The sequence below is a fragment of the Myzus persicae genome, unplaced genomic scaffold (assembly GCF_001856785.1).
Source record: "Myzus persicae strain clone G006 unplaced genomic scaffold, MPER_G0061.0, whole genome shotgun sequence".
Lineage (NCBI taxonomy): Eukaryota > Metazoa > Arthropoda > Insecta > Hemiptera > Aphididae > Myzus > Myzus persicae.
Genome location: NW_019103222.1, coordinates 861,151 through 933,239, shown reverse-complemented (window position 1 = coordinate 933,239; position 72,089 = coordinate 861,151). Strand labels below are relative to the sequence as shown.

Genomic DNA, 72,089 nt, shown 5'->3' with positions numbered 1-72,089 from the left:
TTTCCACGATTTCACATTCTTAATTATAAGTCTTATATTGTCCCTTCAGATCACCTCGATTTCTACCGCTTGAGTTCCTATAATGATATATCGAGAATCTTAAGCCCCAAAATCCATCAACTCTGAGGCCGGAGAATCTCTATTTTTCTTTTCAGTTGGGTTTTTGAGCCATCGATTCATTCGTTTGTTTTGTTTTTTCCTTCTTTGTCTTTGTGGCTTTACCCAATGACCGAACACAAAAGCTTAAAAAATAATTATGGCGTTTGGTGGCCTGGGGTATACGCACCTACCCACACGGAGGAAAATATATTTTTCAACTAATTACTGTATAGTTTCAGCGAGAAAACAACGTTTTAATTAAAAAGGTCTTTTTGTTTTTAACAAAAATTAATATTCAAGAGAGAAATACAAAAAATATACAAAAATCTACTTTGTATAATCTAAAACCTTCTTATAGTAGCTAATTCTTGTTGATTTTTTTCTTAGCATATCATAACGTTTATTTTTTTATATTTCATTGCAAAATTGTAATTTAAGTCATATAACATTAATATATTATGCCTACCTACATTGCAATGATCAATTATATTTTTCTTTTGCAATGAATTATACTGGCTGGACTATGTTAGGTACACAAAGAACCTTGGCATTTTAAAGCAATCGTAAATTATTGCATTAGTTTAATGATATATATATAATAATATGATTAAACATTGATGAAATAAAATAAATAATATATTTAAGGTTTTAGATATTTCAGGTATAAATATTTATCTATAAGTTCCGTTATTCAATAATATTGTATTGGAAAAAAACTTAAAATATGATTTTTAGTTAATATTGTATTAAAATGCTAAAAATAATATAGATATATCTAATAAATAGTAATAGAGATAAAAAATATAGACAATAATAACTTTTGATTCATAAAATTAAAAACTTCAAGTAGATATTTGAAAATAAAAACATTTATAGGTATTATGTTCAGGCCAGAGTGAGACTAATTGTGTGGTTAAAAATATAGTTTCAAAATTATAAAACCTTAAAAATATTTTAACATATTATTATTACGCCTAGAAAAAAATCAATATTATTAAGTTCTATATTCATTATTAAATTTGACTTAAATATTATGGCCTAAATTGTATTGTGTGCTAGTATTTGTCCATATCTCTGGAAAACTAATTGAAAATTCCAGATACAACTTTTTTGAAGTAGGTGCATCTTTGACAAAATTCCAATATAAAATATAGAAGCTACATAAAAACTTGAGAGTAGAACCCCAAATAGTATTAACTTTTAATAAAAATAAAACCTTACAATAAATGATCATAATATCGTGATTGTATTTCTATGTAATACATTTTAAAATACCGTTTATAAATATAGGAAACATTTTATTTCATCAATATACTAATAATATTTATTGCATTAAATTTTTGAACAGTTCATTACAAATGTGTGTATGTTTTAAAATGGATTTTTCTTTTTTTTTTTTTTTTAATGTACCATGATTAACGTAAATGGTACCTATTCCACAAAGACGTGTTTTGTACAGCGTTTTCGTGTAAACCTTCATACAATGTTTGCATGTTGAATAATACTTAAAAAAAACTACAATGTTAACCGACCCATATTAAAATGTTTAAAACTAGGTGAGGAATGAATGATGTATTTTATCTAGGATATCATAAATTTGCATTGAGCTCGTTCGATTACTACATTTTAACTTGCAGCAGTATGATGGATTGAAAGAAATAGTTGATATAATATATTTAATGTATGCAATGCACATACCCAATGGTATTTTATGTTAGTATAATAAGTTAATCTAAAATGCATCTTAGATAACTAAGACTAGAACTAGTTCAGTTGGGGCTCAGCGTCTTCTCGGAGAAAGAATAAATATCTTACATGTATATTGTATATTATATTATACATGTAATATGTGTAGGCGTATGTGTATTTAACCAAAGTACATACATTAAAATTTTGCTATACTGAATAGTAAGGATTACCGTCGCACTTCGTATAATCCACAATATCCTTAAGGCGTATAATATGGTACCTATGTTGCGAACTTTTAGTAAATGCATACAATAACACTGTATATAATGTGTATAAATTTGTATGTTTAAAAATGACTAATACAAATTTCAATTTTCAAAAACCATAAGCACCTGGGTATTAGATTAAGTTGAAACTACATAAATAGGTAGTTAGTAGCCAACAATTCTGCTAATCTATAAATAGCAATTATAATTATTGATTATTTTAACAGACATCATTAAAATACAATTAAACTCGACTTAATTTATTTTTAATATTAAGATTTATGAAAGAAAAAAACTATACTTATTTAATACAATTTTCTACATTGTGGTTTTTTTTTCACCAAATATTTAACAAAAATAATTTAGCCATGCAGTGTACTTTTTAAATACAATATAGTAAATTCGTATCGCGTGTTATATATTAAATAATTCTATGGACATTAAAAAAGTATATTTTTCTTAGGACTGTCTAACTTTAAAATTAAATACCATAATTAATTAAGCGTTGTATGTAAGTCATTTTAATAAATTTCAATAATTAATTTGATAAAAATTAAAAATCCATATTTTCGTAAGTTATTATTCCCATTAATAATAATTAATAATATTTTCTTTATTCTAAAGAATAATAATTGTTTACCACAATGAAGTTATCTTAACAATAGCTTAATGATGGGCTAATGGAAATATTAAGGCCTTGTACAAAATATATAATATTATTTACTATTGTTATATTATTCAGGAGCACTTTGCTTTGGATATTTTTTCATTACATACAAAATACAGTTAGAGTATATATCTTTTACATTTTAAAAATGATAATGCTGTTTAATAACAGCTTTATGTTTTATGTAGCATAATATTTGTATGTATAAAAAGATTTCCAAAATGCCTCGTTCAGAAAATTGAGGTTATATAAAATTATTTTTAAGTCATTGACTTATTTCTTTAAAAAAAAATAAAAATAAACACTTGTCATGGCAGTTACCCAGCTCTTCATTTCTTCATTCTTATTTACTTTAATATCAATTCTTTCGTTTTTGTGACATAAAGATCATATTTTATAAGACACAAAAACAGATTGGGGAAGACAGCACACAAAGCTGTGAAACGACAATTACTACTATCCTAACAGTACATTATTTTATATCTGACGATTAAATGTCGCCTGGAATCATTTGAACATAACAGTCATTAATTGTATTGTATTGGACATACACATATGTTATTTAATTACTTAACACATCCAGTACAAAAATAAAGTTCGATGTTTAATTTTGTTTTTGTTAATGCCAATATTATTGTTTTCATTTCCTGTACCATAATTTTTTAATTTAATTTTATTGTTTTCAAACACATTTGTTTTTAGTATACAGTGACTATTCTTTTCAAATTTTATTCCCTTGAATTGGTTAAAATGAATGATTTTATTTCATCGATCATTTACAAATCAATCATTATTTTTGTTATCCTCTCAAATGTACTGTTTAAATTATTGATAATCCCCTCCAAAATTATTATACTACTATCCTACTTAAACCTTATTTTAATTGCGCATGTTAAAATACTCATGTTTCATAGTAAAATGTCATGCCTTATTTGTTTTATCTCTCAGATCCGTGCATAACATAATTAGCAAATTTACGTTCAGCCGATCAAATTCTGCGTTGTTTGCTTTTATATTAGAGTTAATATTACAATTATGAGATTCACATCACTCGCTTTAAAATTAAAATACCAATAAAAGCCTTTGATGTACTCTAGATAATAGTACATTGCTTTGAACTTTGATAATAGGTCAATAAATCTATTCTAATACATTAAAACTAAAAATACAATACATTTGATCTGAGGACAGTAAATTTATTATGTTTTGATGGGAAACAAAATTAGTTCACTAATATCATCTTAAACGAATATATTCATATATAAATATTGTATTATATTATTATACAATACATTCATTGACATCACAATTTAGCAATCTCACTTAAAATTTAAAAATATAATTACCATAGTAAATATTCCCTATACGCATTTTTGAATTTACTATTTAAATTATTTGTGCACGTATTAGAATTGTTTAACCTACTACATTTTTTCTTTATTATCCATTTTTTGACAATTCCCAACTTGAAACTGATCATGTGGAAAATTCTAGTGAGCATTGAATAAAAACATTTTGTAACACCTACAACTGTAGAATTTGATCGTCTGAACTTTCATATTAGGTTTTAGTAATATTATTTTTAAGATGCATAGGTAGTCAAAACATTCGTCTTGTAGAGAAATCGAACAATATTTTCGTTGTCAAACTTATGCGTGACGAGTATGTGGTCTTTTCCACTCACACTCTGGTTTTTGAAAACGATATCGATATCGTTAGGCTTCTAATATGACCCCGAGAAGAATTTTAATTCATCAATGTATAATTTAATTCAAGATATTATTATCACACGTGGTATTTGTATATATTACAAAATATATCACTCAATATTCAAATTAGGACTGTAGTTAATCTGGTCTCTCCCGAATTACCATAGCAAATAAGAAACTTAACCCGAAATGACGACGACCCTTTAAATCCGGATTAAAAACGTCCGGATAACACCCAAATACAAACCCGAACCATGAAATAGGTATCCTATAATCTATAATGTGTAATAATAATTATATGTACACATTATTATACATTTTAATACACACAATACCCAATACTGTCGTGTTATAACCAAAAACGCAACGCACGGGCCCCTTAATACTGTTTATATGATATTATAATACCTACGTAATAATATGATAATATATTTTATCGTAATATCAATCGGTGTCATTGCTAGTCATACAATAACACGCCTGCCCAAATAGTACCCATATATTATAACAACACCAATACAATATATCGTTACGATAATATTATGACAAAATGTGAAGTACACTGTATAGTAATACAGGTGTACCTATATTGTTTTACTCTGGAATTAAATTTTCCTTTTGTGCTCGTTAATCGTTTCAGCCCACCCAGGCAGCCTGGAGAGTGGTGTTCATAACGTCGGCGGTTGTGTACATGGTGTGCTGTACGATTTACCTGGTGTTCGGCAACGGCACTCGTCAGCCGTGGGACAATCCGTCCAACGACCAAATGAACTTGGAGCACAAGAAAAACAAGAAGAAGAACAAGATGGCCATGGACATCGAGGACACCGTTCAGTGAACGGCGACTCTTCAACGTCGTCCCTTCACCGGTCAGCCCATATAACCAACAACCCTTGCCTCCCACCCCCTACCCAACTAACCATCCTACCATCCCCGCCCAGCCAAATCTTCAACCACCCCCATAACCTAACCGCGCGAATATCACCCCTATCGCATGTATGCATAATGTAATATTACCTACATAATATGAGCTGGCGCGTTTTTGTGCAAAAGTTTACAAGGAAAGCACACCGACCACGACGATACAATGTGCGTATAACGCGTGCGTAAAAGTATATGTGAGTGTGTGTATGTGTCTGTGTAAAAGTAAATATTGTGTAGGTTAATAAAAGAAAAAGTAAAGCACGTCTGTGAAAAGGTTTGAAATATACAAAAAAAAAAAGGATAATTCTTCGTAACGGTATATTATAATATAATATTGTTGATAAATGTATACACACTTTATTTATTATTTTGTTTTAAAAAAACTTAATTTTTTTTAGATTTACAATAAACTTACTCGGGTGTCGAATCTTGACACCATAGAAAGCACATTCTATTAATTATATTTATAATTATATTTTTTTATAATAATTATTAATGAATAATAAAAAAGTCGATGTTAGATCATTATTGTCTATTTTTAAAAATATAACTTATTTAATTGATAAATTATGAAAATAAGTTAAATTTTTCGTTCTATATATGACTATTTAGCTTTTTAATAAAAAAATTAAAATATATATGAAAAATTGTGATATTGTTAGAAGTATATTGTTGCTCCGGAAAAGTACATAGCCTGATGTGTTCTTGATTTTCTCAAAATTTATGTCTTCCCCATTTAAAAACATTAATATTATTCCCTCTCAATTTTCCGTTTATAATATTTCGATAGATTGTAAGTAAAAACGAGTAAACGCAATAAGATTGAAATATATATGATTTATTATGTAAATTAAAAAAGTGAAAAACTAAAAAAACATAATTTGATTATTATTATATGATCTTGTGTTCCTTCGACTAGCTCAATATATTCGTTGTTTTAGACATGCATGTTTTGAAAAAAGATGTGCAAAATGTAACTAAAAATTAAAATAATCTTAAGCAATAAATAAAATAGGTCATAATATTTGTTTCTCTGTAGGTGACATTTTTTGAGAGCGTGTACGGTGAACTGGGCATTTCACGAAAGGGGAAATTATGCAAAAATTTCTCATTAATTTCTTTCACATTTTGTCAGTATTTTTTTTTCACATATATATTATAAAATTATTAATTATATTATTATCACTGCATAATTTTTTTCCAATGTGATAGTTATTATATTTATTAAATTATTCGTTAAAAGATTTATTATTATAGTAATAAAGTTAAATTTTATGTTTAAGCGTCTGTTTCTGGATTATATATATTGTTGTATTCAAGTTTAGGATTTGTCGTTTAGTGAGAATGATAATATTACTGTTACAAATAAAAATAATTATAATACAATTTTTTAATTAAAAAAATATGTTATAATAGTTATTTATTAGAAATCCATTAAAAACGACTCTATGTACCATAAATGTTATAGAATAATATATATATATATAAATATATATATAAAGAGAATATTTAAAAAAAATGTATCAATTTTTTTTCCAAATTACTACTATAGCTGAGCCAATATAAGTTACCAAAAAAAAAAAAACAAAAAACAAAAAAAAACAAACAAAACTCAATAAACAGTATATGACGAGAAATTTATCTTAAATCACTGCTCTATCGAAATAAAAAAAACTATCAAATATAATATATATATTTATTTATAATATATATGGCTCATTATTTAGTATATAGTTTATTATTATCTTAACGTTACATGTTAATTTGTTTTTACCTTATCCTTCTATTTAACAGGGTAATAGTATTATTTAAATTTAGACCTAAATATTATATAGTACCTAATTCTTAAGTTCATACCATTGTCTGATGATAATGATGATAATATTATTATTATTATTATTACGTAGGATATTTATTTATTTTATTTAATTAATTTATTATTATTTTTTTTTTTTTTACCTTTAATTTGTATTTTTTCGCACGTTACTTAAGCACAGTTAATTTTTATCACTGACTTTCAAATTTTACTTATTACTAGCAAGTATATGATTATTTTTTTAACCCTTGTATATTGGAAATGTTCAACGATGACCAAAACAATTTTGTCTCCCGACCATGTCTGTCCATGTTGTACCAATATTATGTTAAGGTTCGCGCACGTACCGGTTACTAATTAATATCATTCATACAATTCGGACACGATCTATTTGGGGAGGAGGCATTATTTCGGAAAGAGAAACCTAGTCGTTAATTCAAATAATAACATGTATAAACAAACGATATACAAGGGTTAAAAGAATTACCTAATTATCTATTCAATTAATGTATTTTAAAAAGAAGCGCGACCCGATTTTAATGAACCATTTATTAATCCGAGACCACTCGCGTGCGATGCTGTATCGTACGTTTTACTGTACTTATACTGATATAAAATAAAACAAAATTAAATGACTGTTCATTAGTTGAAATTATGTGTTTATTATTGTTTAGGTTGTCAATTATTATTCTAGAAATAAATACATGAGTTGTCAATAACTGTTATTATTGTTGTTTTTTTGCATCCTAAAAAGAACCACCTCATTCGACGACGCAGTTGGTGACATTGTAATTGTATTGATAAAAAAAAAAACAATAGAGTGAATGCAACCTTACAAAAATATTGATAATATTTAAATCACAATATTGATCAATGAGTTTTATTTGCAGATACGTATCGCGATCCACTCACTGCGACTGAACATTTTTGAAATAAATTGCAAGACGGCAGTCGATACATGCGTGTGTTTGTCATCTTGGACATATTATATATACCTGCATCACATAGTGAGGTTAATACGATTGGAGGCCAGAAGTAGAAATACGTGCACCGCCTCCTCTCTCCATCCTATACGATGCCGAACAAATTAAACGAAGAATGACCGCAGTAGATGAGCTCTCAATCTACGTCCATATTCAGATAATAATATCATATCATTTTCGATTTATATAAAAAAAAAAATAAATTAATTAATTAGAACTGTAGGTGGGAACTCGAGGTCCCGTAGAGTTCGTCCGACTCGAGTTTTTAACTCGGAAACTTCCGAAATTCTAACACGCGCGAACCGATGGACGTTTTCAGCGAGGCTTGTTCATGAACATATTATACTATAATGGACTATGAGCAGACTTGGTCCGATGCCTGTAAGCTATAATGCGGCATGATTCTTGTATTAGATTATGCGCACGTGGCGCGATCGGAGTCGTCCTCACGTGGTACCGTTTGAATTCGACTGGGAGCGATAGAGGTCGTCACTCGTCGAGAATGATAGATACTGCGGCTATAAGTCGCAAAAGCGTAGGTTTAAAAAAAAAAAAAATATGCATCATCTGAAACGGAATCAACGCATGTAGGCATGTGCGATGTGAGACGGTGTTGGAGAATAATATTATACTATAGTCGTACATAATATCACGTGCACGCCGTGCACTTGCTTAGCACGCAACGTGAATTTCACATGCGTAAAATCAATACGTGTAATATTATTATTGTTTTTTATTACCTATTATAATAATTATAATACTTATATAATAAAATATAATAATGTGTATTCATGATACTATTATAATAGGTAGGTGCCTATATTATGTTTGTGTTTTTGACTATGCGTATAATGATACGGTACCCTGGATGCGTGTTGGTAGATTCCCTCCTCCCCCGTTTCCCGTGTGCAGCATTCTTGAAGCAGTGCCATATTATTAAGATTATGATATTGTGTACGACTACCGTGATACAATGTACGAAAAACTAATCGCTTTCCACATTTTGCAGTTAGGTTGGGTTACAAAAAATAAGGTCTTGACAAGAAACCCTGCAGCGAGTTCAATAATTTAGTGTTTTCCAAAATTACTTTTACCAAAATTCCTGACTTCTTTCGATCTTTATTTTTATAAGAGAAATTTAAAACGCATTCGATTCCATCATTCTCCATATTGTTGACCAAACTCCTAATGATTTTCGCCCTTAAGTGTTCGAGTTATTGCAGTTATTGTATACAAACAATGACAATCCGTGAAAATTTTAATGCGTATTAGCTTTCCCTACGCGATGTGCATAATAAGTTCCGTACCTAAAACAACCGCATAACATTGTTATGATTCCACTAAAGCACATAATATTTCGTCATCGAAAGTCAATTAATATTAACTGTTAACCACCTGCAACCGAATAATATTATGGTAATTTTTAAGCCACTCAAATGTTTTGTCCTTATGCCTATATATACGTGTATTATTGGCCTTCCAACGTTTATCCGCGACAATTTGCCGGACTAAAACTTTTTGAAATATTCAAATGGTCGCTTTTAATGACCATCGTGATTGATGATATTTTATCATTATATATTGTAATTATTGCAAGACATAATGATTGTGAGGAAACCGTGGGAAGTGGGTTATGCAGTGTGCACTAATAATCGTCGGCCATTGGTATAACTAGGTAGGTACTAATAACCACTATAACCATTATAATAATATTGTGATGTCGGTAGTGCGCCTACCTTTGACGGTATATCTATAACGCGTCGTCGGCGGCGGTGGTCAAATATATCTTTGTATACGTGTATGTTTCCGTGTGTGTGTGCGAGACGCGTTAATTTATCAACTGAAACGATTCGATTTTCTTTTCTGGCTATTTTTACTCGGGGCCGAGGAGTTCGATCAATATCCTAAAACAAGGACGGGTGCGCGCACCTGAAACCTTTTTGAGTATTTCTTTCGGGGCCTTATATTTGTACTGCCGGACAACGTGCCGTTTTCCTTAGGATGAAATAATGTTATCCGTTTTGATTAAGGACGACAGGAGAACAGTTCGGGTTTTTTTTTTTAAATCGATCGCCCTGTGCAGACGACTATATAATAATACGATTCTCTCGGAGGTATCGGAACGTAATTGAAATTAAAGACTAGTGCGCGTAGAGTTAAAATGCGAAGAAGAAAAAAGGTTTATAATATAATACACATCGAACCGTCGCCGGTGGCTACAAAACCCAGAATAATATAATATACTCGTCGAAGGAAATGGTAAATAAATAATATTGTGACCAAAACGTTATTAAACTTACCGATTTTTCTCGTTTCTTCCGTTATTTTTATTATTAATACACGTCGCTCTTGTCCGTTCAAATCACGTTTTATAATTACTATTATTATTTTCCAATCGATATTGTGCTTATTAAGTAATAAACGAGCTTTCGAGAGTTTTGATCAGGTATGTGAATGACATGCATAAAAGTTGATGTATTACTATTTATTTCTATAGTTATAATTATTTATAATTGTTTATTAACGTAATAAAATAGTATTTGGTAGGTAGTATTATTTTTATGAACAAAGTTTTTCTTTTCAAAAGTTTTCTTTTTTTTAACGATGTTTGATTTTTAATATAATACTTGATTGGCTTGAAAGCAACCAATCAATTCTAAAAAACTTATTTTGTAAAGTGCTCTTTGCATCAAATTTCCATCATATATAGAGGTGAGTTTTTACAACCACAAAAAGTGTTTTAACTAAAAATCACTTTAATATCAAATCACACAAATTAATGTAAAATCAATACGTTCATAACTCCACTCATAATTAAATAAACAAAGGTATTATACTAATAATAATTGTTTACTTAAATTCCTAAGGGTTTAAAATATGAGAAGAAATGGCTAGATACTCGTACATATGAGGATTCTTCTCCAAGAGTAATGTGTAATCAGCTTAAATTGATGCATTCTTAAAGAAACCGTTTTGAGAATAGGTATTTGAGCTCTTGTACTTTTTCAAATACCTCATAGAGCTACAAATATATCTCCTTCCTACATAAACATTTAACTGCTCTTAATTGGGTCCTTAATAATTTCAACACAGGTTCTATTCTCGTTTTACTTATCGAAACCCATTTGTTGTTTAGCAAGTGTTTTTTTTTTTTATATAATAAAACGAAATACCTACCCACGTAGTTTGGAAATAGAATGAGCAAGTACAATTTATATAAATATAATACGCAAGTCATGCTACATAAATATTAAAGTAAAATAATACAACGTCCCCAAATCGAATTTCACTCGAAATTTAAAAACACTAAGCTTTTAATCAATTGCGCGTATGGTATCAAATGTATAGTCACGAACACTCGTTCGCGTGTGTTATTTGTATCGCTTATCTTTTGTCAATAATATATATATTATATTGTATAGGTAACCTTCGTCGGAGCCGTCACATTATTGTTTTCCATTTCGGTTGATAACGTCTGGTCGGGTAAGTATATTATAATGCTAAACTTTTTATTATGATACCAGGAACAACTCGAATCACTTCCACAATATTACGTTTGTAATCGTAAAAAATAATAGCGAATGGAAACCTTCCAATCTCACCAAATGCCTAAATCACAACCGAACTTTTTTTATCATATTGAGCTTTTTTTCTATACGTATACATGCCAAAAATCCGAACATTAATACACCAACTGTGTTTTGATCCAATGGCGCCAACGAGTTGATATGTATTTTTTTTTTTTTTTGCTTATCTTGTTGTATTATTCTCGTCGTTATTATCAGACATTTTCATATCGATTCGCTAGGTCAACTCAATGTATACTGTTTTCGTTTAATCTATAGAAGCAACTGCATTTTTATTAGTTCATTATTGTTCTTTGGAAACCAGCTTGTTGAGAAAACATTTACGAATTTATAATATGCAGTAGAAACTTTTTATAAACACATATATATTTATAAATGTATATTGTATATATTGTGAATGTATATAGATAAAATTATACACTACTGAACGAGTGGTTTGATATCCTCAATTAATTATGCACCCATCATATTTATTTATTGAACTTTTACTAGGAGAATTCATAATTGTATAAAGCTATTGTTAATTAATAACCTAATTTAATACAACGAAGACAGAATACTTAATTACAAAAAATAAATAATTCTACAGCATCAATCGCATAATCACAACTAAATACAATTATATTTCTTAACAATAATGCCATGTCATCTCTTATATTTAGAAAAAAATAATGTTTGTTCGACACAATTGTTAACTTCAGTTAACTGAATAGTTGTATATTACAAGTTGTGAGTTTCGTATAAAATGTATAAAATGTCGTCGACTAGTCAATACGCTAAGCGGCTTTTCGGTAGACTCCATTATCTACAAATCAATGATATGTTTTAGTTAAATATTCCGATAATAGTGTTTAAAAGTAAATATATAAAAAATATGTGACAAAACTGTTTTTCTTTGCAGAATTGACATAATAATTAATAATAATACATTTATAATAAATGGTTTTCATTATTTGTTTTATTTTTTCAAATATTTTGATTTCAATAAAAGTTATTATATTTTGTTCACCCTTATCCCTGGTTAACGTAAAATTGTATACAGCCACTATCGATTATAAATATCAATATATTTGATACGAACATCATTATTAGGTGGTATTAATAATATTCGAGTTTCTATACGCATTTCATTTAAACTCGGTGTATTTGCCTATAATTTTGAAGCGTATTATAGCTTCGACTAATTTATTTTACAACAATAATATGAAATACTCATCTTAGATTGCGCTTAATTTACAACTTTTGCGCGTCAGAATAAAAATGATTGTATTATAGGTACCTAGAAGTCAACAAATCAAACGGTTTATGGTAATGTAAGTTGTACAGCTTGAATCTCAAGCGGTGGTGGTTTGTCTTTACGTAATACTGTTAACATTATATACCAAGGTACTGTGGTCGACGTGGTAAGTAGGTAGGTAGGTGTCATTTCGGCAAACTCGTCTGGTCCAGTCGTGGTATTATCGTCGTTATATACGTCTTATCGCGGACGTCGTTTATCCTTTCCGAAAAGTGTATACCAGCAGCAACGAAAGTATAAACCGAAAACGACTGGAAATCCGATTTTCCGCCACTGACCCTTGCACACACTTGTGTGTGTATGTGTGTGTGTGCGAGTGATATATGAATGAAACGTAATTTCCGCTCAATCCGTTTATCCCGCCACTGACGGTGCAGTCGTCCCGCGGGAATCATTTCGGGATTCGCATTAAAAATCTTGCGGCCCGCCCTATAACTGTACGTTTTAAGCGTTTGTTGGCCACGCTGCCGTGTGTGTGAGACGTAAGGTTTTCCACTCTCGATAATTTTGTTCACCTTTAGTGCGGGTCACGCCATGTTTACGAGTGTGTCATTTCTTCTCATGGTGTGCACCGCACTCTCGTTGCCGCGCAATAATATCATTTTCATTCGACAGATTGTTTCTCATCGAGTGCTAGCTGCCAATAATAACCGCGGTCTGTTTCCAAAACGTTTGTCGTGTTTTAAGCATAATAATATTTCTATTCGTCGAATTTCCATTACGTCTACGTCTCCACCGCGCGTGTGCAATATTATCGTAGTATTATATTATTATGTTTTTTATTAATTAACCAGCGCCAACATAGGCCATCGGATGATTATTTTTAATAGGTTTTTAATTTTGGGGTAGAGTAAGGATGGTTAAAATACGTGTGTATATGTTGCGAAGCATTGACACTAGAACACGGGTGGTCACCCATCCTGGAACTATGCTCAATGTGTTTAATACAACATGCTTGACTTCAGTACACGTTTTTGTGACTGAAACCAACCACCGGTCCATACCGTTCCACATTTATTGTTTTTATTATTATTTACATTATTAATATAAAAATATTAAATCTAATGTGATAAACGACGGTGACGAATCGGTGCAGGCATATGAAAACGTAACACAGCACATAATTTATAAGTGCATCAGCAGAAAAACACGCCATGCAGCTTTAGATAGGTACCTTAATATTTTTATATAAAAACGATTGGTACATAGCTATTATTTTATATGGATATTAAATGGTAAATTCTGAAAACCGTACTTACTTGTGATGTGTGAAAGCTTGGTAGACTTTTGCCAAATTTGACTATTCGAACTATACAATACATGCCCTCTATTATTATTATTGTTATTACTTATAATATTTTGTTCTGTACTTCGTCTTATACACGCTGTTGTTTGAACTATTTTATAAAGTGGTACATAATCATATCTCCCCTGACCACCCCCTCGCCACCGTTGAATCGGTTCACAGAAGTGAATATTTCCGACACGACGTCAAAACAATAGGTATCGGTGAATATTCTGCGCTATGTGGCCAAAAATGAAATGGAAAAAGTTTAACATCGCTGCAAAAACTACACGAAACCCGGTATGACCAAATGTGTTATTATATACCTACTAATCAAAGTTATAATTGGTTTGAAAAACTAATCGCTAAAATAAATTATTACACTCCTCAAGAGGGTGAAAAAATAAATAAAAACTTTGCAGTTAGATTGTATTTCCTTGTGTAATTTTCGCATATTTTTTTTTCGCGTGCCTCAGAAACATGGAATATTTGCAATCAGATTTAGCAAATTTCCCTGCTCGTGACTGCTTGTAATAAATCAAAACATTTGCGGTAAAATAAAAATCGGCAGTATTAAAAACACTCCGTCGCCGTCGTGTTCTCGGCCCATATTATGACCTCACGTTTTATTCATTTTTTTCTTTTTACTCGCAAAACGCAATTTTAAATAAAAAACACATTTCCCTTAATGCGTTTAGCTCGGACGACCTTCACATTAAGAAAAAAAAAAAAAAAATGAAAAAATGAAAAAAAGGACGGTCGCGCGTTTCTCCGTATCGTTCGATGGTGAATTCCGTAGTCCCCACCACTCTGTGGCAGAGCTGCGCTTATTATGACGTTCTACTGTCGTCGTCGTTGTTGTAATACCACACGAGTGGAACAAATTAAAAACCTGACGAGGTGCATTGTGTATGCAATATAATACACGTCGTCATGTTTATCGGGAATGAAAATTTATAATATTATATATTATATATATGGGGGCCGATTATTATTATGGCGTACATAATATTATTATATTTTCTCTTTCGCCATCTCACCTTAAATATTATATTATAGTGCAAACAACGCGTGTGTTCGAATTTACGGGTGTGTCGTCTGGTCATGAGTTAGTTTGCGAATGACACCGATTGTTATAGCGCCTACTCAATCGTCGTTCTTGTTCTTCGACAGCATAATACAATATTGTGGTCGATCGTTTTTTTCTTCTCTGTATATTATAATATCGCAATAATAATAATTATAGGTCATGACGAACGTTTATGTACCATGCTATAAAATTACGATATTATTTTGGGTAACCTGACCACAATCATGATGCTGCGATAGACATTAATTGAAAAAAAACAAACTATAGGTACTCGTACATTCGTGGGTGGGTACCTAGCTAAAACCGTAACAATGTAAGCGAAATATCAAACCAAAATAATAAGAATGCCGTCCAAGTTATAATTATAATGACACCTTTAATGGTGTCATTTTAAAGATGACCACTGTACATTGATGTTAATCGAATCAACTCAATATTATATATTTTAACCAAATTTACAGAGTAAACAACCGAGTCGTTCATAGCTTGTGAGCAAAAAATATCAAAATATGTCAATAAAAAAAAAAAAAAGTGTTCACACATTTAATAAAATATTTTTTTCATGACTTTGGAATTATTGATTGAAATGGATAACAATAATGCGGCTGAGAGCAGTACAAGGAGGCGAGTGGAAACATATTATATTGTTTTTCTTAAATAAAAACTCGGGTGAATAAAAAAAAAAAAAATACCACTTGGAAAGTAAACAAATTGATATTAAACAATATATAGAAAAGTAGTATTGTAAACTTTTTCCAGATCAATAACGATATACATACGACTTGGAGTAAAGTTCGTGCAGATGGGGCTACACTCGGCGGCGTCGACGAGGACTGATTTTATAAAGCAAACAGGGACGTGATTCTAGTAACAAACTAATATATATACCGTTTGAAATGTTTTTAGAAGGTGTTTGAGTTGGTCGTCGTCGACACGCGAAATCAATACGCTTGGAGTCTCCGCCGTCGACTTTGAAGCACACGCGGGTCACAAATATAATAATATATGAACACGATTTTCGGGTGTTGGAATTCGCTCGCCGGAAACAGGGGAACGGCATCAATATTAACGATAAAAATTATCAACGAAATCAAGTCGTCACCGCGTTTTACCGACCGGCTACCTCACACTAACAAGTAGGTCTTCCTCGCCAGTTACCTCTAAATTCTCGACTCTCTGCGGCTGGTCTTCGCGTGTTTAAAATTAACAAGTACAGACACATTATACTGACGCTACGTTCCAGCCATTTCGGTCCTCTTGTCGATGAAATGTGTTCACTTGTTGAAAAAAAAACCACAAACAAATCTAGTAATAATAATAATAATAATAATATTGTGATACTCATCGTATACAACAGTGTAATAAATTCACCATAGATATACGTACCATGTCACGATAAACAGGGTCAACGGTTTTGTAAAGTGTAGCCGGCGGAATAATGGCGAATCCCATTATTCCGAACGCTAAAAAATAAACATCATTAGCGAACCACCGTCCCATCGAATATTTTGTGAAGTTGACACGAACACGATAACGTACCAAGTGCAATGATGCCCATGCTTATATCGTGTCGTATGCGCACACGATCTGCGACGGATGTTTATTGTGAGTATAATAATGGTCTATAGGAAGTGCCTGTTCTGTGAGTATTAAAATTCGAAAAAAAACAATTTTTTTTATTGATCTGCAAATACAACTTGTTAGCGAGGGCCATGAGTTAAAAAAAAAAATTGTATTCTGAATATTTTAATTGAGTTAATATTTTAAGGTATTAATTAAGTTTTCAATCGAGTAGCTGAGTAGCTATTGACAAACAATAGTGCAGTTTGGAAATCAGTTAACGCAATAAAATTATATGAATATTCTCGCTAGTTGTTGAAGTGTTTTTTTATTGAATACTTATTATAATACTGATGGTATACAGAATTAATGAACAAAATTGTACCTATGTGCAATTCGATAATAAATTTATACATTATTTTTTTAGAACTGATAAAAAAATCATACTCGCACCCATATTTTTAATTGAATAATATAACACTATAGATTTGTTCATGATGATTAATAAGATAATATTACCAATGTGCGCTATATACTTTTTTTTTCAGTAGGTAAATAATAAAAAGCATTGAGGTCATTTAAGTTGTTCAGATAATATTATTGAAATAATATTATATTTTATTCACACACTTCGTGCTCTTATTTAACAATTTATTCAAACCTAACACTGTGCTGACGCATTTTACAAGAATTTAAGTTTCATACACTCGCTGGCGACTAAAATTAACTTTACTTAATTTTATCTCTGACCGAAGAGAAAACTTTCGGAATTTACATAAAAACTGCGAGTTAAACTTTTGTTTGTACTCTTCACCGTAAAAACAAAAATCGTAAAGTCGACTTGGCCCAAATTTGAGGCCAAATCCATTCAATTGTTCTTTTTTAAAGTTCATAATGAAACGTCTGAATGAGAATGCATTTTTTTTTTAAATTCATTACAAAAGTTTAAAATGTAACCGACAGTTGATAAGTTGAGAGAATTGTCGGGAACACGGTAACATCACACCAAAATAACATTATGCACTGTATATTAGTATTAAATTCATGATAAATCATAAATGGTTTTACTTTTCCTTATATGAAACAAAGAGATTTTTTTAGTACACAATTGTTATGTACCTACAATAATATGAAATGAATTTTAATTAAATGTGATATCTATTTAGTTCATAGGTAGCAAGGCAAACATATGTATTTATGTTTATGCTTAATATTATTATTTATTTTCTCTATGTTATTCACATTGAATATTTTTTTATCTAAATAATAGAATATTTCAAAAGTGAAATTGATGCTTTTTAATTTTTCTTCTCTAGTTTATCTAAGTGTCAAAAAATTGAAAACAATCTCTAACTAGAGTGTATTTATTGTTATAGAACATGGGTAATCGTATAATATTATGATTTATTTTGTTATATTTAATTTTTATAACAATGTTCGTTGACATTTTAATAATGTTTTATGGACACTCAGAATCAATTGTTGTAGACTTCCAGTTAGTATATTATATTTTATAGTATGTTTCATACCACATTTTAAAAAAAACTACCCTATTATAATATTATGTTGATGTATAATAAACCTTCACCGAGGAACATGAAGTATGACGAATACACACAATACGTGGTCTATGCATCCTGTCAGGGTTTTAGTGTTTTTATTATTTACTGTTTATGGAATAAAAATAATTTGTTGCAACAATTATTTCTGTTTTTATGTATGTATACGCTGTACGGTAACATTTAACTATACATTATTATTATTTAAATTCTTTGTCAGCTGTCGTTTTAGGTGATAATTATTTTATTGTGTGAAAGCTTCAATACTCCTTTTGAAGACAACTTTACTGGTGAAAAGCACTAAACCATTCTATAAAATGCACTCTTTTCAGATTTCAGGCGATTGGATACTTTAAAAAACCAACACAATATCGAACAAAGGAAAATAATAATGTATTTCAACAAGATGTTAATCCATTGCATTACACAACTTCAGTTAGGCTTGACATCAATTTTCGAGAAAGTGGATTGAACATCATGAATATATGGATTTCGACACGGCCTTTGACACAATTATAACATTTCTTTTTGTAAAGGGTCGTTTGAAATAGTTGTTTACACAACTCAAAGGATAAAACTGTAGACATACGTAATAGATTTTTAAGTAAAGTGTTCCTATATTGCCTATATATTACGCCGTGTTATGGCTTACAAATAGTAGTTATAGTTATGCTTCAAAATATAATCACTCGAGAGCTGAGGTATTTGATGTTTATAATTATAATAATTATTTTGAGGAATATAATATGACAATTATTTCCCGAATTATAAAAAAATAACTAAAATCAATGTTGCTTTTGATTTGATTAACTTGGTGACCTAGACTCCAATATTGACTTACTATCCACACCGTTACTCAATATTGTAACTTAAGCACTAAGGAATTAATCTCTCATTGATTTGTCTGATTCGCCACTGATTTGGTTAACTTGGATGTAAATTTGTAGCACTAATGTGGATGATCGGTAATAACTGTTAGAGCACGATATTATTGTAATTTATTACCTACCTATAAAATAAATTAGGTTTATTCGCGATAAAGTAATTTGAAACGAGATGTGTGTACATGTGGGAGTCTCACTACAGTTCAAAATACTTTAATTTTCTACACTACATATATTTTGTAAAAAGCTGTATCTTAAATAAATGTATATTATATTATAACTAATTGACGTTTAATTTTAATTTTTTAAGTGGATGGAGATTGTATATTTTTATTTACATTGTGTTTGCTATTGTAATTAATTAAAATACAATTTAATAACCTCGTTAAGTACAAAAATAAAGTCTTCATAGAATATGTTTAATGAAATTAAATGAAAATAAGTTCAGTTTGTCCTAATTAAGAGATGTGCTCAAATTACCGTGGTTCCGTTAAATTACAAAAAAAATCATAATCTAATATTCTACAATTTACAGCCATTATTATGAAACAATAATATTATATTCGTTGCAGTTGTATCCTTATTGTGCCATCTAGTGGTTGATAACTGAAACGTCGCTTTCATATTTCAACGTCTTATCGATAGTTTTTTTTTATTAATCACCTTGACCACTTTATTATTAATAAAATACATTAAATAATACAATTTTTAAAAACATGATTGTTGTATTAGAATTACATTTGAATTTATAGAGAATAAATATTATGCTTTTTACGTCAGTGAAATACTGTAAATAACTACCATGATTTGTACACAATACTATATCCAGTACAATATATACAATTTAATTGTATTTTTTTTTCAATTAAAATAATAATAATTGTATTAAACTGTTTAATTTAAAGTCGGTTACAGCAAACTGATTATAGTTTGATAGAGCTATTAATTATTATCATTGCATATTAGTCCTGGGATTACTGCTTGTCAGCTCATAAGTTCTTTAAAAATTAATGTTGCAGACAAAAATACCAAAAACACAAGACTTACCAATCGACTATTGTGTAAATTAATTATATTGTAAAAAAAATATTGTACAACTAATTAATTAGATTAGATGGAGTTGTTGTTATAAAACATAATATATAACTGCAGTACCGTCGATTTGAAATTTTTATGTTACGACTAAAATAATATAATAGCCAAATTAAATGAATTAACATTATTTTATATTATCATTTACATATTTTATAGGCTTCAATAGTATAGTATTACATTATAATATGTGTGATGCGGTATAAATCACTGAACTCCGAGTCTCTGAAATGTGGAATAATATTTTTTTTTTTTTTTACACCGATGGTCGTCCGACACGCGGCCAATTATTGTTGTCGGGCGAGTGGATCGACGATAACTCTGTGTCATTTTACGTCTCCTCAATAATATACCGACGACAACCCTTTTCCGCCGAGGGGCTCGGTGAATTCTAGCTCGGAGTAGGCGTCATTCGAGTTGGAAACGAATTTGATCAGACCGAACTTCTCGAACTGCACTTTCCACGGCCGCGTGAGCGTGGCTCTCAGTAGGGCGTCCACGATTTTGGATTTCAGATCTCCTGCAAAAGCCGATCGCAGACGTCAACATATTTTTAATATCACGGGACGACGGGTCGCATGGGTAACGCGACGTGGTATGAAAAATATGTCATGCGTTTAACGTTATTTTTCGTCCAGTCAAAACCGAAAATAATAATTACCGTTTAAGTGTTTTCCGCAGACGATCGCGTACGGAGGTAGAGGCCCGAGGCTGTCCAAAATGGTTATGTCTTCCGATTCCTTGTGCAAAACGTTTTTGTAATTGTAAAAGGCCGTAGAGTCAACGGCCGCAGCGATCGCTTTTTTATCTTGCACCTTCTCCACGGTCAACAAATGATTTCCGGTCTCTGTAACACGCACGCGCACATCGCCGGATGTCAGATACTTTACTATATTATTATTGCTGTTGTTATTATTATTATTATTATTATTATTATTATTATTATTATTATTATTTACACTTGTGCGTAGATTTAACGTATGGTTACGGTCCGACGTAAATATCGTGCTCAACACGTACATACAGAGTGATACAACAAGAATGCTCTCACCCCTGCGATTAATAAGTACCTATTCATTAGGATTGCTAATTTTATTAAAACTTTGATTTTTTAATCTGCAATAAGTAGATATAAGTACACTTGAAAGTCGCATTTTCAAATACTTAGATTTTTTTACCAACCATATTTTACACGGTGCCTATGCTGTGGCGGTGAAAACTTCATTTATTATTTTTAATTTATTTTCAGAACAGAACCACGACCTTTTCTACTGTAAATTGTTAGTCAGATGATTTTTTTCCATTTAAGAATGGCGATATTCTTATTTATTCAATTTTGTGTACTTGAGAAAAATTTGTTTTACGATTATAATAAGCTAACAAAACACATGCAAGACATGCATTTATATAAACTATTAAGACTAGTACTCTTTATACTCTGAAGATTCTTACAAATTATACAACTTTCATACATTAATATTAACTACTATAATTTTAAAACTATCGAATAGCCTCTATAACTTCTAAGCTTATTATCATGGAATATTATTCTTTGAAAGTATACTCAAAATGTCATAACTCCAGAACTCCTAATTTTGATTTCGATTCATCAAAATTTTCAAAAATCATCTCTATAATATTTTACAATAAAAATGGTGGTTTTAATTTGGAAAAAAATTTTATGTCGCCTCGAGGAACTCTTTAAGTCGCATCAAAATCTAAGTTTTTGAAAACATGGGCAATAAGTGAGCTAACTTCAAAATGCCAATGGCGGAGGGTGAGAATATGCTCGGTAAATTCTCTTGTATACCTATTATTTGTTTATAATAGAACTCGGTGTTAATACATTTTAAGAGAAAAAGATTCACAAACGAACTTGAAGTGTGTCTAATCTTATGAAACAAAAAAAACTTATGATGTTTACAAAAATAATTTTGCCGAATTCTTTTTGCGATTTTTTTTCGTCACTATTTATCAAGTACATAGGTATTTTATATAATTACAGTTATCGTGTATAATTACTCTGCTCTTGAGAAACAATTGAGCAAGTAGTTTTAAGTGTATTATAAGAACAGCCAACAGGCACGCTGTACTATGATAAAAAATACATAGATACAGACAGATACGACCGGTGCTGATGATCCTCCTAACATACAATTAAAGGTAGCGTGCCGTGGAAATAATGCACCGAGTTTTGAAGATGAACGCTTTAATAATAATAATTAATAATTAATTTTTGTCGGGTGACCAACCGGACAGGTGGGTAGGTTGTCGTTGGTCGTTTAATACTGTGTTGTTCGTATGAAATACTACGATTAAACGGCATTAGACGCTAAAATCTAAAATGGAAAAATCATCCGACCGATAAGCCGACTACAGTGATTGTTGATAAACTACTTATTAATCTTCAACGAAATTCCATTCAATGGTAATTAGTAATACTATAGACATCAGTAAATATTAATAGTATTACCTAAGCAATAATTTAGTCATTTTAGCTATATTTATTATATTTTAAACTGTTTGCATTATACGTTTTGATTTAACTACCAGATTAAAGTTTGTTTATAATTCAAATTAATTACCCCCCCCCCCCTACTCGGACGACTAATTATGAGTATTGTATATTTTAAACACTACATTCTGATAAAAAAAGATAATCAATTAAGATAAACAATTGAGTGAAAGAACCGTGTTTATAAATTAGTTTATTATTGTCGTTGTATGAATACTTTCTATTTTAAATTAAGTGAACTTTCTATCCGAAATAAAGTTAGATAATAAAAAAAAATGTTTTACCTGCCTATACACAGAGGAAAATAACTTTTCTTACTTTTGTTATGAGTAAATATTATATCATAAATATATAATAAAAGACTTTTGGAAGAAAAAAAATATAAATATATTATGAAATTCCACACATTAAAAGATCAAGATGTCGACATCAGCGAAAATGTGGTTTATTTTCTCGAATAAAAGTAAAATGGAATTCTTACCCCAATGCCTTCCTAGTAATTTTTTATTTATATAGAAACAGCGTTGTAGTTAAACCAAATAAATTGCATTTATTTTTAATTATTGTAATTCAAATTATCTCTGAGAATAATGTACGAAACCATTCCTGTAATAAAATTGTAAAAAATAGAATACCTAGGTGGGTAGCGAAATATAAAGTACATAAATATTACACAACTACAAAGTGCAAAGTGAGGTTGATTTGTATAATCGTTGAAATGATTTTACTTTTGGATAATACATTTTATTAAAATAAAGATAGCATTTCTCATTGACAACTTAATGTGGAGCACATGCTCATAAATTTATAACTGGTTTTAAAGTAAGTTATATTTGAACAACAATGACTTTGTTTTAAACTTTCGACATACATATATTACATACATTGTTTAGCGAACAGCCAATGAATCAACTTTTATTACACCGTAATTTTTCATTTAACTTGGCAATGTTCAGTGCTTGCGTAGTCCCACGCAGTTACATTTTTTCGAATATTTTTATTTCCGAAAAATTATCAAGTCGCACCCATAATGCCCAACGGTCGTTGATTATTTCGTAGTGATACTGGTACAGGTAATATCATATCAAATTTTTCAAAGTTTTAATATTTTTTAAATGACATAACAAAACGTAATATTTTTAAGCACGACTTATTTTACGAACGAGTTAATACAATTTCAAGTAAACAGATACCTATTTTATAGTGTTTACTGAAACAACACTCCAAACACGGTTGAAGATCACCATATATTTTTTTTTAATATTTATGTAAATATAAATTAATAATTATGACTGAAATTAACAGAGTAAAATGCAAAATTAATTATACTATAATATAATCATTTTACATATATCTTTAAATATTTTACACGTATACCTCGTAATTAAAATAGTCTGCAATTAAGGTGTGACAAACATTATTCAATCTAACCTATTTTGACATTTCATTAATGATATGGAATTCAAATACTCAATTTCCCTGCATCTTATATTTTGCAATGTAATAATAATAAAATATTATGCTCGCCGTATTTGTCATTTTCTAATTAATTTCTGGTTTGACTTGTCGAACTACCTTGTAATATATTTATACGTTTGTATGAGACTTTTGGAATGTCTTGACAAGCAATTTTTTCAGAATTTGTTTTACTGTCGAGTTAGCTGCACTGAAGTATATAGTGACGCTAATAATATTATTGTCGACCAAACCTTGTTTCGTTACGATTATAATATATTGTTATGCACGTTTTGTTTTTTTTTTTTATGCAAGATGAAGACATCATTGCACACATTATCGTAACTATAATATATAATATATATAGGTACATTAACAATTAAAATATTTTCAGTGTTGGATAGTATTTACGTTTGAAAAAACGTCGAGGAATGCGTTTTTTGTTATTATTATTTATCCGGTGCAAAAAAAAAAAAAAATGCGTACCTACCAAATCTGACCTAAATATTTTGTGGTAATCGATTTGAATTCGTTAATTGGCAGAAAGTACAAAAAATTGTCGGTCGCCTTAACAGCTGAACGTCGTATACACACACCTGTTGTGTACATACCTGCAATTATTATTATTATACCTTACAACCCGTGGCGAGCTGTAATACCTATCTACCTGTATGCAGGACGAAAGGATGATAGCGTTAATATTAGAATATAGAATGATCATAGTTACTTGTCGTGTTGCCGAAAAACGACGAGTTTTCCCCGTGAGTCCTGAGCAATTTCTGTATGGTGAGGCTGCTGCTGAGTGAATTGTCTCCCGTGTATCCCCAATTGCAGCCCCTCAGGTCCAGGAACGACTTGACGGTTTTCCTGCGCGTTTCCGGTAAAACAAAAAAAAAAACAAAGTATAAAATACAGGACATTGCTGCACGCCACGGCGCATAATATATTATTATAAAAATATTTTCAATGCGTGATATCGCGGGTTAGCTAACTCGACATCCGTGTGCATAATGACGTCCGCGAAGTATCCCGGTTTCTGTGCCGCGTTCCTGGGATGCGTGAACACGGGTGTAATCGGCAGCAATTCGATTTTTTTCGACTTTTTCATCTTCAAGTACTGCGTGGGGCTCAAAAAACCTATACACACCAAAACGCACGGTAACGACAATATTATTATTATACAGTAGTGGGTAAAATGTCTTTGCAAAAATATTATTTCTCGAGCTAATATTATGTTAATCGATTGCAATATTATAATAATGCGATTGATATGATACATTTTAAAATCACAATAATATAATAATCCATTTCAGCTAATATTCGGCGGTTCGCGACCAAAATTATATCAGCGTACCACCTACACAGTTTGAAAATTTGCATGCACCACTTGATCAAATAACATTTTTTTTTTGTTTGTTAAAAAATGTGTAGTTATTTTACACGAAGTACTGAATTGTATTTTATCAGGAAATACACAATATTAGTATAATATAGAAACATTCTTCTGCGCAATATTTAATTAAATATGAAATTTTTTTATGAATAGGAATTTAGCGTACTGCCAGACATATGCTTTCTACGTTCCACAAGTCGAGAAACTCTGTAATAACTGTTTTAATAATACATTATTAATCAGGAATCATTTGAATACATATTATCATTACTTATGGTTACTATTTAGATACATTAATGATTTGACGTGCGCCCGTTAATACGCAGAACAGTGTTTACAATTATTTCATTAAATGTTTCAAAAATCTATTTCATTCAGTAATAATAATATGTATATTAGTCGGTAGTAGGCATGATGATAAGATATCACTGTTGTCTCGTTTTACGCGTAATAATTTTTAAACGAGACCACTTCACTTTCCGACAAACGTTTCCTCGCCGTCACTGTATGGCTGTAAAGTGTAAACTATTGTAAGTATAATATTGTAATAATATCGGTCTTACTCAGTTCCCGTACTTTCATAAAACAATATTAATGCACTTAACTATTTATCGCAAGGATTTGATGTTAAATCGTCATGTTTAAAATGTTAATAGCAATAACAAAAAGTTAAAATGATTGAACACCCCATTGTGGATATATAAAACAAGTATCGCACTGCGAATTTCATTTTTCGCTGCATAACAGCTATTAATGTTTATTTTAATGAGATCATTAGACATTTTAATTTATCTGTTATAACGACGACAACGACGATGATGATGATGGTAGCGATAACAATGATAAAGGTATAAGAAACTAACGATTGATTTGTGTTCTGTCCGAGTTGATAATAATATAGATTATGTAATCATAAAAAGCATCAACAATATAATATGAATCATAAAACATAAAACATTGAAAAGGTAAGTGCTTTTATACAGATTATTTTATATCAAAGGCTAAATTTAAATTAATTATTCAAACTAATAATGTTTGGTACAATATGTATAATGTATATAATATCAAATGTATAGGAAGTTTTTTAATACCTACTTATATTAAATTACCTGTTTATATGTTATCAAATTATTTTCGAATTTCATTCTCTACGATTATATGACGTGTAAAATTCATTCTTTTTAGTTTCGCGATTTCTGCTTTTTTTAATGTGTACAACAAATAACAAATTTTTACTTGATATTAAAAAATACATTAATATAATATATATTTTGTATGTAAATTATATTAAAAACAAACGAATTCGAGTATAGAAAGCAAAATATGAAAACCAACAAAATTGTTTAGTAATAAAGAATATTGTTTATCATAAACATTAAAAATGTTACAATAACAACGACCAAGTCGTTGTATTGAAAAATTTAAAAAAAAATGATTTTAACGATCACCTATTGCTATTTTTTTTGCGAAGATTGTGGAATCATAGGGTTGTAAGTTGTAACGATTCATATTTTAGTACTTGATTAAAATAGTAGGTAATAATATATTATTCAAAAAAATTATTTCAAGTTTAAAAACTAAGTTGTTTGGAAAAAAAACTGGGCCATACCATAGGTCGTAAGCGGCTTGGACCTCAATATTGGTAAACCGTAATTATTCCACTAATAATACTATTTTATCCGAAAACCGTACTATATTTGGAATAGACTAAACATAAAATATACAAAAAAGCAGGAAAGTTACCATTAGCTTTATGAACAGTTTTTGCATTAAAATGAGTTGGTCGCTATAATTTACAATCACAGAATGGAAAATTATTTTTTATTTTGGCATCAACTGATATTTTTTTTTTTTATATAAATAAACAATCTATATTAGTAATAATAATAATAACCTAAGCTCATGTGCTAAGAGAATACAGGACGTTAGAAATTGAATAAGAAGCCGCCCACTGTCAACACTTAGCATGAGTTATTTATATTTATTTTTTTATTTTTTTTATTATTGATGGTTGAAATTGTATATATTGTATTATACATGTAATATATATATATAAATATTTTAAATTGGTAATTGTATGAGGTCAACTGATATTTAGATAGTAATATATTGACTTTTATGACCAAGCTCTCGTCCATATATATTTTAATCCTGCCAACGGAGAATTTGGAATATGGATACAAACGAGATACCTATCTACCTAACCTGTACCGACCTATCTAGGTGACACTAGCTGACGATAAAAAATGGTGCTTGACATACATAAATTAAATTATTATTACTATTATTGTTGTATTTGAATGACTAAGTCACTCGGAAAAAAAGGGTGTTCGATTAAAATTACTGATTCAAATAGTTATACCTAATATACCTAGGCACCTATATTATAGTATACTAATTATAAAATAGTTGTGCCTTATCGTAAGGCATAGACTATAATAATATTATATAAATGAATTGAATTAGAAAGTATTTTAGCCTAAATTTAGGTCCAAATGATAACAAAGTTCACAAGTTTTAAAGTTCATTGATGATATCGCGATTATTGAAGGTTTTTTCTTCGAACATTCTGAACGCACATTAATGAAACACGTGATAAACCTTGCATAATACAATTGTATTGACACGTTTTGTTATCAATAAAACTGAGTTAAGACATTCACTGAATAAAATAATATTTCCTTTGCTCTGTGACTAGACGTGTGTGAAACTAATAAAATCGTTTAACCCACTACAATAGTCGTTCATTCAAAAAAAAAAAAAAAACGTCCATAACATGTTAATACCGCGAAAACGAGTATGAATACAGTAAAATATTTCATCAACAACCAGCGTTTATGTAAAATTAAATATCGCAAATATTCGTGATGGCCGTCGAGTGTGAAACGGTCTTATCTAAATAAAATTATATTTATGCCATTAATAACGCTGCATGAACCAAACATTGCCGACGCCGTTCGTGTACGATTGACGCCGTTTTCTGATTCCGTTAAAATAAATAATATTTGCAATACTATATTATGTAATGATGATAAATGCAAAATGTTCCATGACATGCCAGCTTACAAGACTATACATTATAACAAGGTCCTATTCTCACTCAAATTTGAGAGAATTTGATTATTAATATTTTTATCATACATTTTATCTTTTTATTAGTGTTATTATAATATTATACAGCGGGCGACCACTAAATTATGTAATGTTAAGTATAATAATAATAATAATTTTTTTTTTCCGTTCAGTACCTATGTCCACTTCTTTCAGGCAAAAGGGATCGGGACGGTCGTCGTCGTACAGGCCGATGGGGTCTCTGGACTCGTAGACGAGCGTCGCGCTGACATGGAGCTCTTCTTCCAGGAAATGTGCGATGCCCTCGTAGAACTCGACGGGGTGGCTGGGCACCAGGTAGGTGATCAATCGCAGCGAGTGTGCCATTCTATGGGTCCGCCGCCGCCGTTTTCCTATAACGCCTCGTACGATCTGACACTGTACAGGTATCTCGCGGTATTACCGGGTTAGCGGTGACGGCGCGAAAAGTCACGGAAAATCGCGGAAACGTATGGATATTATAATAATATACTATCGAAATTGTGTAGTAAAGTACCGGTGTAAACGATCGGTCAGCGACTCGAGACGACTTTCTCGGACGGACCGCGAACAGCCAACAGAAACGATGATAACGGCGGCCAGCGAGTGGGAGAATACGCGATGAGTGAGCCGTCTTTGGACATTGACGTTCAGATAAGCCGGTGCCGGTCGCGATAAACCGAATGCCGCCGCCGACTCCGAGTGCGTCGAGAGTACGTCGACGTGTAATAATACTCACGCAGGCCAGGACGTGGAATATTATGACTTCTCGGGTGGTTTGATACTTTTTATACTCCAACAGCTGATGAAAACTTTATTTTAGTAATTAACTGCCGGAATCGCCGAGAAAATTATCTCCTAAAACATATACCCGCGCGTGCGCACATAACATTATATTGGTTCGTGGATTAACATATAATTATTATTATAAGGTAATACATATAGATTGTAGGACACAGTCGTCGGCATAAACGTGCACACAACAATTTAGATAAAACCAAATGGTACAACACGTCGATCGTTAATTATTTATTACCGTTTTCGATGTCGATCATTACAATATTACGTTCTACAGGTAAGTACTAGACAACAATATTCGGTCTTAGTTTCTACCACGGTCATTGTTCAACGATGCGTGTGAAGTGCTCGCAGTGCTCGTAATTGATATAAATAATAATAAAATCCATACTATACGAGTACAGCCTACGGGTATGGGAATTCGTTCAAAAATGGGTCATTTTAGTATTAGACTAACTACTACAATAAGTACGCATTATTTGAATAAGCTAATCGAGGAATTCAAAGTCCACGTCATGTAAAATACAAAAGAACATATCGAAATCAACTGTTCCCAGTCACTGGCAATCATAAGAAAAAGTATAACACGTTAATACAAAAACTGTTTTCATCGAATTCATTATAGTTCTAGAGTGAATATGCAATAAAGTAGAATAAACTGAATGAGTAATTAATATTAAGAGTCCATTTAAAACAAAAAAAAAACCTTAAAATATAAAAATAGGACAGTTGAACTTGCGTTTTAAAAATTAAAAACCCAAATCACATTATCTAGATCTAAAAATACTAGAAAAACTACGTTATCTCTAAAATGATGTCGTTATTGTATTGTATTATTATGTTTACAGCATTATAGAAGTGTATAGTGTATACTAATATGCAAACACAAAACAACAAAAAAAAAAACAATAAATCTCATTAATGATTCGGTGTGAGCAATGAAATAACATTAACTGTAAGTAACTACAATTCGTCGTGTGTGTGCAGTGTTGTAATAAAAATAACGACTTAACTTTTTTTCAAAATACTCTCGACGTCTTACGCTCGGGAATATCCGTTTGAGGCGAGAAAACTGTCGTCTCCGGCGATTGGCGCGGGCAGTCGAGAGTAGTGATATCATGACGACTCACGCTTACGCGAACAGAATTATTTGACAATATTTTAGTATACTGTTGTGTGTGTGTTGCGCGAGAAAATCAAAAGAAAACGAAACAAAATTTCTGCAGACGGTTGCGAGAGCGGTCCAAACGAACGAAAGTCCCACCGACCGACACGTATTTATCTGTAACACGATTGATGAAACCTTCGTCCGTCCGTGGCGCACTCGAGATGCGTCGCAGTGTATTTGCGCGATACACGTACGCGCGATTGACAGAAATTTGTTTGCTTTCATTGATAAAAAAAAAAAAATCGTGCGGAGGAAAATAAACGAACACTCGATTTTTACAAAAAAAAAACCCCGTACTGCGGACGCGAACAGGAGACAGGAGTACACGACTGTCGGCGTTTGAATGGCGAAAAAATCGAATCGAATCGAATCGAATCGAATCGAAACGCCGACGACGAAAAATCGTCGTGTTACCGTAAACATTAATATTATTTGAAATCGGAACGCGCGTCTTGCGATAATATACTATATTATATACGCCGGTCGAGCGGTGCGGCGCGTAATGTCGTGTGCGCGTGCCCAGTGTCCATACGCGTACTGAACTCATATTATCCATTCATTGAGAACGACTCTCGCACACACGCTCACTCACACACGGTCGCTTACACTGGCTCGCGACTCTCACACACACGCCGCAGGTACGCGATTCCTGGTCCGGTTGTCCGTTTATAGTCCGTTTCTACTACGACTACTGCCACTCTACTACGACGACAACAACAATTATTATTCTACTACTACTACTACTACAATTACTACTACTGCTGCTGCTGCTGTTTCTGCCATCACTACGACTATACTTACGGTACGTGACGTTATAACTGTCCGAGTGCAGACCGCACTCGTATCATTGTTATTACTATTATTTTCGACTACTTAGGTTCCACGTCTGTCCGTCGCGTCCGAGCCCAGCCGGATATACCGCGGCGAGCAACCGGTATCTCGACCGACGGAGGAGTGCGCGCGCGATGTCGGCGGCGTCCGAAAACGGCGTGCAACCGACCGCGCGCGTACCGGAAATACCGGTACGTTTTCCGCGAGACAGTGCGACGTAGCGATCCGCGGAAGACGCGTCTCCTCGCGTCCGCCCCGGGGGGGAGGGCCGAGCGATGCGCTTCGCGACCAAAGAATATAATTAATATACATCATAATACAGACACCGGACCGGAGGACGAATTATTGATATTGTCGTCGTCGTGGTCGTCGTGATTACTGATTACGCTATCAGCACTCGTTTTCCAAGTGCGAGACGGTCTGCAGCAGAGCTGTCTCGCCCTGCGGCGTCGGATCTAGTGATAAATCTCTTTTTTTTAGTGGGGGGAGGGGATCAAAAATGTAATACAATCATTCACAGCACCGGCGTTACACAATGGTTAGTGCTACCCGTATTGTATACATCATGCTATATTATGAATAATTATATATTTTAACTGAACGACATTAAAGTTTAATAATTATTTCACTAACCCGACTAGGAGTAGATAAACTATTACGATTCGTCATAGAGTACAGGTGAATATAATATAATAAAATACCATACTATTTCGAGCCCCACGACTACGGTGTTTGGGAGAGAGGGACAAATGTTCCCAACCCCCTGGATTCGTCACCGTAATTTATACATACGGTGAACGTTAAACGGTTCCCATCCATCACTGTTTGCTCGTTCCCAAATGGCAACAAAGTTTCACCTAAATCTACCCGAAGTATAATTTTTATATTTTTTAACACTAAAAGTAAATAAACACATTTTATACGTCTGCCAATACGTGCTTTTCGTGTAATTTTCATAATTTTATATGCAGAATATTTAAAATTTATAAAAAAAAAACCCAACACATTTCCTCTTTTGGGACAGTCCTAAGTTCGTGTGGATTGGGAAGGAATTTGTGGTGTAAAAACGTGGAGCCGTTTCGGAACTGACCATTTTTTTTTAAAACGGGTGCCGAATCGACTGTAAAATGTCCGTTAAAACAGTGTCAAACACTGTGACATCTGCCACCATATTATTACGTAACTCATTACAGCGCATCAAATGATTTTTACACCGTCTCGGTGTTAGACATATTTTTTTTTGCGTTAATACGATCAGAGTGTACTACGTATTGGCTACTTTTCGAATTCTCTTTTTATGCGTGAACGGACCTCAGGACCGAGTGGGTTATACAATGACGGCGTGTACGCTACGCTGAAGGTTATAGGATCGTTATGAATGGCGTAATCTTCCATTCATATTTTTCTAGAATCCTAGTCGCACCTACGTAGTATATATATAATAATAATATTACGTAAGCTCTCAATTCCACCAATAAATTGAAAATAGAAATCATACGAACATTTTCTGTTTTTTATTATTTTTTTTTTTTTAAGAAATGTGAGAGAGCACTCATTTTTAGTGAGTCATAATCGTTATTGGGGGACACTTATAGCAAATTGAAATAGATATTGACAGTAACATGGTTATAGATTTGCACGGCCCACGATGTCGTCTCTATATTTTTATTGTTACCTTGTTTACCATAATATGATATTATTTCTACTGATTTCTTCGACCTAACGGGAAATGAAAACATAAATTCAATTTTTAATTTACACGCGCCACTAAAACTAATCATATGACTGAAACTTTGTTATAAATATTTTTGAATACCTACTAATGATGGTTTTAGCCAATCGTAATATAATATACACAGTAAACCTTTTTATTTGATTCAGTCGAATTCAAATCCAACTACTATAAGACGATTATCACCACTACGTATATAGTTGAAATAGTATTATAAATAAAGTATGGTACTTGCATACTTAAATATAACTTTTATCTTTTGTTTCAAGAGCAAACAGTGTTGGCCAATGTTGATTAATTTATGTACCGGAAATTATTAACGGATACGTATCAAAATGTTTTCGTATCTATGTGGCCATGGTCAATGTTGAATGGAACAATATTTAATGTTCGAGATACATTTGTGTTATTTACTAAACTGAATAATATTAATTCGATAGAAATAACCATACACAAGTTTACTTTTGTTGTGGTGCCGATAGCGTAATTAATCAGAGGATTGGTTGTAACTTGTAATTATGATTTACCGCAATGAATTGGCCACGTTTCAAATGGAAATATTACGCACAGTAAATGTATAATATTATACTAGATAGACGAAAATCTCGTGTTTTGGTATAAATTATTTAATATTATTCCTGAATAAATACAAACAATACGAGAAGTCTTCGACAAACTTAAAGTTTCCAACATGGGTGTACTGATAATTGATTTATGAAACGTAAGCCCGTTACAACAATTAAAACCATGCTGTGTTCTATCACAAAACTAATGGCTATTTAAATAATAATTAATCCGAAAATAAAATTATTGTTTATGGTTTGCACGATACATTTTTGCAGTTTATCAATTACTGTAATTTAATATTCTCATACAAACGTGTAAATGTTTTGTTTCAAAAATAATATCAAGCCTAATCTTGTCGTTTAAAATTAGATAAAATTATCATATTAAAATGTTAGTTCTTTAATATTTTAAGAAGTGTATAACTGTGTGACACCGACATTAGAAAATGTTATAATAAGTAAATAGCTATTCATTAATTATTAGTGTCATTACATTCCATAAAATAGATAGTTAAATAATTAAAATTCAGTTAAATTGTGTGTGCTATTTTTTTTAAATATATATACTTAATCTTGTAAACACGACAAAACGTAGTAGGTATTCCGAATTGTGCATTCTTCGATGTAACTTAAGACCCTTAAGACTTAGAAAGATTTGATGATTGAAAATGTATTATATATTACTTTAAAAGCATTCTAAAGGTATAATATATTAATTTGTGAATACTTTTTTCATTTATTTATATTTTCACATTATCCAATAGAAGGTGAAACCGGTCATATATAAATATAAAATTTAGAGGTAAATAATAAAAAAAATTGAACCTACTATACTAGTTGTTTATGCTATGCAATTAAAAAATATGATTAATTCGTGGTCGTCCTAACTGTGTGTATTTGCATGTAATTTTAATTATACTCCCTAATTGCCTTATCAAATCATAAATCATAAATAATTATTTATGTTATGTAGTATGAATAATGAATCAATTAATGTAAAAACTACATTTAAGTGTATATTATGTACAGTTTTAAATGCTACTTAAATTTTATTCGAAGAATCATAAATAACATATCAACACGACAGAACTGTTGACAAAATATTTGAGGAATCCCGGGTCATACCTATCAGTCGAACAGGTCAAAAAACTTTAAATTGTTGCCAGGACATCTTTAATGCATTAATAAAATTATAGCTGGATATAATATTATTCTATCTGACTCGTATATGCAAATAGGTCGCGAGTGAAATATAATGAATGTGATAACATATATAAGACATACCTACATACTTAATAGGTATGGAAATTGAAATGTCATTAGAAATAAATTAGACGCGAACGTCGGCGGTATTTTCGAGTGCGTTCGAGAACGTTATTTAATTTGTTGTTTACATATTATTATTATTATTATTATTTTCATTTCGCGAAGACCAAAATCGACTTCGAACGGGTGACGAACGCGGTTATTCTGTCGCATCAGCCCTGTGATCGCGAGACCAACGCGGTGGTCGATAAAAAACGATCGCATAATGCGCTATTGTCGATATTGAACAGTCTGCAGTATATTGTCATCTGCACAATCGGCGCCCACAGAGGTCTGCGGGTTCTTGTTTTTGCGTCACATTCGCCACAGCCACCGCACCGGTTTATACGCCGTATAATAATACAATATAACCGCCGTGAGCTGGTGGACGCCTGACTGTTACAATAGGTATAAATCGGAGTTTAATAATAATACAATAATCGTCTGGTCCGGAGTCTCTCGAAAGCGATCGGAAGTCTTCAAAGAACGCGGTCGCGGTGGCGCGTGTTTGTCTGCGCGCGTCGTCGCTCGTACGGCCAGTCGCTGGACTATGGCGACCACATCATATCCGGTTATCGAATACCACCGAATTGTGTGTGTGTGTGTGTGTGTGTGTGTGTTCTTGTATTTTTTTTTTTTTTTTTTTATTACTTTTCATTTTAGCCGACACTCACTGTTACGACGTCGGTCCGTTGGAAATTCGTTGGACGTGTCGTACTGCACATTTCGAAATCCGACGGAAACGATCACGAATGACCATACGATTAGTTTCTCAGAATGTATTTATAATAATAATTGTCTCGTGTTGTCCGCTTACCGGATCGCACACGCGCAGCTGGTTATAACCCACACCCTGGGTGTACATCGATACCATAATATGATATACCTATATATACAGTGCTGTAGTGGAGGCAAAGGTGGTCAAGTTAATGCAAACAATTAACTGTGGCAAGTTGAGTTAGTTCGATTAAATTGACTTCAGTTAAAAGTTAAAAGTCGACAAAGAAAAAAATTAACTCGATAAGTTCCAAGTTAAGATGGAATATAAAACTGATTTTGAAAACAAAGTCAATTTTTTTTTCAAGCCCCAATATTCGTCAGTTGTAAATTGCCCTAATATTTTGATTAACACTAACATTTACCAAGACTCTGTTAACATTATAAACATAAGACACTAAATTGTTATTATATAGTAGCACAGTACATTGTTACTAGAAATTTCAAACTTTCATCCATACAAAATTGAATATTCCTGTTTTTTTTTTTGCATCAGCAAAGTGCTTTTAAAAATTAAAATTAACCTAACTGCACGATAGTGATGATTAACTATAAAAAGTTGATTGAACAATACAAATTTTAACTGAATAAGTTAATAAGTTAAAAACAAAACTAATTATCTATGTAAGTTAAAAAGTTGAAAAAAATTAACTTTTTAACTTAACTAAAGAAAAACTAAACTAAACTAAACTAAACTAAACTTTGTAACAAGTTAATGCCCACCTTTGAGTGGAAGGTATATGGCGGTCGTGTACCTTCTGATCATTACGAATAAACACCGTATACCTTTTGGTTGTGGTCGTATTCTCTCTGTTGTACCAAAATCACAAAATATAATGTACAATTATATTTTCATTTTTTCTTGATTAAGAAAACATAGAAATATATTTATATTTACAATACACATGTCCGGACCACGAGACGACAATTAGCAGATTAGATGATGAAATATCGAGAATTTAAATAGCATTATAACTAGTTTTTATTTCGGTTTGTACACAATAATATGTACCTACCCATATTGTATTGTATATTATGTTACTAATTTACCATTAATAAACACTACCCACTTTAATATCGGGTTAGACAATGCACTTGCAGAGGACGCATCACACATAATATTATGGCTAATGAATCCGATGATGTTTGCAACTCAAAGTATAACCTAATAACCTTCTGCTTTTTTTACGACTACAGCACCTGCCTGTATACCTATACCTGGGTCTAGGGTAGTTTTGCATTCGTTTCTCGGTCGATCGAACTCGCCAAGGTACCTACAACGTTCGTTCAAAAATCCATAACGCGCCGCAGGTAGTATCGGCTTTATACTAATGCCTACCGATTGGCTTATTAAAAATCTCGATCGACAACACGACAATGTACGCGGGGTGGCCAAGAAAAGGCGGAACATCCGTTTTCCACTGACCACCCTGTATGTAGTAGCCGCCTACCTATATCTGCTTGTTTCGTCGATTTCTGTCGGTTCTATGATATAATATAATATGATGGCATTGACGACATTATACCAACGCTGTAAATTAGGTTTTCAATCAAATTTTGATGCTACGACGAACACGGTTTTTGATATTAAATATGTAGAAAAATGTTACTCGGGCCAATGCCAGTGAATTAGGGCAATGTTTTGCGGAGGATGACGTATTATTTGCATTGAACGTGTACACGCATATTACGTAGAAGAGAAAATACTAATATTTGATCGGGAAAAACATTAGCAAACTAATATATTATGATATTTGCATAGGGTATTGGCATCATCGCCACTACCTGCAATGGTATCTGACGGCAGTTTAATGTGTTCTATACTTTTTATGATATTGATATTTAAATTAGAACATATTTTCAAAACGGAGCGCACGAATAGCATATAATATTAAATTTTATTGAAACTATTGATTCTTAAAATTCTACAATACTCGCTTCAATAGTAGTTGTATTCGATACCTCCTCAACAATCAGCATTTTTACAACTCTCATAATGCTTAATAATACACTCATTGAGATTTATAACTGTATAAGTTGTAAAGTTACCGAAGTGGGTAATATAGATTATGAGTTTATGATATTTTTGGAGGAAATATAAATTAATAAAAATATATATATATATATTAAACGTAGTGATTGTATAATATAGGAAGATTGTTGATTGTGAATAATTATATCATAGTTTGAACTACCTATCATCGAATAATATGTTTTTAAAACAATTACAAAATCATATATAAAACTATTTATCAAAAAAATATATATAACTATAAGAGCGTACACGATGAATTAAAACTTAAAATTGAACCGACCAACCGATTAATACATTTTAAGGAAAAACTAATTATAATAACTATTAACATACAGATCAGTGAAAACATGAATACTTTCAATAACTGTATGAATTCGAATTTTATCTTACATATTATGGTCTCGTGTTATATTAATTATTCGTGTTATGGTAGTCAAATTAATATCAGTGTTTATGTTACTCTGAGAGATCCGTTCAAGTTTTCCTCGGCATAACATATCATTATGAAATTGAATATGAGTTATTAAATTTTTTTTTTCTTTAATCTGGTTCACAGAACGGGTATTGATTTTTTTTTAAATGTCCATCCATGAATCTAATACGACAGAATAATCATGACATACATACGCTATTGATGGTGCCTAGGTGAAGTTGAATACCGTATTAAAAAAGATGATTTGATAACGAAACAAATTTAATTTTTATGTGTATTCGTTTTTTTCGTTTTCAACGCGTCAAATCATTTAATCAATTCGATCAATTTTCGTATAAATGAACTAAAATAATTTTAATCTTTACATTGTCTACTATCATTAATTATAATATAGGCATCAAACCGTTCTCGAATGTTTCCAAGGAGAGAGTCCTTCAAAAATACTTCATTATTTCCTGCTCCTCGTGCATATCTGAACAACGTAGCTCTACTGAGCAGTGTTGAATCGCTTGTAGATCATATTTCAAATTAAATTTATAATTTAAAAAAATTACTTCATTCTTACAAAATATATTATATCTAAATTATATAAGTTTGAAAAATTGATGACTAACGTAAAATGTGTTTTTCTTAATTATTAAAATTCCGCCCCGCGTGTATGATCATTATTATGACATTACAAAATTAAAAGTATAATTTCAGAACATGTTTTAATATCGTCGAATCGTTAAACAGTTAGAGAAAACTTATGAAATATGTCTGACTAAAAATGTATGTTAAATGTTAATAAAAGTTTTTAGAAACGAATTAAAAGTAATGATATGATAACGAATTATATATTATTGTATAAACGCCAATGTTGAGAATACAGTTAAAATCTATAATTATAATTGTCAAAATATAATTATTGAACAATGAAAACCATGCATCAAACAATAATAATATGTATTATACTATTAGACAATAATGGTTCAATAATTATTGTATATTTTCCATCCTCGTGGATTGACAAAATGTTCACAGAGCCACCAGGTAAATGGGTTAACAAACACAAATCACAATTTTCCGAAAAATGTTATAATGTGTGGCAATTATTATTATTACATAAAGTACTCACGTGCATGTGAAGATCGAAACGCATACATGTCATATTTTTTTTCTTATTGATCTTCAGCTCGGCAATTATGACCATTAACATTGTAGTGGGGGGGGGGGGTAGGGGAGGATTTGACACTAAAACGCGGGTGGTCACCCATCCGGGAACTAGTGACACCGGCCGATGCTTCAGAAACGAATACTCAGAACACGTATTGTGGCTGAGGACAAACACCACATTGAATATTTTATTTTAAATTTTCACATAACAGATGTTATATTAATTGAAATGCAACGTTTTTTTTCGTCCGTCGACTACCCGAATCGATAATCATAAAAACCCATTTCCAACTAAATTAGACCATTAAATAATTTCAATAGTTATCTTAATTACCTTTTTTTCCAGTCTCTAATATAATAATAATATAGGTAGGTAATACCAACTAAATTCGACCATAATAACGTGGTACCGGTATTTTTGGTTTAAGTACGTTTTGTGCTTTTAATGACCAATCTCATTGTCGAATTGTTTTGCATTTTTTATATGCCTATATTTTATCCAACAATGGCAAACCGACGGTTTATTTTAAGTATAAATATTATGTTTCAAGTTTTTAACTGGCACAATATTACAATATTATTGAGTACTATATGTTTTGACTTTTAATATAGTACTGCTTATATTTTATGTGCCAGTAAAAGTATGACACTTACTCCTCAGTTATCACTTATCAATAGGGAATTTCTTATTCCAATAAATAGTGATTGTATGATATGACTTTTCGCATTTTGGCGACCCATTTTTTTTTTCAAAGTCTTTTGGGTACCATACATTTTCACCAATAAACCTATTTGAGAAATGTACATACCTAGTATTACTATTATATTTTAAACTATATCAGCACAACTCACAAATAATCTAAATGTGAATTGCCTTACACAATAAGCCATCGTACAAATTCGACTCCTTTCAAAAGTACCTAATAAATACCTAATCCGTCAATGGCCACAGAACATATTATATAATTTTTTTTTATAAACGATGACATCTGATTAAAAAATTGCGACTGAAAAAGTGATGTATTTTCATTAAAAAAGAAACTATTCATATTGAGTAATGCCTATACGATTTGATATGTTTGCGTCGATTAAAAATGTTTTAGTTTGGTCTAAAGCTATTGCAACAAAGGTTATTAACTATTTAATTGAATTTCCCAAATGTAAGATTTTTATAGATTTTCATATGCATTAGAAATATAATATTTAAAAAGAAGTTGGCAATTTCTTAATGATACTTAACTGTTGAAATAATTGTCTATAAGAAATTTAAACAAATCAAGTTGGAAAAACGTGTGAAAATTGTATTAAATTTAACAGTACCTAGCTATTATTCGAATATATTTTTAAAAATATAATATTATAAATATTAAATACTACGAACGAAAAAAACACAAAGATATGTTGATACACCTAGGTGTTTTATATAAACATTAAACATGTTTACTATATCGCTAAAATGTTTACGATTCAAAATTTATTAACTTAGAGAAAATATTTAACCAAAATTGTATTGTCTCGCTATCGGATTACTATGTACGTAGTTCTATAAAATATCAGGTTTCCGTAAACTACAATAACATTTTAATGGAAAAATTTTATAAATTTCTGGTTTATCTTCGCTTAGAGTGTCATTTCTGGCGTCCATAAACATATCACCTATCAGTGTTGTCACGTTCATTATCCTGCTTTATATTTTAATCTACGGAAACGACGACACCACATAACTTGTTAAAATTTCTGTACGACTTAAACTCTAGAAACTGGTTTTCCGTTGACTGCAACTGTCAAATCGTACACGACATGTTGGATTTCGGACCGTCGTCCATACTATAATGTTGGCGGTGCTGTTTACCACGCTGTTAATGTTCGCCCGACAGTTTAAACCGTAATTAATATGTTGTCCCGGCTAAGGTACACGGTTTGAAATTCGTTAAGTACATGGTACGATGTCCGACACAGTCCGATAAAATATATTTCACAGCGGACGGGCATTCGAAGAATGTGTTACACATTTAATTTTCAGAATAACTTTGCTATACTTGTGACCAATCAATTAGGTATTTACACATGTTCGAAAATCCTGTAATCATAAATTATTACTATACTGTTAGGTTAATTTAGTTTTACGAAATTCAGTATTTGTAAGCACTTACTGGTGGATTCTATTTGTCGTCGGACTTGGTCATATTCGAACTTGTCGTAGAACATAATATCATCGTATTTAAAACTATTCACAAGTTACGGTATTTAACGATAAAACTCAGTAGGTACCTATTCAAATTTAAAAATAATAAATTCAAACATAATTCATTGGAGACGATTTCACTAGTTGATTTCGTGATACCACGTCACACATATTTTGATATATGAATCATAATATACTATAATTCGTCGAAAGACAATTTTACTTGGTTAGGTGGTAACTTGCATGTTATTTAAAGGTTTCTGACGGACGAGAGTCGGGCGATACTTGTTGCCCTGCAGGATGGTCCATATCCGGCCGTGGCCGAATGGGGCGCTCCAAGCATTTTTTTTTTTTTTGGCCATACTTAGATGACATACATTTAATAATTTGTTTGATGATTTAAAAAAAAAAAAAACTAAGGCGATGGGAAATAGCTTCGGTGGTTCCAATCCATACGTATTCTATAATGTGATTACTTGAGTACCTATATTATATTATATCGTTATTAATATTTTTGTTATAAAAATACTAAAATATGAATGAATATATTTTTTTATTTTGACGGCAGCTGTCCTAGTGTTCTTAAATGTGTGAATTGGCCACCACTACAAAAGGTTGAACCACCTTGTTGTACGGCATTGACATTTTTTTGTTTAACAAATAAATAGTGTTCCCTATAAAGCTTTATCTACACAAATGTTCCAGTTACAGTGAGATACCCAAAACTATTAAAATATATAGGTACACAACAAATAAGTTTCACCTCATTTCATTGATTTCGTATAAGAGCCAACATACAACAGTTTAAAGACTTAGATCGTTTATTATGGAATCATCGAACTCGAAATAAATGTTCAGCAAACACTTTTACTCGTTGTATTGTTATTAGTTAGCAATGGCTGATGCCTGATTGATAATATCATATTATTATCATTCGATGATACAACACAGCTACGTGTCTATACTGCAGTGACACAGTGTTATACCAAAATAAACATTACAAAAGAAAATATTAATTTATCAACATTCAATAACATTTATATCACATAAATACTTCGTAGGTATTCATTATTCCTTGAACCAGATATCACTTAAATAACATATACAGTGTTCACCCTCTTGGTAGATACGTTCAACTTTAAACAAGCATTGTTGGGTACTTAAGAAGAACAACACTACTCTATTCTAAGACTTGAAGTTTAGTGAAATTCGTTCTGAAAAGGGATGATTTTCAGTAGCCTCTTTGAAAGCTATTAAGTGTATAAATACACTTGAACACAAAAGTATTTTAAAACATTAAACGTATACAAACGAACTGATAAGAGAGATATCTTTAAGAGGATCCTCGACGAGTGTATTTGTTTTTCCCTGTCATCTCTATTGTATACGTAGTGATGATGCCACTTTTTGCAAACAGATGGTGACTTGTAATCACTTAAATACAATATAAGGGAGTAGAAAAAAATACATAATAATTAATCTGTGTATATTACACGCAAATGATTTTTGTGTTTCGAATTTAAAAAACGTTTATTTACAAGTGGTCAAAAGTGCCTTTGCACGTGTAGGTAGTAAACGATTTTAGATTAGCGTTTGACGGCGGTAGTGAGGTGCAGCGACGGGACAAAGAATGATTTATTCGGACCTGGCCGGGAAAAAGGAAACAACGAAAGAAGTATAAAAAAACAAACAACTCGATTCGCGAGACCATTCGGCGCTTACAATAACAACAAAAATAATATTATATCAGTAGACGGTGGAGTCAATGTCGTACATATTATATGCTCAACGCTGGGCACGATGATAATATTGTTTTTATCGGCCGTGGGAGTGAGGATCTCCGGAAACGGACAAAACTAAATTAAATGAAACCACAACACAGCGCGTTGGCTCGTGGCGTATATTATGTATACTCATACACTATATATATATAATATATCGTATTCCAGTATAATACGTCTGTTTGAAAAATAGTCTTGACGGTGAAATCGTATATTAACAATATTATTGTACATTATTATGCGCATAAATTTCGAGGGGTCGAGTGAAGGAAAAAAAAAATAGGAAAAATAATAATAAAAACCGTCTTCCCTACGACAACAACGTATATATATATATATATAATACAAAGGCGGACTACCAGACGAACACACCGCGAAGGCGTCGTCGTCCGCCGTCCGGAGGTCGCGTTCGCGGGGGCGGCGCGGGCGGGGTGGCGCTTGCGCCCGACAGCCGTTTCGCGCGCATATCGACAGCTCCTTCCCCGGACGTCGGCGGCGGCGGCGGCGGCGGTCAGTGCGACTCCGAGACTTTGAGAGATGCGACCGTCCGCCGCCACCGCCGTCGCCGATGACTCGCCGTAGGCCTTTGTCCCGACATTTGAGTTCCGTTTCCGTTTCGTCCGCCGACCGTGGCGGAAGTTTATAAACGTCCCACCGGTACTACGCAGGCCACCACCATTTACTGTTGGCTGAGCTCGTCGTCTCCCACTGGGAGACATAACTACGGACCGTCCGCGCTGGGCGGCAAGAGAGGTACGGCTACCTATATATATATATATATATTTATGTACACTGCGCGGACATTACGATGATGACATAATATTATCGTAATATATCGTACATACCCGCAGATGCCCATACCCCCAATGCCCCTCCCCCCCTCTTTATTGGGTCGCGCATCCCAACCCCGCCCAACCATCCGTTAACGACACTTGAACTAACGGACTTGTTGTGAGCGCCGTGTGCACCATCGTTTTTGCGAGAAACCCACCCGCTGCACATTCGCACACCCGGACAACCCAGTAGAATATTTTTGATATCATTATTATATTATTGTCTACATCATATTACGTATTGTTGTACTCGCTGCAGCCGTTGTCGTCGTCATCGTCTTTATATTATTGTTGTATGTTTGTCCGCAGGCACCTTCCCGAACGTCGCCATGCAGGAAGTGGAGAGGGCCAAGGCCAGGCACATGGCGAAAAAACATAACAGTGAGTCTATTATGTTACATTGTCATTATGATAACGCCGTGATAACAATAATATTATTATTATTATTATTTACTTCGCGTCTCGCCGGAATCGGGTGCCTCTATATAATAATTATTATGAGTGGACATGACAGCGCGCACACACACACACACACACACACACACGACTACGACGACGGTGGTCGTTTAGAGCATAAAATATTATTACATTTGATCAATTACAATATTATTATTATGTGGGCACTAAAAACCTATGCACGCTCGTCGACAAGTCGACTTTTTTTTCGCTCTCACTCCCTCGCCGGAGATCTGCTAATCGTGATTCCACTTTTTATTACAATATTATAGTTAACGTCGCCGCACGGTTCGTGTAAACATAATATTATTATATTAACTACCTATCATTCCGCTTTCGTTGCGATTTCATATGCAGTCGTTAACCGCGAAAGTTTGTCGTTCCCGTTCACTTATCACAATAACGTGTTATAATAATAATAATAATAATATGCGCTCGCCCTCCGTTTTAATAATGTTACAGCGCGGTAGCTGTAGGTAACTTTTTTTTTTTTTGTTCAAAAAACAACTGCTGGGAAACTGTTTATAAATACCTACGGCATATGTTGTGTGATATTGTGACGTTGTTGGACCGTTGCAGACATGTCTCGACATGAAAATCGTAGATAGTTTTAGTATGTTGGAAAACCATGCAAAATTATATGCGAAACGATATACCTAAGTAGTTGTTTTTTCGCTTACGAAAGACAATAGGTATTATAATATGATGTCAAAGATTTCGCACATTGTGATTATGATATTGTTAATATTTGTTTGCTCCATCGCTAAAAAGTTGTGACGTCCTTAGCGGTTCGTATACACTCAAAACCATATTTTATTCGTTTAAAAGGTCATTCGGCCGATAATGTTAGCATATTATAAACGACCCAGTGCTCGTCCTAAGACATAGACCATACATATTTATTATCAAACTATAAGCAATTTAACACACTTTCTATACCTGAAGTTCTGTGTTTCTCATTTAAACATAATGTCCATATGTACCAAATCCTTGTTTTGAAAAAAATAATAACCATTATGAAATATTATTATAATAATTTATGCTCCAAACAATTTAAAATATTTTAAATGTTTAACCATCGAAATTCTAAGACGATTTCAATTTGTTATATTACATACATGCATTTAAAAAAGTGTGAGAAAACGTGAAATATCCATTTGCTTGTTCAATTTATCTTAAATAGCATAATTTAAAAGAGCGATTATGAACAATTATTCAATATCATCAATAGTTAAAAGCCAAAAAAAAAAGGACAAAGGAGTAAAATTAAATTTGCTTAATAATGTTAGGTACTTATAATGATTAACTATTATAAAGTTATAAAATCGATTAAAACTCTTTAAATCATCACATGGAACCTGTAATATAATAATATAATACATTGGTTTCCTTGATATTAATGACTTATTTTATTTTATTTTTTAACCAAAGAGCAATTTATTTCACACAAATATTACAAAACCATGGAGCTTACAATCCAGTAATGTGTTTAATACATTTATTTCGACGATGCGTAGTAAATGATAATGTAGGAGAAGTAATTTCTTAATGTTGGGTCAAGGTAACGTGAGCAATTTGTGGAATTCAGGTGTGTGCGTGTGTGTGTGTGTAGTGTTTACATACATGTTTACTGATATTTTCAGGGTGTAAAGAATGTGACATTCATATACGTTTGGAAATTCAGATTATTATTATTTATTACTTACGCAGTTTTTATTCTACAAACAAATAAATGGAAAATGTTTTTAAAATTTGTATAAATTGTTATATACATTAAATGCGTCTATCTTGCAAATTAATTAAAATTGTACGCAGGTACTGTGCTGTATATTTTAAATAACTTCCAAGAAACTAAACTAGTCACTGTTTTAAATTTAACGATATAAATTGTAATATGTAGATTTTTCAAAAATACGCATTATGCAGAATTAAAGAAATGTTTTTATAATTGTACGATAAATATGGGTAAAAGTCAGTACATAGCAATCGGTAAACAGTAAACACTAATTACAATATATAATATGTATTTTAGAGAATAATAAATAATACAATAGTTTAAATAAAAATGTTGGACTAAAATTATTGCATAAAACATAATAATTATGAACATTTATTATGTGAAACTTAAAGGATTGAAACGAAAATATTACGTATTATTGTATAATGTAATACGATGGTTTCCTAAGCTAAAAACATAATTTTAAAGGAATGGTTAATCTTATATTTATCTTTTCGATGCCAGAATTAATTAGACAATAACAGTCAAAAATGTTTTAATCAATCCAATGCAAATATTAATATATTATGATACAATTTAAAAATCAAAAATCTTCATTATTATAATTGGTGTAATATGACAATACATTTTACTATTTTTTTCAACTGCTTTATTTAGTTTGTGTTTTATACTTGATCAACTTAAATTTTTTTTACACGAACTAAAAAACCTTTAGGTCAACTATCCAGTTTATTATAATATTAATATAATGCAATATAAGTTACTTCTGATGATAGACTAAAATAAATTCATTGATTTGACATTTTTTGCATATTCCAAGGTGCGTTTTAATATGTTAAGTACACAATAATGATAAAATAAACACGTGTATAATTTATTATTATGAACAACAATACAATACCCATGTTCAGGCAAGTCTCCGACGCTTTATAAATAATTGTTATATTAGGCACCTCTATAGTCTATAGCCCTATAGGTACATTATTGTTAATTGTTAGAGTACATTTCATGATTATTTTTTCCATCACAATTTGTATGTCATCAATTCGCGTATAAATGTATACACAATTTTTTATATAGGAAATTGTTTATGAATAATGAACAAAACGACCCGCGTTTTCAGTAAAGAGCATTGATTTTATTAACCATTTTGCACAGTTGGACGGTGTGTGGGAGTTGGTCAAATGTGTCGATCGATTTTCGAATCAAAATTTAATCTGTTACAGTAGGTAGGTATTTATCTAAATTTATATTCAACCGGAGACCATAAATCGGACGACTATATTATCGTGCGCAAAACAAAACTGTCATTATTATTTAGTATAATACATTATTAGTATTATGAGTAGGTATATCGAGGAGTATTATGAAAACCCGTGCGGGACGTTAACCTAAGTGATCGGTATCGTATAGAAATGTTGTTTTCACTGCATAATATTTTTCACCCTTATTCGAACAATGGTATATCGAATTGCCATGATAACTGTTGAATAACGCTTTTGCGGATGAATTGTGTTTTTATTTTACGTTCGTAACACATAATAAAATATATCGCACAAATATATTGGCTAGTGCATTATGCTATATTATACTAATGTATACTCGAGTGCTTAAAATGTACACACAGCTATTGTGATATTATGACGTGTCAAAAATGATTTTTATATTTGTATGTGCACAAAGGTTCATCTAAATTATGTAGACTGATTTCTATGATTTCTAAATAAACTACGAACTCGATTTTGTATAAAATATTTAATTTACTGTGATACGTTTCGCAGAAATAATACTATTATTATGAATAAACTACAGGCTATAGGTACGTTTAAAGTCAAAGTTCCTCCAGTGGGCGGTTACTTTACTCTGTGGAAAATATTAATTTTTCTTCTCATACATCACATTTACTTGTTGTTCCAAATTTGAGCAGATTGTGTAAAATAAAAAAAAAAATACATTTAAATATTAGATATTCGACGGTTTAATAAAAAAGAATAAAACTATGTTTTTATATTTATATTTTTAAAGGCAAAGTAGAACGACAAAAATCATCGGACAAAACGTTATCCAAAGCACCAAGTATTGAGACCAAAAAACAAGAAAAATGAGAAAAAAACATACACATAACATTATCAAAGGTATTATTTTCATAATAATCAAACAATAATACGTTTGCCTGTGGTCAACATTTAAACAGTAAAGATACATAAATGTGCACACAAAAATATATTATTACCTTTTTTCACAGTGCACACTTGTCATATTGTTTACGTATAAATTATTCATGCAATAATTAACTTTGTAACAAGTTCAATGTTTAAATATATAATTATATAATTTAAAAAAAGAATCGCTTTTAAGCGAAGCTTATTGGTTTGTGTTAATCCAAAATCCAAATAACATATAATAAGAATGTATATGTAAATATTATTTTCAAATGTTCATTATTACTAAGGCTTGGAAGTTGTAGGAGTGTCATATTATTTTATATGCTCTTGATTTATAGCATACCAGGCTAGAAATCCGAGCTATGTAATAGTAAGTTAAAAAATGTAAAATGCATATTTCGCATAATTTGTCTGCAATTTTAGGGTAAAAGTGCATATTCCTTGATTTTTGTAGGTATAGATATTTTGGAATTTCAAATTTGTTTATTTTAATAATAATATTGGATATAAAACTCAATATTATTTAATGCAGGTACCTATTTTTTTTTTATCGTAGCAGTCGACTTTTAATTTAACAACAACGCTGCGTTGATGATAATCTCTATCGCACTCATGTTCTGATGCCTTATATTTTCGGAAATATTTCTTAAACTATTTTTTCAGTTCAATAAAATGTCAAAATGCAAACAGTTTTCTGTCATATTTGAAATTCATTTTTCCATATTTTACATTCCTTTTAATGCAATTAAAAACAACATAAAGTTTTTTTTTTCCAGGAATTTCGAATTATTTTGAAATTGTATGAATATTTATTAATTTTTTTGCATATTTGACATTTTTTCATGCATATTTTACAATTTGTTCGAACATATTTTTCTTTTTTTTAGTTTCTATAACTTCTGAGCCATAGTAATTTCTTACAATATTTGTATTTACACTTAATTATTTGCTTATGTTTGTTGGTTCACTGGTTTTTTTTCTTGTACTCTTAGCGATGTTACCAACAATTCTACAAAAAGCTTTTTGAAGCTCCATTTAAAATCTAAATATATGATTATTGTATCACGTTTTAAGATATTTTGCTGTTCACTCAGGCAGTTTGAAAACCAAACGACGAAAGAAAGAAATAAGTTGGCAAACAACTATTGATTGATTCTTATTTTCAGATTTAATCCAAACTAAAATGGTCACAATATTATACGATAACATTTAATATGTGAACACATTTCTCCATTTTCAATAATATTCAGTTGTTTTTTGTTTCAGATTTTATTTTTTTAGCACTCTCACTGAAAATGATAACAACACAGTAATTCGTAATCAAATATACTTCTTTAAGTACACACTTTAATAATGTTATTGTAATTTATAATACACATAATAATTTCATTGTATATTTACATAATATTAATGATCGTGTTAATTTTTCCTTAAATTTTATCACGTTTCGTGTATTCAATGACCAAACATATTTTGTAACGTTTAGAGTGAAGAATAACTATAATAGTATTGCATTATAATACCTATCTATTTGTTGTATAAAAATATTATGTCACACGTATTATATGGTTTTTTTTTTAAAATTATTTTTATTTGTTTGTAAATTTAAAGCTCAAACGTCTTTGAATGGTTACCTAATAATATTATACTTTGTAAGCGTCTTAGACGTATGTTATCTTACACAATTATATTTATATATTACACATTTACACCTATATATACTATATATTTATAGAAGTATGCAACACGTATGGAAATAAATGAACACAACTCCATTTTAAAATATTGTTTACGATTTACACTCTCCCGATCCAAAATTAAGATGAACTACTAAGTTAATTAATTATCCACGACTTTTACTTTTTTGTCTATTATTTTTTTTTGTTTTTCGGCAAAAGAGTGAGATTATGCATTGCATTTTCGTCCAACTTTCATCGACAGTTAAGCAGTTATAGCTGAAATGAAAATACTTTTCACCTATTTGTTTTAATCAATAAAATAATACTTTTTTAATAACGTTAAGCGACTTTTTTCTAACTTATGTTTGATAACGGCAATTTATTTCTTGACAGGGCATTGTATATAGTTTTTACTTCCGATATGGGATCAAAGATTTTTTTTTTATATTACAATTAAGTTTATTAAGTACCTATTTTTTTCCTTATCAAATAATACACTAAGATCTTACTACAAAAAAAAAAATAATTTCAAACTTTTAGTCCATACTAACTATTTAAACGTTGATGAAATATTATATTATTAAATATAATATGATAATGATTGAATATGACCTGTCCAAATAGTATGGTTTAAAAGTTAGAAGAAAAAAAATTGAAACATTAAAATGTACTTGATTAATGTTTGGGTTGTTCCGTTGCAGTGCCACTGTTGTTAATGTCGGTTTGGCGTGATCAAAAACAAATTGGGTACTTAGGAAACAAATGGACGAAAAAAAAATGGTCCAAATGTCGTGAGCAAAACAGTCCGAGAATCGTTTTTATGAAGGCTGGGATTTATCAAACTGTCTGTGGTATAGGATATGCAAGAAAAATCAATACTTCAAGTTACACTAAAAACACATCATTTAATTAAAAAAACACTGACTTATGAATGTGGTATTGATTTATGCATTGTACTTTGTTCCGTTTGCAACCTTAACGAAATATAAGTTATAACAGACTGCGTATAGGTTTTGGCTTCGAAGTCAAGTCAAATATTGTGACAAAATATTATTGATCTATACTGTGCAACGGGAACACAAAATTACGTCGAAAATACTGCGATAAATCAACGATAAAAGGTCGTGTAATACTATATATATACCTACTAGTGGTGACGTTTTTTTTTATAACATTCGAAGTGGGAAACTATGAACATTAAAATGTACCTACTACACATGATGAGACGACAACGCCGCGTGGGATGTGTCATCGGGGTAAATATAGAAGCAATAATAATGATATGCATCTCGCGTTATTTCGCCGTGCCCTCGCTTCCGGTCGAAACGAATGCCTTAAATAATAAATCTCGGAAATCAATACAATAATAATTCCGAACGGCCGAGTAAAATAAGGCAATAAACTGGTTTACTTCTAATATAGTGTTTTGAGAATACCGCCTACGTGACGCACATACGCGACGTTTTTTAATGCCAAACTCGTATATTGTATTATTACAGTGTACCTACGGCGTGTGTCTATCTATCGCACGTATGATACGCGAGTGTACCGCGAGGTGGAAACAGTTATAAATCTGATGATTTCGAGAAACAGCTGTTGTTCGCGCGAAACGCATAGTTTATCGGAGAGAGAAGGACAGAGAGGGAGAGAGCAAAGCAGTAGATGGGTACAACGTTTCGTGGCATCCGGAACAAAATACGTAGGTACACACTTAATTCATTCTGCTGACACGGCGCGATTTCTTTAAACAATCATCTCGAATGCAATGGCCACTTCATTTGTGCCTGACACACACGAACAACGATCGATCTCGACGTTCGGTGGCATTTCAACAAGTCTCTGAAATGTCAGCTCGAGTGTCCGCGTACTATAATAATAATATTATTATTATTGTTTCGCGGGCCGATTCAAAACTCGTTTTCAAAACTTTTCGCACCGTTGACGTGAACGTTTATTACACGCTCGGAAAAGATATTATATTCCGTTCTAATCATTCGGATTTATCGAAAAAAACGAATACGGTTGTAATGATATTTATGATATCAAAAATTTGTCGAGAACACTGTTTTTGGCGTCGAATATAATATCAATCGTCTTATTTTTTTTTTTTCCAACGCTGTTCAAGTCTTCTGCACTAATATATATATATATATACAAATAGCTGTGCCTGTGAGCGTATGGCGTTAGTTTTTTTTTTTCAGTTATTGTTTATCGTCGTCGAGTATTATTTCAGCAGTACAGTTTTCAATGACAAACGGTTTTTCTCATTCGATATTCACTATTATCCACAGCGAGAAACAAATCGGTCGTGTCGATCGACAGAGAGCAAGAAAGTACATGTACGTGCGTAATACTCAGAAAGAAAGTTTTTATTTTGCAGTTTAGAAACGTATAGTAAACTCCTGAAAGTTTGAATGACTACATATATCTTATAAACGGTATTACATTCCATTAAACAAATCTATGATGCATTTAATGGTAGTAAAAAAAAAAAAAAAAGACAAATTAAATAAACAAATGCCGGGGATACAGAAAATACTACTTATATGTAGTTATGTACACACAGTAAGACTTCATTCAAACGGACCACCTAAAAGGCGGTAATCTATTTACAACTACTGAAAGTAACTACAGTCGCCTATAACCTAACCTATGTCTTATTATATCCCTCACATTTTAGTCTCTCCCTACAGCGGAAACTCCTTAATAACGGACAAATTAGTGGGCATCTTAAAAATAAATACTGAAATGTTTCATCGAAACGGTGCTTTGCAGTTGCAGGCATGAAAGTATTTTTTTTCCAATCGACAGCGTAGGCAGAATAGTATGGGTATGATATTATTTTGAAGCCTATCGTAGCGATTTATAAAATAGATATTTCTAGGAAAAACGATTGTGAATATCACTCATTGTATATTATATAAACGAGTTTGATTACAATAATAGTACGTTTTCATGTCCGATTAACTCTCATTCGCCATACATCATGATAACGATGCATGTGTTATGTCAACGTAGTGCCAAAACTATAAAAAACCGTAATGTTTTATCATCATGGGTGCACTTCATCACGCCGCCGAACGAGTTGAATATTATTGATTTTTTAGATACCTCATCGTGGCCACGTCGGGCGGCCGCACTCAGAAGCATAATTTTAGAAATGACGTCAACCGAGGCGGACGTAGGTAAGTATCGAAAATTCGATTTCAATGAAAATAAAATATTATCACACGAAGGTGCGAAGCGGAGTAGGGGGACGGAGGCGGCGGCTGGCGTGGACGAGGCTATTGGCCGGCGCGCAAAAGGCAAAACAACACTTGAAATAATAATAATATATACTAAACGCGCACGAGGATAATATTATGTGCGATTTAAGAAAGAATATAATAATATGTGTCTTATAATATTACTATTATTATTATTATTATTATTATTATTATGTACGGTCTGCCGCCGTCGTCTGCGCGTAGTGTGAGTGAACGACCTCCGAAGGTCTTTATCCCGCATTCTTTGACCCAGAAAACCGGCCTACCATTGCGGGACCGGTGTGTGTTTTTCCCTATAACCCACACACACACACACACACACACACACACGCGCGCGCGGCGGCGAGCCGGACATACTTTCGCCGGCCGTATAATATTATTATATTATGTATCGTAAACGCCTTTCCCCGGACCACGTTGATATTGCATTCCGCGCTTCACATCCGTCACATTTGCCAATAATTTACATCGCCGGCCAGAGGATTTCCTACCCATGTATAATGTAACATTAAAGTGATAATGATGCCATGTCATACGATACAGGGCGATTCGCCGACCGCACGCCCACCCCTGCTGTATGCCGTGTATACGTTGCGTTCCTCCAGCTATATCGAATAAACCTTGATTTTTGGAATCCTCCATCTGCATTCTGCACACATATAGGCTGCACGTCTCGATGACCAGATTTCCAAGTGCACTTTGGTTCCGAAGTCACATTCAGAGCGAGCGTCCAGTGACGGCGACAACGACGTGTTGATTTGACAACGATGATTTGAAAACCAAAATAATTTATATCGATCCGTCGACGTATTGCGTTCTATGATTTGTGCAAATTGTCAGAGCTCAATAGATACCTACTATGTTCGATATTGTGTACACGTATTTTCTATCTTTACTGTATACGCTTTATACGTTTCAGTAATAACCTCATAAGTTGAATTACTTAAAACTCGGATTTAATTCAGATACATCCGAGTTTAATAAAAAAAAAAAAATTATTTGAAAAAAAAGTCGTTATTGTTACAGCCTTACAGGACAATAATATTAGGTGAATCCGAATAGTCGAAAGTATTGTTCCAAGACCTCAAGCATACTCACAAGTTCCAAATATCAGAACTTGATTACGTTAGCTGTTAAAGGACAAAAATAGAGGAAAGGACACTGCACGATGAATTACCCTGTATATATTAGGTTATACCGACGTGAATCATACTATATAATATAGGTAGTTGAATCATCGTATGAAATCGATCGTTTGCGGACGCCGAACGGAACTAAAAACTTTCCGCCGTTAATGATAAAAATAATTATTTCTCTCCGTGGTCGGAATGTCACGAGCGGCTGTCTGGATTTTTAAATTTCAACGGTAAGCGGTCGGCAGCCGCGCTCAATCGATAAATTAATAATAATTAACCGTGTTTTGCGAATCTAGAGTCTCGGCGGATTTTAGAAGACCTAAATATCACCGGTAGCACACCTGTTTGAGTTTGCAGTCATCGCCGATGCGATCAAAATATACTCCATTGACGTTAGACGAATTTTAAATAATAGTTTAAACTAAATAATATGTAGGTACTTATAATATGTAATCATAATACAGTAACATCAACAGACACAGATGGTAGCTGGAAAATTCGGTAAAACAAATTGCACAAAGACAGGTGGCCCCGAAATTTTATATCGAGAAAAACAAAACCCGCCATGATCTTAAACACATTTTAAAGTTGACGGTGCGTTTTTTTTTTCGGCATATTTACCCACCGATTAGACTCACTTATATTTCAAAAATACGAAATCACACAAATGTATTTTTTGTTTTATGGTGGTGGAATCAAAAAAGCCGAACTTGTTTTTTAAAACCAACAGTGTTTACATATATTATTATACATTATCAAGTACCGAAAATGTATAGGATACGTTTTAACGGTAGGAATGTGTACATAACAACATTAATTAAAATCTACTGATGCATCGATATATTGCGTTCGTCGATAAATTCCATTAGCTCACAAAAGAATAAACGAAAACACAATTCGATTCAACAAATGTATACCTACTTATAAATAACATAAAACATATTATAATACTGTAATCAAATTCGAGTAATTTAGGATGATTTTATTCACACGAGTGCATAACAATCGACTGTTCTTTTAAATTGTTTTATCATTATATGCTATCGTTATTGTATAATAATAAATAATATAATATATGTAATGCGATATAAATGATTTGTAAGCAGTAAACGAACAATTTGTGTCGATATTTTTGCAGAATATAAGTCAATGAACTTTCAAGTATTGTCGGAGCATAAAATGTTCCCAATACCAATGGTAAATAAATTAGCTTATGCAGTATTTTAACATTTAATCAATAGTTTGTGAAGTATTGCATTAATAATAGGTATATGTTTTTTTTTAAGCAAATCTTTTTTTTTTTTTTTTTATGTATTTTATGTAATATACATTTGCATAAAGGATAACCTAATTACGAAATCTGGAAATATAAATTTCTTATTATTTATAATCACATAATGTATTGTATTCTATAAGGAACAATGTAAATTTGTAGTGTATAAAATATTTTTCGATTCATTAAATCCATTCGATGATTAACAACTCTGTTGTTATTATGAATTTAATATATTAAACAAACACGAATTGTCCGTTAACTAATTGATATTTAAGTGCATTTGAAAACAAATTTGCACACAATTTATTATTAAATACCTACACAAAAATGGGTAGGTACATTGTTCCTTATATAATTTACCCCATCAGCGGTTTATCGTAAGTAGGTATACATTTTAATTTATGTAGGTTCAATGAAATGTTTTAAAACATGAAATCTGAATGTCTATTAGAAAGGTTTTGTAACACCAAATCCGGTCGCAATTTACTCTATTCCGTCAGGTTATTGCACTGTTGACATTCGAAAGTCGTGGATTTCTGTTATTTCCGTTAAATATTTATCTCTTTTAATTAAATTTTTTTCGCACCGAGACATCTTAACGTGTTACTACAGCAAACAGTGTGGAAAAGGACGGTGCAAATAGTAACTACATAGGTTTTATATTGTCCGAAAACCTGTATTAAGACTATTTTTTTTTCAAAACCTTTTCGACCTTTCAAAATCAATACGGGACCTAAATGCATTAATGGCGGGATTCAATTCATTAAGAGAAATTGGAACCCGTCCAACTAGCTCCGCAAACACGGTAATCTTGGCTGTAGATTTCACGGTTTTGATCGCCAAAGTCTCGTTTTAATTTCACCCGTGTCTAAAACAATAATATTAATTGACATCCGAGGCCGCCAAAACATTGTTTGCACAATTATACCTACACAATGTGTACATCATAATACTTAAAGTGTTTAACTCTGTTGTCTACAGAATATTATGTATACAATATAATTTATTATCAAGTCATAAATATCATGTTTTTGGTAAACAGAGCTACTCGTTTTATCACTCTAATAATTAATATTACTCAAAGACTACACGATGTATTAAAACTGTTTATAGCGCATATTGTAATGGTACAAATGACGAAAAACATTTTTTTTTTCATCATGTCCATATAGTCGTTTTTTTCCCCGCTGCTCATTTCGATTAAAACGGGTTACGCACAATTATATTGCACAAATGTTTTTGTTTTAGATTAATTAATATGTATGCGTGATCTGATAAGGCTATAATTGAACGGTTAAGATAATATAAGAACCACTGAAGTGTCACGGTATACAACTGATTGTATAGTTTATTGTATGAATTGCTGTTCATTGAATAAATATGTGTCCGAAAGAAGATAATAATAATATCTTTTATTACATAATATGTCTGATAATATGCGACTGTTATATTATTATGTTCGTAATAAATTTCCATTTAAAATATATTCCACGTGTCGTCCACTCGTCCCACGACGGTTATAGGACATTTGTTTGATATTTTTATATTATGCAATTTTTTAGACGACATCAAAGGCTATTATTACGGTTTAAATCATTTTTACATTTTCTAAACCATTAAACGCGATAGTCAAATCTGACGCTGTCGTATACGCGACCACAATAACAGTATATGCACACGACCCTCGGTCTCATCCACACATCATGGTTACCTATATATGATATTATGTTCAAAAATATATTCTTCAGATGATATTATTATGAGTAAAACCGAGAGTAAAATTATTAGAAATGTATTTTATTTTAACATTTAATAGTATATTTGATTAGGTGGAAAATTTAGGATTTTTTAAGATACCTACTGATGAAAAAATATTCTCCGTCCATTCGAAAATAAAGGTGGTGAGTACTATCAATTTTTAAAAACTACTCATTTATATATTTGGGCAGAAACCTATAATTTTCATTCACGATTTAGTTAGCAACATTTATTTATTTTTATGCATAAACATAATATTATAATGTGTACACCAATAATATATGTATATTGTTTACAATTTACATAATTTACAAAACAAACTCTGATCTCCTAGGTTTTTTGGTGTTTTCATCGATTATTTCCTCAACATTTAATACGATATAATAATGAATGAATATCATTACAAGCCCCATTACACCTACTCAACAATTTAAATAATATTTAAAATTTAAATCAATTTTTAAATACAAAAAATTATAAACATTTTCCTGTTGGGTTGCGTGAAAAATCGATTAATTTAATAAAATTCAATGGATCGATCACTGCAGGTTACTAAATCATGGTTTGATTACCATTAACTCACTTTTGATTTATTAAATGTTTAGTGATGCAACCCGGCATCATACTGGTAAAATAGTATAAAAATCTTAACTGTTGTAGAAATGCAGAGGTACCCTACATTTTTACAATCATTTCAAACAACCGACAAGTGAAATTATTATGGGAACATTTGTATAACCGTTTATTCTAATACACAATTGATTTGAATATAAAAGGGCTGTGAATATTTTTACCTAATACCATGAACAGTTTTTATAAAATGTTTAACATTTTCATACAAATACTAGAAATGCTGTAGAAAACGTACCCATTACAAAATCGTGTACGTAAGCATTTGAAAATAAATTTAGTTCAAAAATTACAAATTGACATAAAAACACAAACCATTTGTTAGTTGGTAATTGAAAAGTTAAATGCAAAAGTTCATATTGACGAGAAAATATAATAATACATTTTTCATTATTTATAGTGTTTTCAGACTTGAAATTGTATTTTTAAACTATTATTTTATTCAAAATACAGACAACCAGAACAAATAAACAGAAATATTCAATAAAAAATAAAAATATAACATCTGAGCTAATGTTGTTTTTTTTATTAAAATCATTATTACTTATTAGTACCTAAGTATAAAAATAATTTTCTTTTGTAAATGTCATAAAAACGGTTTATTTTTTATTTTACCGATCAATGATTACCATACAAAATATATATTATCATATGATGCATGAACTCAATATTCAAACTTGAAGAAGTTAAAACTTAATTTTATATTACCTATAATACTCGTAAGTTGAATATATTATGTAGGTAGTGTTTGAATATCAATGTAAAGAATAATTTTTAAAATGATCAATACAACTAGTTTTATTATTTAATTAAGTGCCTACTTTAATCAATACTAAAAAAAAATATATAATATTTTAATGTTAATAATACTCATATTAAGTATTTTATTATTTTATTAATTTAACTTGCTCTAAAAATATCCGTAAATATTTTCAAAAATTGACTCGTTGATATATATTTTTTTCAAAACGACAAAATAATAGGATACCGTTAAAACAAATCCTCACAAGAAAATTAATATTTTAGAAATACAATTATGCCAATTATTTAACCGGTTGCTGGACCAAAACTGGAGGCGTTTTTACGACGAGGTATCGGTGTAGGTTGTAGGTATACTTACTCTTGTCTTATTGTTGGGATTGAGTGTAATATCTTCTTAGAATTTTTCGAGTCTGCAACATCTAAAACTACGAACTGTGAATACAGTACAAACCAGATTGTCCAGAGCGTATGATTCTACACCAGCGCACTTTTTTTTTTTTTGTGTATAGGTAACCCAATGCTTAGGTGCGATAGTCGTTTAAAAATTGAAATACATACGTCTAGTTATATATAGTGTTAAACGACTTGGACGACTGTATAATTATGAATCAATGAGAGTCGTTGAAACTTGCACATGTGTAGAAGGTAAATGTAATTTTTTTTTTTTTTTTTTTTTCAGCAGTGTGTTCCAATAAAACAATTACACATGTTTGCCATTTTTAATAGTTCATTATAGCTGCGTACAATTGGACTGAAAGTAGAATATTATGTAAATGTTCAGTTGGATATTGCCTGAAATTGGTTATATACTATATACTTTGAATAACCTAAATATATTTATAATTGTAATCGATGATAATATAATACTATAATATTTTCGTAAGTACCAATATCGTGAATACTGAATACACGTACTTAAAACGAATATTTTGGATAATTTAAAATGTGAGTTGACGCTATTATTGATATACTCTCTAAGAAATATAATTTTTTAGTCATATTTTCATCTCATATGCTAATGGTTTTTAATTTTTTATACATATCCTTCACCAAGGGGAACCCAGTTGATTCGTGTTTTTTCTAACTTTAGACGAGTACGTTTCCATTAATCTTTGAGTGTTTGTTCTAGGTTTCTTGTTGTATCCTCGTTGTTACTACTTACTTTTAATAGTTCGGAGTGATTTCTTTTGTTAAAAAAAAAGTTATGTGTGATATTTTATAAATAAATCACAATTGACAAATCACAGTTTATTGATCGTTGGAGATCGCATATAAATAATATAATCATTCATAAATATCCAATTTAATAATATATTATAATTTATAATAATATATGAGATATATTTAATTGACATTTTTCGAAAAGAATAAATAAATCAAAATCGAAAACGACAGTTGGGATAAACACAAACAAATGATGATTTGAAGGCTTGAAACAAACGAACGTCCCGAATGATGGTTACGGCGTGCATGTACAATGGCTATTCAGTTGTGTATAATGCGACTAATCGAATACCTTTTACGTAAATAAATACAGTCGTACATATTTTAAAATCAATGGTTCAAATAGTGTCTGCCGAAAATAATTACTTCACTAGGAACATGTGTACGTTTCGACGTTCAAAAACAGTGTTGGGCGTACATCAAACACACTCGTTCCGAGTTCGCATTATTTCCACTTAGCTATATATCACATCAAAGTTTTCTCGTTTACTTTTATCATGAAATTTGTGCTAATCGCGATCATATTCACAACGTTACACTACGAGTCATCGCAATACGACGTTTACTCGCAGCTTTTTAGGCCGTACAGCAGCTATAGATACGTACGGACACAGCGCACTATGCCCACTATGCCTACAACTATGCCCACTATGTCTACTATGCCCACTATGAGGTCTACTTTGTCTACCATGAGGCCTACTATGCCCACCATGAGGCCTACTATGCTCACCACGAGGCCTACTATGTCTACCGTGTCTACGACTATGTTCCGATACGCGCAACCCCCGACAATCCGCTACGGCGTCTATAGAAATTTCACACCGGAAAACAGGGGATTAGTCGTTTTGAAAAAGGTAAAACATTTTTTTTACAACTGTTTCGATAGAGATTCATTGAACGCTTGTTGTTTAAGGAGACGGATGCCAATCAGATGCAAAGTCATCTGGATAATTTGCTGTCTAGAATGAAATCGACGATGATGCAGATGAGTCACAGTCAAGGAAAACCTACGGATGATCCAAATGGCGAACACTACAAGGGAAAGCGTACGAGAAAAACAACGGCATCGTTTAGATCGGCGTCCGTGTAATATATTAAGCAGAGAAAAAATTAACGAACCGAGTGACAGAAATAATAATAAGGGTGGGTAGCATAATGTCGGCAATCGGCATGCATTTTTTTAATAATATTCATAATCTAACAGAGTACCAAATTAATTTTTGTAATTATATTAAACAACTGTTGAATAGGTACTCGTGTAGTCGTGTATAGCAATATCAACAAATTAACAAACACTGTAAATGAATAACTATAATAATATGATCATTAAAAATTAAATACAATCATTGATTCGATTTTTATTAACTGTAGTGTTCTGCATATATCATATATTCTGTAGAATAAGATGAATTGCAAAAAACTGATGATTTTCCAATAAAATGAAACAGTTGAAAATTTGGTTTTCAAATTATAGTAATATGTGTATCTGAAAACCAACAAATTAATAATTGCTAAACCTATACACACTCAACATAAGATAACAAATATTTATAAGAAGGCTATATAGGTACATTTCAAGAGTTTTAATTTTTTTGATCAAAAAATTACTTACTGGGTTGAAATAAAATATATAGTATATAATGTATATATGTATAATATATACATTTTTATTAATATTCAATAATAGGGTTTTAAATCCCTGATCAAAATTTTAGCCGATTCTAGTGTTTGGTTTTTCAAGGTTTCAGGCACTGCAGCTTAGATTTTAATAAACTGTCTTCTTTTAAACAAATACGTTGTTACACAAATAATGTTGTTACTCTTAATTGTAAATTATAACTTTACTTTTAAATGCTGGCAAATAATTTCTTATACCATAAAGATTAATATAATTCATTAATATCCTCCAAAATGTGACAAATAAAAACAAATTTTTTGATTATGCAGCAACAATTTGATTAATGTATTTTATGGGAATAAACTATTATATGAAAAAAAGTATATTATTTGAAAAAATGGGTTATGAATTAAAAATATACAGGTAGTAAGTTTACTAACCATCATCAATTTTAAGAATATGGACATCACTTAAAATAAGTAAGATAGGTACCTACTATATATATTTCTAACAAACATAGTTCAATCATGGAAAACATAGTTTTATAATTTTATTACAGAAAATGTTTTCATTTTCTTCTAAAATAATACTATTAGTTATATTTTATATCAATATCCATACGCTGTTTTTCTAATAGATAAATATAAAATATAATTTATCTAATACCTATATCTATTTCACACTTGTAACAGGATCTGTGAACTTAATAAGTTAAGAATTATACTTTCAATGTTTGCATTAAATAAAATATACATAGTATACATTAGGTATACAAAAATATACGTTAATGATAAATAAAACAAAAATATTAGTGACTCTTAATGTATGATGATAAATTGTAAGTGCAAAGTGATAAATATACCTTACAATGAACGAGTGTGACGTGACAATCAAGTTTGCAAAACAAGAGACACTGATTATTATTTTCAAAAGTTATGATTGTGAATTGTATGTACGGTAAAAAATAAACTACATATGATCAAATATTATTATTTGTTTAAGTAGTATTCCTAAAAACCCATATCGTAAGTATACCTACTAACCTACTCATTTTAATATGTATATGTAATGTATACATCAATTATATTATAATGTAAAAAGCATCATAAAATTGTAACTTATTGCTAGACGAGATGAAAAATAATCATAGGTAAAATAATATTATACAGCTACAGTATATTTTAAACATACTTTAATTTCTAACAAATACCGACTTACTACAGTATAATATGTTCTAGCGTAGGTAGGTACTACCTATTTCAATTTGGCACAGTTAACATGTCCCTATTTTTAACACTTCTGTCTTAACTCTTAACCCATATCTATAACAAGTTAATATTATGTTCTTCAACTTGTTTTAAAAACAAGGTAGCTATAGTTGTTCGTAAATATTTGCTTTTGACTTCAGTGGTTCATCAAAGTAACAATTGTGATAACAATAATTAAAACCATTTGTAGGATTACCATTAATAAAAAATATTAACTATGACTTATTTATTATGTATTCTAAACTGTTTAATGTTGGTGTGTACCTATAGTTCTTGGACAAATAACAGAAATGATAGTATGATGACATCGTTATTGTATCTGTAGGTTGGTTTATATTTGTATAGATATGTAAATATAATAAAACCCATATAATGGTGTTCAATTATACATTTTACCTGAAGTATAAAAAGGTTATATGGGAACTCAAAAATAAAGTTCATACAGGTACCTATGACTAATATTGTCTAATAGACAGTATTACATTACATAGTTTTTAACCAGTTAATTAGAACGTATGAAAATGACACTCACCCTAGTTTATTTTACTTCATTACCGATCCTACAGGTATAAGTCAAATTTACTTTATATAATTTACTGTTAATCATAAATGGTAACAATACAACATTTTAAAATGTATTCTCTTACTGACATAAATGTACATTTTAAATATTTAATTAAATAATTTATTGTTCTGGATTAAACGTACTATTAATAAAGCCAATTTGTTAGTTTTAAAATTAATAAATATACTTAATAACAGATCAATTGTAAGTTTAGAGTAGGTAATTCATGAAACAATTTACAACAATATGATTTACTATATTTTAATATTTTAATCTGATTCATTATAAATCATATTATGAACAACTGTCCGTCAGTGTAAAAGTGAGTGAAAGCAAAACAAAAGCGCAGTCTACTGTGATAATAACCACTTAAACAATAAATATATTATATATATTATGTTTATTAGTTTTTAATAGTTTTTATTGATTTAACTATTTCAAACTTAAATTTTTGATTGTTTGTACGACATTGAATTTTATTTTATTCAAACATCTTATAGTTTATTAGATAGCTGAATTAACTATCATGTTTCTTATGTTAATTTAATAACGCATGATAAAACAAGTAATTTGAAGTCTACGGATATAACAAATTAAAATACATGTTTTTATGCTATCTACTAAAAATCATTTTAATGAATTTAAAAATAATCATGCATTATAATCCTGTTCTAAGGAAACTGAAGTAAAAAGAGTGTCTAACAACTGGCCCATGAGTCTTTTTTGGTTTTTTTATTTATTAAACCTTCATAGTATTTATTTTCAACTAAATTTTTTAAGGTAAAATACTTAATTTTATCATCTAATTGTGAATAATTTGTGATTGATTTTAATATTGTTTAAATTAAACATGTATAAAACTATAATACTTTAAATAAAGAAAAGAATAAAATCAATGTTTTCAGAGTTTATATTTATTTTTAGATATTTTATGTCGCCGGAGTTTCAGTTTCATGGAGTTCACCGAGTACAACATATTCCTCAATAAGCAGCCAATCGGTAAAAATTGATTACATTTCATTCTTATTGTACTGTGTATACTTTTATATTATTTATGTATGTATAAGACAATGATGGACATGGTACTATACACAACATAGAATTTTTCTTTGAAAATTCTATCGATATTTAAAAATAAAATTAATCAAGAATTAAAGTATTGCAGATAAGTAGATAACTAATATTTAAAACTAGCTTACTTAAAGTCATTTTTTCGATTTATTATAAATAAAGTAAAATCATATTTTAAAGAAAAGTATTGATGGATAAATAAATATTTTGTATTTTATTTTAAATTAGACCGTTTTTCCTTTTTATTGTTGTTTTACATTTCAAGGTACCAACATATAATGGAAATCTACAGCAAGAGTCTATGTCTTCAACAATACAACCTTTTAGAATAAAAGGAGGCACATTAACAAATCAGATTGATAATCTAAATACAAAAATGTCATCTAATATAGGTTTGGGGCAGGATTCAAATACAATTTTTGCAAAACAAGTCGGTCAACAAGGAGATGATAACAATGCCAGCAAGTCAGAAAATTTAATTACTAATATTCAACCCTCTAAAATGAATTTTGGGTCATCATTAGCTACAACAGCACTTCCAAATTTTGAAATTCCAATCCATATCAATGGACCTGGGTTATCAAATATTTATCATGAAACAAGTAAAATGAGTGATATGAGTAGTTTAAATGAAGTGAATAAATTATTGGATGGATCGAGTAGTTCAGATGAAGGTTTTCAACTGGGAGAGTTTGGTGGATTAAGTGAGTCAATCAGTGAGGATGGTTTAAATTTAGTAAATAGCCTTGGTGAATTAAATGAATTAAATGAGAACGGTTTACGTAAAGAATACAGTGGTGAAATTGGAGAAAGTGAAACGCATGGAATAGGTAAAGAGGACAACTATAGAAGAGGTCATAAGTCTAAAAAATATAATTTGGGTGGTGGAAGTGGTGGTTCCGCAGAATTTAGCTTAGGATCTAGGAAAGGCGAGAAACAAGGATTTATTGGTGAGGGAGGAACCATAGAATTTGGTGAATTGAGAAGAAATAGAGGAGGCAGAATGTTCATTGAAAATGGTGAAGATAAAGAAGAAGGAAGAGATAGAGGATTTAGTGGATCAGTTGGATCTATACAATTTGATAGGATAAATGGAGGTAGAGCAGATGGATCGGCTGGAAAAGAAGAAGGAGATAGTGGATATAGTAAATCCAATGGCGCCATACGATTTGGCAGAAAAAATAAAAGTGGAACTGGTGGATTGGATGGGAAAGAAGGAGGAAATATAGGGTTCGGTAAACAAAATGGGTTTATGCGATTTGGTAGCAGAAGAAAAAATGGAGAAGGTTTATCGATTAGAGGAGAAGGAGGAGATGGAGGGTTTAGTAGATCCAATGGGTCCATACGATTTAGTGGAAAATATAAAAGTGGAACAAGTGGATTAGGTGGGGAAGAAGGAGGAGATGTAGAGATTGGTAGATCAAATGGATCTATACGATTTGGTAGAAAAAAAAAGGGTAGAGAAGGTAGGTCGTACGGAGAAGAAGAAGAAAGTAAAGGATTTAGTGGATCAATTGGATCTATTAGTTTAGGTAGAAAGAAAAAGAACGGAACAGGTGGATCTGGTGGAGAAAATATAAAAATTAGTGAAGGACGAAGAGGTTACAGAACTTCAATATCCAGAGGCTTTGGTAGAGTGAATGTAAATGGTGGAAAGAGAACATTTGGAGGATCAATTGGGGGTATAACATTTGGTGATCAAAGTGGAGGAGATAAGGGACTAAGTAAGTCAAATAGCATAAACATAAATAGAACTGTTGGAAATAATGGAGGTGGAAGATTTGATGGTTATATTGAAGGTAATGGATTTTCAAAGGGCTACAGTACAGGTAGAGAAAGTGATAGGGGAGCATTTGGGGAATTTGGTCCAGAAATGGGTGAAAAGCTAGAGTGGGTCAATTAGATAAGTATTGAAATAAAAATTAGTTTTAAATATGTACCAATACCGAGTGCAAGACCGATTGAAACTTCATAAAATAAATAATTATAGCAATATTTTAAATCAAATTTGTTTTGTAAAATAAAGTTGAGTTTATTCAGTGAATATTTATGTTTTTATTTTTTTAACACAAAATGCCATTCATTTTTCTTGATTCTAATATTAATTCTATACTTTTTTAATAAAAATTACAAACAAATACAATTGTTTAGTTAATATTATTGGTAAAGGGAAATGTATGAAATACTTATTAAATATTAATTATAGTTTATTATATGTCATATTATATTCTAAGTACTATTTGCCATTATTTAAATATTTTTGAAATGTTGTAATATGATATGATTTAATAAAACTATCAACTGTGTACAACATATCTCATTTTAGTAATTTTAAATAGTATTAATTTTATTGATCTCAGTGATTATTAACAAAAACAAATATTATTACGTATCTAGTACATCGTACATGTTAACTGATTTGATAATATATTGTAAAATCTTGGTATGTATAAGTAAACTAATGACTACTGTAATAAAGTTAACACTAAAATAATACAATTTTAAGCAAAAATGAATATTATATTTCAGAATATTTTTCAAGTTTAATGATATTATTGCAACCTTATGAAAAAAAGTGTAGATAATTTAGTAATATTCTAATATTTATTGTATAATAGATATTTCTTAATTATCATCCTATAATCAGTTATTTTATAATATTCATACTTAAATTACTTTTATTGAGTGAATTATGAAATGAGAATTAAAATTCTATAACGTATTAATAATACTTTCTTAAATGTTTATTTTTTTTATACATTTCACGTATTAGAGGTAATTTCTATTTTCTTGAGAGGTCATTTCCACGATAAACAGTTTTTTAAATAATTGACTTCTTGACGTTCTCTTAAGCATTGAAACACAAATTGATGACAAATGCGACCTATTTCGATCATATTCTCAAAATATTATATTTGTTGTTTGAAATTATTTAGTCTACCTATAGTAATGTAAGTATTTTAATTTGTTAGTACCTATGGTTAAAAATATCATTAATCGTTAACAAATAGGTGTGATGGATTTGTTGCAATATTTTCAATTTCAAACAATATTTTATTCATTATATTTAATATATATAGGTATAGGTAAAATAGGTACAAATATTTTCATGGTATTACGTGTTTAAGATGTAAGTTTTAATTAGAGTAAACTATATTGATAGTAAGATACACAAAAATATGAATCATCAATAAAAGTAGATGTCTAAGTGAATGTAAAAAAACATTTAGGTAAGATATTAAAAATTATGAAAAAACACTAATAAATGTAATATTATAGTCTTAGAAAATTAAACTACAAATGTTCTTGAACATTCTTCTAACGTTTTATTAATATAATAGGTAGGTACACTATTGGTATTCAAGAAGACATTTTTTTGCAAATTTTCGAGATTTAGATAAATTTTTGATATTTAAGGGATATAATATTACATTTTTCAATCTTAAATAGATAGGAAAAAAAGGTTTTTACATTTACAACTACAAAATAATTTTTAAGTTTTCCATATTTTGACGAATTTTGTCAAAATTCTATTTGCAGATGAACATTAAAAATTATTATGGGCTTACATTTTTTTTTACTTACATTAATTTAAATATATGAAGAACCTTGTATTTAAATTACATTTTTACTTATTAAAAACATTTTTTTGACTGACCGATTGAAAAATATTTATTCACAGTAATTGAAAAAAACTTAAATTTCTCATGCCTGTAAATAATTCAAAAAGAGTCAAAATACAGAATATTTTATCGTGTATAAAAAATGGCAATATAAACATTTAGTCAAAATTTAAAGTATTTAAGATTTTTAACTTTAGAGTGACGCCAAAAAACAAAGTTGATTTTATCTAAAATTGGTTTAGCTTACAGATTACAGTTTTTCAACTAAATTCACCACAACAAAAAAACGCTAAGGTAGACAATTAAAGTAGCTTTACTGCCCCAAAAAGTGATGACAAAAACAAGGAAAAAATTTCAAAAAAATCACACATCGTTGTAAAAAAATACCTACATTCATTAGTTAAAATATTGCATATAATATTATTTATGTTTAGGTTAAACAAGAATTATGTAAAATTAGGTATTGATGGAAAAAATACTAGAAAACAATATAGCTGCAGACTGCAAATTATTGAAAACACATGTTCATTGTATATTCGAGATAACTTTGAACAAATTATTTGCAAGACTTGATATATAAAAACTGAAGTCAAATAAAGTACACATAGCTTGTAGACGAAACATTTTATGTTTAGCGGGTAGAAGATTAATATCAAGATGAAAGCATCATTGCTAATGTTGTGCATGGTTATCACTTACACTCAGGTAATAATATTGAGCATTAATATTTATAAAAATTATTTTAACATCAATCAATATATTAATATTTTACATGCAAATCAATATATTATTAACTGTATAAGATCACGTAGAATTTTTTTTATAGGTATCAGTTGCGTACAAAATATAAAATTAAATTTTAAACAAAAAACAAACATAATATAATAATAATAATATTAGATTTACAAAATTTTCGTTCTGAATATAAAATTATACGCCCTCATAAACAATATTGGAATAATTATTATATTGTATATATACTTTTTATTGTATTTAGATCTATAACAGAAAAAAAATGTTTTTATTTTAAATATAAATTGACTTTCGGGTAAAAATTTTTTTTCGATAAAAGTGGATAAACTTATAAATAATCTTGTATTCAATTTTAAAATCTTAAGTATAAAAAATTTTTTTTATGAATTTCTAATCAAACAAAATTGCACATTTTCATGATTTTTACGAATTTTATCAGAATTCTAAATTCAAACGCTCATAAAAAATTTTTGTGGATAATTTTTTTTTTAATTTCCACTAATAACAACTTACGAGGGACATTGTATTACATTTTTAAGTTCTTTGACGGAGTGAACAATTTTTTTTCGACAATAGTTAAAAAAAAACTTATAATAATCGTGCATTTTTTTATAGGTACATATTACCTATAAATAGTTCAACACGAGTCAAAATATTTTGAATATGTCCATAACATTATATATGTTTATAAATTGAGAATATAAACATTCAGTGAACATTTTATGTATCTACGGAATTTTTTTTAGAGTTACATCAAAAACCAAAATCGATTTTGTCAAGAAATGGTTTTCTGTACAAAATCCCGTTTTTCCTTAATATTTTGTTCCTTTTTCCTGCTTCTTTTGAAAACTAGGGAATTTATTACTTTTGACATCCCAAGGTACCAACGAGATTCACTATTCTACCAGGAAAAATGACGTTGAAGGAAATCGAAGCAATTTTACTGCCTCAAAAAGTGATGACAGACACAAAAAAAAAATACACATCATTTAAAATCAATACATTCATCACTTAGCTCAGAATCGAAAAGTATGGAAATGAAAAATGTTTAACTAACTTCGTATAGCTACTTATTTTCTGAAAATTTTGATTTAATTGTTTATTAAAATGTTTTGTATCAATAAAAATCACATTATTTTTATTTTATATTTTGTATTTTTAGGCCGCCTGTGACAAACGCCGTTCTTATCCTGAAGACCAAGCTAAAAAAGATAATGTGAATGAAGAAACCCCAGAACAAGAACTCTCAAGAAAAATAAGAGAATTTCAAAAAGAAAGGAGAGAAGCATTCTTGGCTGGGAAACCCTATAAAACAACTACCTACGAAATTGGTTTCGGTAAAAATTCAGTCCCCAAAAAAATATCTGAAGTTCTCGATACAAGTGCTATCATTGAAAAGCCAAAATCATCTTGCAACAATAAGTCTATTAAAATAAATCAAAAAAAAAGAGAGGTCGAAGAAGACGAAGAACAAGTTCTAGGAAGAGAAGTAAGAGAATTTAAAAAAGAAATGAAGGATGCTGAATTGGCTGGGAAACCTTTTAAAAGGGATACCTTCAGCATTGGTGGCGAAGATGAGGCCGTTGTTAAATAAGTATCAGTAGGAGATGTGCCATGGAATTATAGGTATGGTACAAAAGGTAGAAATAAAACAAAAACACCTTACAACAATAAGTCTAATAAAAGAAATATAAGTAATAGACAAGTTACTAATAATAATATGGGAGGATATTTGAGAAGGAAAGTGAAACCTAATGGGTGGATGTAGTAGACAATTCATGTGTACCAAATTTAACTATGCACACAATATTTTATATTTGAAAAATCAGAATATTAGCATTGAAATCACCTTGTAATATATAAATAACTCGAAACTTAAATAAATGCATAGAATGAATATACCAGAAATGAACATATTTGGTGGTGAAAACCAAGTATAACTTTTTTTTGGTACATTCATTGTATTCACAAGTCACAAAAACTTGTCATTTTCATTTGTTGCACTTCCTAAACGATCCTTCAATAACATTAGCTTATTTAAAAATGTCTACATAATTAAATCCAATCAACAATCCAACAATCCAATCCACTCAATAAATAACACATAAGAAACAATAATAACAACATAACATATTGTTATCTCATGGTAGCCGTTATTTGATAGTTATTCTGCCTCTCCTAGATCTTGGGCTACAAGAGTATATTTGCAGTTTACGTTCTCGAGCCTTGGGCCGGACAGAGTTATCAGTCAGTGCCACAAAAAACACCACCTATACTCGATATATATTTATTTTACATAGACAACATACGTTATTGCCTTAATGATAATTTATTAACAATATAATTTTAAAATTCCTTAGAAAAAATCGTCAGTATACGGAAACACTAAAAAACAGATTCGGAAAGAAATAATATATATGAGTTTGAAATCGTCCTCTGAGCATCCACTTAAGTTACAACTAGGCTTTAGGACTTTCATGCTGTAGCCATAAAGTCAGACAAATTCTGATATCATAAACCAAATATTGTGGACTAAAAAAAT

General features: G+C 30.8%; 5 protein-coding genes and 1 long non-coding RNA gene across 8 annotated transcripts in view; 5 read left to right on the top strand and 1 right to left on the bottom strand.

Moving 5' to 3' along the window:
• LOC111034020 (putative inorganic phosphate cotransporter) overlaps positions 1 to 7,895 on the top strand; it is an 83,757-nt gene extending 75,862 nt beyond the window's left edge. For 2 of the 3 annotated variants that reach the window (XM_022315037.1, XM_022315035.1), the window contains exon 9: positions 5,071 to 7,895. In XM_022315037.1, coding sequence (XP_022170729.1) covers positions 5,071 to 5,268 — 198 coding nt within the window. In that variant the 3' untranslated portion in view covers positions 5,269 to 7,895. The remainder of the gene's footprint in view (positions 1 to 5,070) is intronic. The other variant, XM_022315036.1, reaches the window with a different exon arrangement.
• Positions 7,896 to 20,637: 12,742 nt separating this feature from the next.
• On the bottom strand, positions 20,638 to 30,394 carry LOC111034015. The gene is made up of 5 exons (XM_022315027.1): positions 29,119 to 30,394; positions 25,470 to 25,614; positions 25,205 to 25,344; positions 21,169 to 21,354; positions 20,638 to 21,027 (listed from the first exon to the last, which is right to left on the bottom strand). Exons 1-5 carry the CDS (start codon positions 29,306 to 29,308, stop codon positions 20,849 to 20,851), a joined length of 840 nt encoding a protein of 279 aa, XP_022170719.1. The 5' UTR covers positions 29,309 to 30,394; the 3' UTR covers positions 20,638 to 20,848.
• A 13,846-nt stretch (positions 30,395 to 44,240) lies between these two features.
• LOC111034033 lies at positions 44,241 to 50,701 on the top strand. The gene is made up of 4 exons (XR_002604488.1): positions 44,241 to 44,479; positions 44,869 to 44,940; positions 48,779 to 48,888; positions 50,185 to 50,701. It is a non-coding gene; the product is annotated as an uncharacterized LOC111034033 (long non-coding RNA).
• Positions 50,702 to 60,846: 10,145 nt separating this feature from the next.
• Positions 60,847 to 62,098, top strand: LOC111034023. The gene is made up of 2 exons (XM_022315039.1): positions 60,847 to 61,503; positions 61,563 to 62,098. Exons 1-2 carry the CDS (start codon positions 61,147 to 61,149, stop codon positions 61,737 to 61,739), a joined length of 534 nt encoding a protein of 177 aa, XP_022170731.1. The 5' UTR covers positions 60,847 to 61,146; the 3' UTR covers positions 61,740 to 62,098.
• Positions 62,099 to 63,947: 1,849 nt separating this feature from the next.
• On the top strand, positions 63,948 to 67,217 carry LOC111034021 (uncharacterized PE-PGRS family protein PE_PGRS36-like). Its single transcript, XM_022315038.1, has 3 exons — positions 63,948 to 64,101; positions 65,025 to 65,099; positions 65,437 to 67,217. The coding sequence occupies exons 1-3, from the start codon at positions 64,051 to 64,053 to the stop codon at positions 67,072 to 67,074; spliced, it is 1,764 nt and encodes a 587-aa protein (XP_022170730.1). The 5' UTR covers positions 63,948 to 64,050; the 3' UTR covers positions 67,075 to 67,217.
• A 2,149-nt stretch (positions 67,218 to 69,366) lies between these two features.
• LOC111034038 lies at positions 69,367 to 71,528 on the top strand. The gene is made up of 2 exons (XM_022315057.1): positions 69,367 to 69,499; positions 70,710 to 71,528. Exons 1-2 carry the CDS (start codon positions 69,452 to 69,454, stop codon positions 71,139 to 71,141), a joined length of 480 nt encoding a protein of 159 aa, XP_022170749.1. The 5' UTR covers positions 69,367 to 69,451; the 3' UTR covers positions 71,142 to 71,528.
• Positions 71,529 to 72,089: the final 561 nt, after the last annotated feature.

Coding starts and splice junctions, on each gene's coding strand:
- LOC111034023 (XM_022315039.1), top strand. CDS start 61,147: ATGAAATTTGTGCTAATCGCGATCATATTCACAACGTTACACTACGAG. Junction 61,504..61,562: donor GATTAGTCGTTTTGAAAAAG/GTAAAACATTTT, acceptor TTGTTGTTTAAG/GAGACGGATGCCAATCAGAT.
- LOC111034015 (XM_022315027.1), bottom strand. CDS start 29,308: ATGGCACACTCGCTGCGATTGATCACCTACCTGGTGCCCAGCCACCCC. Junction 25,345..25,469: donor ATTATGCACACGGATGTCGA/GTTAGCTAACCC, acceptor GGAAACGCGCAG/GAAAACCGTCAAGTCGTTCC. Junction 21,028..21,168: donor CTGCGGAAAACACTTAAACG/GTAATTATTATT, acceptor CGGCTTTTGCAG/GAGATCTGAAATCCAAAATC.
- LOC111034021 (XM_022315038.1), top strand. CDS start 64,051: ATGAAAATGACACTCACCCTAGTTTATTTTACTTCATTACCGATCCTA. Junction 64,102..65,024: donor CTTCATTACCGATCCTACAG/GTATAAGTCAAA, acceptor ATTTATTTTTAG/ATATTTTATGTCGCCGGAGT. Junction 65,100..65,436: donor CCTCAATAAGCAGCCAATCG/GTAAAAATTGAT, acceptor TTACATTTCAAG/GTACCAACATATAATGGAAA.
- LOC111034038 (XM_022315057.1), top strand. CDS start 69,452: ATGAAAGCATCATTGCTAATGTTGTGCATGGTTATCACTTACACTCAG. Junction 69,500..70,709: donor TGGTTATCACTTACACTCAG/GTAATAATATTG, acceptor TTGTATTTTTAG/GCCGCCTGTGACAAACGCCG.